Source organism: Furipterus horrens, unplaced genomic scaffold (assembly GCF_987537825.1).
Source record: "Furipterus horrens unplaced genomic scaffold, mFurHor1.1.pri manual_scaffold_3, whole genome shotgun sequence".
NCBI lineage: Eukaryota > Metazoa > Chordata > Mammalia > Chiroptera > Furipteridae > Furipterus > Furipterus horrens.
Genome location: NW_028327173.1, coordinates 121,489,954 through 121,555,222, shown reverse-complemented (window position 1 = coordinate 121,555,222; position 65,269 = coordinate 121,489,954). Strand labels below are relative to the sequence as shown.

The 65,269-nt window shown below is 37.8% G+C and overlaps 1 protein-coding gene and 1 non-coding gene across 2 annotated transcripts; both read right to left on the bottom strand.

Moving 5' to 3' along the window:
* Window positions 1–4,924: 4,924 nt before the first annotated feature.
* LOC150015840 (U6 spliceosomal RNA) lies at window positions 4,925–5,028 on the bottom strand. The gene has a single exon (XR_016510177.1). It is a non-coding gene; the product is annotated as a U6 spliceosomal RNA (small nuclear RNA).
* A 5,306-nt stretch (window positions 5,029–10,334) lies between these two features.
* Window positions 10,335–36,925, bottom strand: FBXO33 (F-box protein 33). The gene is made up of 4 exons (XM_090271837.1): window positions 36,315–36,925; window positions 15,471–15,581; window positions 14,255–14,940; window positions 10,335–12,381 (listed from the first exon to the last, which is right to left on the bottom strand). Exons 1-4 carry the CDS (start codon window positions 36,923–36,925, stop codon window positions 12,110–12,112), a joined length of 1,680 nt encoding a protein of 559 aa, XP_090127963.1. The 3' UTR covers window positions 10,335–12,109.
* Window positions 36,926–65,269: the final 28,344 nt, after the last annotated feature.

Genomic DNA, 65,269 nt, shown 5'->3' with positions numbered 1-65,269 from the left:
AGAAACTGTACTTTGAATGTTGAATTTTTTATCTTTTCCTGGGCAAGCGATATGTGGTACCATACTCTCCTGTGGCAGTGACCACAGTTCCCAGTCAGGCACATGATCATGAGAGTGAACAACCAATATGCACAGTGTACTGTGTTGCCAGCATTTTTTGTATATTGTGTTTTGTGTTTTTTGCACCCCATCACATCTACAAAATGCCCAACTGTGTGTCCTGTTTCTGGTTAGAAGAAAAGGTGGGCAATTACTCTTGAGAAGAAACTCAAGGTAATAGTCCACCTGTACGCTAAATAATGTTAGTGTTCTGAGCACATTTAAGGTCCAGTAGGCTGAGCTATGATACTTGATAGGATAGGTGTATTAAGTGCATTTTTGACTTCGAATATTTTCAACTTAGGATAGTGTTTATCAGGATATAACCCCATTGTAAGTTGAGAAGCATCTGTATAATATGTCACATGCAAACACAGTGGTCTTCCTTTCTGTGACTTGTATACCTTTTCTTCTTCCCTCCCCTCTCCTCCCCTCCTCTCCCCTCCATTTCCTCCTTTTCTCTCATTCTTTTTCCTATCTTTTCCCTTCCCTTTTTTGTTCCTTTCTCCTGTCCTTCCTCCCCTCCACCCCCTTCTCTCCCCTCCACCCCCCTTCTTTCCCCTCCTCTCCTCTCCCCTCCCCTCCTCTCCACTCCCCTTCCCTCCTCTTCCTTTCTTATTGCTTTGGCTAGGAATTCCACTATAATTTGAATAGAAATGGTGAGTGGGCACCATTTTCATGTTTCACATCCTAAAGGAAAATCTTTCAGCTTTTCACCATTGACTATGGTGTTAACTGTGGGCTTGTTATATACGGCCTTTATTATATTGAGGTACATTTCCTCTATTTCAACTTCTTTTCAATTTTGAGGCTATTTTATTAAACCATAATTACACTGACTCTCCTTCGTTTGCAAATGATATTAATAGTGCTTTAAAATTTGGATTACCATTTCTTGGTTGGAATTTGCCATTTTGAATTATGCTTATTTCAACCAAAGATAATTCATTTTCTGTGAACATGTGTTCAAGTCTTTTTTGATTTTTTTGAAATTAGTGAATAATATATGTTAACTTTCTATTTTTGAAATAGTTTGCCTTCAGTGTATGTGTTTTATTTTAGTCTTTATATAAAGAAGTCTTAGTTTCACTTAACTATTTGATATTTTCATAAAATTATTAGTGTTATATGAAGTATAATCAAAGAATCCACTACGATCAAAAGATAATTTAATTTCCTCCTATTGCTGAAAGGAGCTAGGTAACTACCTACCTAGGTCTGAACTATTTGGATCTGCTAATTTGATGGCTCTTTGAATAATAAGATGCCAAACTAGTCCATTGATTTTATTAATTTAGGGGAAAACATGATCAAGTCAGTCAACTAATAATGTGTTAATAAAACTGCATCTTTATCAACAAGCCTTTTAAAAATTTCATGTTTGTTGGGTTCATAAACATAGGTAAGAAGTATGAAGGACCAACATTAATGTATTTCAATCACTCGAAAATCTCTTAACAACATATCATCCCAGGTAAGTAGAGTTCTTAGCTTCCAGAGATAATTACAACAACCAAGTAGTGACTGTTCTGATTTTAGAGTTAACTTGTCGGTCTCTTGCCTGTAGGTAGGTTAACCATATTAAAAATTAGAATGAAATTATATGCATACATTATATAGTGCATTTATATTTTCAGTGTTTCCACATACACACTTTTGTCTTATATAAATTCATAAATCTACATAATCATTCTGTTGCTTTGTGAATCAATAAAATTGGTCACACATGCATGCACACACAGAGAGGAATATACCAAGGGCACTTAATGCAATTCAAGAAATACAGCAAGGATACTGGTGCATGGACATTATGTAACTAAAAAAATTAAAATCAAGAAAAGTAAAGAATTATTTGCCTAATAATAGTGCACTTGTATTTAAGAGTAGGATAGAGGTCATATAATATAGGGGTCCTATTTTATCTTCATTCAAATTTTGCTTGAACACTTACTAATTTTAGGACATTGGACAAGATTCTTTTTAAGTTCTCACCTAAGGATAATTTTCATTGATTTTAGGGAGAAAGGAAGGGAAAGGGAGGCAGAGAGAGAGAAAGAGAGAGAGAAACCAATGTGAGAGAGAAAAATAGCACTTGGTTGCTTTGCCTCTCTTAGGCGCCAACCAGTTGGTTTGTGCCCTGACCAGGAATTGAGCCTGCAACCTTCCGGTGCACAGGACAATGCTCCAACCAACTGAGCCACCAGTCCAGGGAAACCTTGGACAAGATTCTTAACCTTTTTGTGTCTCAGTTTCCTCATATAGGAAATGAGGATAATAAGTCCTGCAGGTTTACTGTGAGAATTAAATAATTATACTTGAAGTGATTACAATAGTGTTCGGCACATAGTAAGTATTCATTGCATGTCATATTTCTTGGCCTATTTGCACGGTGTTTTCTCAGAAAATTTCATTTAAGTGAATATTTCTTGATCACCTCGTCATTATTATTTTGTATATATTTTATTGATTATGCTGTTACAGTTGTCCCAATTACTTTTCCCTCTGCTTCCCTCCACCCTGTGACCCTCCCCAGTTGTCCCCCCTCCCTTAGTCCATGCCCATTGGTTGTGCATGTAGTTCTTCTCAACATCTTCCTGTCTACTCCACTCCCTCCCACTATGCTTCTTAATTCCTGCATCATCTCCCTCCCATTTGCCCCTTCCCCCTCCCCGCTGACCTCCCCCCAATGTGTTCCCCATACCTGTGATTCTTTTTCCCCTCTCGTTGCCTACTTAGTTTGCCTTTGTTTCAATTCCCTAGCTTCTGTTGTCGGTTGTTGTGATACAGTTTTCATTTTAATGTTCATAGTTTTGATCCTCCTTCTTCTAAACCAGTCCCTTTAACATCTCATATAACAGTGATTTGGATCTAATGAACTCTTTCAGTTTTACTTTGTCCTGGAAGCACTTTTTCTGCCCTTCTATTCTGAATGACAGCTTCACTGGATAGAGTAATCGTGGTTGTAGGTTTTTGCTTTTCATTCCTTTGAATATTTCTTGCCAGTCCCTTCTTGTCTGCAGAGTCTCCTTTGAGAAATCAGCTGATATCTAATTGGGACCCCTTTGTACATGATTCTTTTCTTCTCTCTTGCTGCTTTTAAGATTCTCTATCTTTATTTTTTGACATTTTGATTATAATGTGTCTTGGTGTGGTTCTCCTTGTGTCCAGTTTATCTGGAACTCTCTGTGCTTCCTGGACCTGTAAGTCTGTTTCTTTCCCCAAGTTAGGGAAGTTCTGCTTCATTGTTTTTTCACATAATTTTTCAATTTCTAGTTCTTCTTCTTCACCTTCTGGCAACCCTATAATTCGAATGTTCGTTCACTTATAGCTGTCCCAGAGGTTTCTGAGCCTCTCCTCATATTCCTCACTTTTTGTTTCCTCTTTCTGCAGTGGTTGCCTGTTTGTTCCTTCCCTATGTTCCGATTTGTTGATTTGTTCATTTCAGCAGGACTAGCCTTCATTCCTTCCCTGTCTTGTTTAAGATTTTTTGTTAGTTCTGTAAGCTGCCGTATGACTATAGCTCTGAACTGAGCCTCGGAATGATTTTCTATTTGTTCATCGATTAATTCACGTACTTACTTTTTGGTCAGCTGCGTGATTGGTATTTCAATCATGATTCCTGCCATCCTGACCGTTTTCATTTATCTTTCCTTCTTGGGCGGGGCTGTCACCCCTCCTATGCTATCGGGGGCAGAGCCCCATGTACTTGTCACTACCGGGCGACCCTTCTCACCACACTGTGGCACTTTCTGTGGAGGCGGGGGTCCGAGATGGATTCCTGCTGTTCACTCTCTGCTGAGAGACCAGGAGCCTCCGTCCCTATGCCCTCTGGGCCTCACAGTCCGAGGCAATGGGGGTCTGCCTTCCCCGGCATTGGAATCACGAGCTGACGGGTTTAGTCTGCAGCCAGGGTTGGTTCCCGGGCGCTTCTCTTATCCCCTTAAATATGGGTGTCTGTGCTTACCGGGTCCCACTGCTCGTCACTGCAGCTGCCGCCTCCAGCACAGCTTGATCTCTCTGCCGCAGCTTCGCCCCTCTTACCCATTCGGTCGAGCACTTCTTGTTTATAACTTCATACGTTGGACTTCCATGTAGCTTTATTTTCTGGAACTTTTGGTTATTTCTGGTTTTGCGGTAGTTGCAGTCCTTAGTTGTAGAGGGAGATGGAGCGTGGCAGTCTAGGCCTCCATCTTGGCTGGAAGTACCTCGTCACTATTTTTATCACGCAACCCTTTTAACTATCTTGTATGAAAATGTTTTTTCCTTTTTTTAAATTATATTTTATTGATTATGCCATTACAAATGTCCTGATTTGTTCCCTCTTTTCCCCCCTCCACCCACCATCCCCTGTTCCCTCAAGCAATCCCCGCACCATTGTTCATGTCCATGGGTCATGCCTATAAGTTCTTTGGCTACTCCATTTCCTATACTGTACTTTACATCCCCATGGCTATTCTGTGACTGCCTGTCTGTACTTCTTAAGCTCCTCACTTCTTCACCCATTCCCCCACCCCCAATCTGGCAACCATCAGAATGTTCTCTTTATCCATGATTCTGTCTTTGTTCTTGTTTGCTTGTTGATTTTTAGATTCATTTGTTGATATATATTTTTGCCATTTTATTCACAGTTTTGATCTTTTTCTTAAAAAAGTCTCTAACATCTCATATAATAATGGCTTAGTGATGATGAACTCCTGTAGCTTTACCTTGTCTGGGCAGCTCTTTGCCCTTCCATTCTCAATGATAGCTTTGCGGGGTAGACCAATCTTAGCTGTGTGTCCCTGCTTTTCATGACTGAATATTTCTTGCTAATCCCATCTAGCCTAAAAATGTGGAACACTTCATGAATTAGCGTGTCATCCTTGCACAGGGCCCGTGCTAATCTCTGTATCATTCTAGTTTTCGTATATGTGCTGCTGAAGCAAGCACAAAAATATTTCTAAAATGTATTAAATGTTTTACAACACCGGTATTTTGAAGATAATGTATTTTCCTACTGATATAGGGCCATTAAAATATTTATCATTTCTATATATTTCAGTTTTATTATAAGGGTGTTTAAGTCTGTTCCAAGTTCCAAAACAAATGGCTTAAGATTAGTTATGTTTTTTTCAAGTTTGTACATTTCTGTGCCTTTCAAGGCACTCCTTCCCTTTACACCCAATCTACTGTGGATTAAGAAATCAGCAAACAGGCTTATTAGAATTATGCTGAAATGAAGAAGAGTAAGTGAGCGAAAAGGAAGTGGAAGTGGCTCTTCTGAATGTGATACTTGTACATATTAGTGCAGACAATAATTCTGGCCCCACAAGTCTATTTGAAATTTTATTTTTCAATCACAGTTAACATTCAATATTATTTTGTAGTGGTTTCAGGTGTACAGCATAGTGGTTAGGCAATCATACACTTTACAAATTGTTCCCCCCAATATTTCCAGTATTCACCTGACCCCATACACAGGTACTACAATGTTATTGACTACATTCCCTCTGTTGTACTTTACATCCCCATGACTATTCTGTAACTAACAGTTTGTACTTCTTAATCCTTTTACCTTTTCACCCAGTCCCTCAACCCCCTCTTCCCTCTGGAAATCATCAGTCAGTCTGTTCTGTGTGTCTGTAGTTTGTTTCTATTTTATTTTGTTCTTTAGATTTCACATAATGTGAAATCATATGGTATTTGTCTCTGACTTATTTCACTTAGCATAATACCTACTTCCCTCTTTATTGTATATTAATTGAGCAGATAGGTGTGGGTTTATTTCTGGGTTCTATTCTGTTCAGTTGCTCTATGTGTTTATTTTTATGCCAGTACCATGCTGTTTTGATTGTTATAGCCTTGTAGTAACAAGCATGATACCTCCAACTTTGTTCTTTTTCTCAAAACTTCTGTGGCTGTTTGGGGTCAGTACTTGCTTCTGGATCCTTGGCTACACTCAAAATAGTTGAGGTGGTTTTATATGATGTTCATATTGAATTATTACTCTAATGACAGTAGTGCTTTAAATTGAAATATAGAGTTAACTGCAATGATGTATTAAAACATTTAGAACTTCCCTACAAATTAGTTTTTAACTCTCAGTAGACTTTCGAGCCTCTCTCAGTTTACTGTGATATATTCCTCCATGAGTTAGCAGAGGCAATATTCTATCCTGCTTTGGTCACATTTTAGACTCAGCCATAATCATTAACCAAGTCACTCCATAAACATTTATTTATTGGTAACTTGTATCATACATTTTAAATTACAAATATTTTTAAAATATAGGAAAGAACCAAATAAAAGGAAATAAATTTCCTTTTACTTACTATCCAGATAAAGAAAACTTAATATATGCCTTTTCTTTTTCTCAAGAAAAAAATGTAAGATACAGTTGTCCTCATGCAGTAGAGGTGAACACTTATGTAGAGGATGGAAATTTTTTTTGTTTTTCAGTTAAATGTTTATGTACAATGGTAGGTTTATTTTATCTGCCTTTTAAAAATGTGCAATAGTATCATATCCTTTAGAAGTTGGCTTTCTTCTATCAACTTTGAGATCCACCCATTTTAATAAGTGTAGGTTGTTAATTTTGACTGCTGTATAGTATTCCACTGTATGGCTATGACTGTGCAACAATAAATTCATTGTTATTGATGGTCATTAAGTTGCTGCTGATTTTCCTTACAATGTGGAAATAAGCATCTTAGTATTTGTCAAATAAGCAATAGTTCTCTAGAGCTATAGTTTTAAAACTTGGGTTACATGCCCTGCAAGTATGCAGAGAATTTATAAGCAGTTACAGATATGCTTTTAGGGAAATTCACAGAATTTCACCTTCTACTGTATTTTCCATAACTGTTCTGCCAAAGGATGAACTTAAGAAGGTGGTGCAGGTTCTCCTTTCCTATACCCTCCTTTTGCAGTACCCTACTCCCATGTTACAGAAGGAACACACACCTTTCACTCACTCCTAATTTTACTATAATGCATCATATTAAGGTGTATTAACCTCTGGAGCCCCAAGGAGACAATTTGAAATATTGGTGTCAGTACTGAGAAAGTAACGCCATTCGCATCAACCAAATTACCAAAAATAATTTTTGATAAACCAGTGTGTGTGTGGTTTCTTTTTTTTCCTTATAAATAGCTCAGGAATTCGAAGAATGAGTAACATTATAACAAACTCTTCTTATCTACTCATTTATGTGAAGATTTTTTTAGCACTTGTGTTTATAAAAATAAAAAATAGGAATAGGATTTAGACTGGACCTGCCTCATTTTAGGTGAGGGGCTGGCAAAAAGCAGCCAGTGGCATGGGTGTGCAGTGGGTCTGTGTACTGGAGGTGCAGAGGCCTTCAGAGCATAGTGTGGGCCAGGCGGTAGCAAGCACCACTGGGACTCTCAGGACCACTTGGGCAGTATGCAGCTACTCGGAACAGTGGCAGTCTTATGTGCCAGCGCAGGGAGGAGGCTTTCAAAGCAGGTGGTCTGTGCAGCAGCTTGTTTCTGTGTCAAGAGGGCTGAAGGTCACGGGTCAGTGTCAGGGCCCACAGCTGGGGCAGGCTGCCTACCCTGCTCTGACCTCGGGAACTGTAGGAGAGCATCTTCCTTATACCATGTCCTGTTGTGCCTCTTACTGAGAAAACTTGACATCGTGCTGACTTTAAAGGTGAACCACCTAAAGGACTTTCATTACTGGAGAGCAAATATTAAAAGGTGCATTCAGAAGTGAGGCAAGAAATTGATAGCTGACACAATATATAAGTTGAAGGGGGAAACAAATTATGTAAAATTTCCAAGTGATCAAGAGAGTGTACAAAATTTTTTAAATGGATGGTAGGTACCAAATTACTATGGCATTTAGATCTCGTTATATACATTCTTAAAAGTGATGTTTATACAGTTCATTTAAACTATTATTGTGTCTGTGAAGATTATGGCCAATGTTATATGCATAACAAACTGCAAGGGAGTACAGGTTTTTCAAAATTCCTTTAGGGACTAGAACAAAAAAAGATCAAAGACTTGGTGTTAAGAGAAAACATCTAGAAATGAAATTGCTGGGTCATAGGATACAGACAACTTCAGCTTTACAGGATAATGCAATTTTGCTCTCTAAAGTGGATATTCCAATTCAAGTTTGAACTGTGTTTCCCTCTTCCTTGGCAACATTTCATATTATCTTGCCCTTATTGTTTAATTAAAAAAAAATCTTTTACAAATGATGATTCAAGTGTCCTGAAAATTTATTCACAGCATACCCTCCATTTTCTTTCCACAACCAGCAAGCCAAGTTAGTTTGGAGATTATACCAGGCAATGCTCCTCCACACTACCTGAATTCTGGGGTGGCTACGAGCCCTGGCTGTTTGCTTTGTGATGCTTTCAGCCTCTTGCTGGAGAGCAGCTGGAATGGAGCTGTGTCTGACAGTGTGCCCTGAACTCAGTCACTTACCACTCTGCCAGATGCAGAGGGCTCCACTGTCTATCATAGACAAGGCGTGGTGGTGGTGGTGGTGGTGGTGTGTGTGTCTATGAAGCTGTGAGAGAAGTATGTTCCAGGTGTCCTAAGAGAAGATAGGAAAACTCAGGTGTGAAGTCCCAGATGAGTGAGGGGATTGGGAGCTGGAGGTGAAAGGGGGGTGCCACACAGGGCTCAAATTGCCTTCTTATAAATCAGATACTTGCCTGTTGGCGGTTGATGTGTGCTCTCTGTGGTAGCTAAACTAGTGATATGGTTAAGTATGGTGACTATAAATTAGAGTTTTGTCTTTATTTTGAAATACTTGTAATGAAAAAAAGATATGCACATTGCAAGAAACCCAACATTACATTTAGAACAGTTAATTTCTTAAGTATTAATTCAGCTGCATAAGTATTGAATAATTGTGTATAAAAAAGTTTAAACCACTTTTTGGGGGGTTTTCATTGGTAGCAATGTTAAAGTTTTTAAGAGGTTATCAGTTTAAACATTGGACAAGATTTTATTTGAAAGTTCTGTACAAATTTACTATTTCTAAAATTTCTGCATTTTATTTCTCTCATCAATTATATAATGAAGAAAATGATTATTTTTTGCTCCAATTTCTTCCAGTTTATGCCAGTCTGTACAATATTTTCTGTGTCAGGACATAAAAACGTTGATATAGACAATATAGTGTGGTCAATGGGTTTTCACACCTTCTGGCATGTTAACTCCATTTAGCACCATTTTATGTACTGGCTTCAGAAAGATCCAGTCTGATTTGTGCTATAAGCCCCAAGCAATTTAGTTTCAACCGTAAGCACACTTCCTTCCCAACCCCTGCTCCACCGAATCCGTAACTTAAAATTTCTACGGTGTTGGGGGAAATGTGAAAGTAATTTTAGATACGTAAACTTCATATAGTTTAGTAAGCTGTGTTTTGAGAATATTTTACTTAATACATTCAAAGATGACCTTGTACGTGTCTATAAGCTGTTGGCTAACAAGGGTTGAAACTTTAGATGAAGAAGCAGTTTTAGATACCAAGTCCAATCCCTCATTTCACAGATGAGGAAACTGAAGCTCAGCAAAGTCTGTGCTCACATAGCATTAGAGCCAGAGCTTGGAGTAGAAAACAGATGTCGAGCCTGCCAGTGTAGTGCCTGACTATATACCAACCTTCCCTTGTGTGATACTCATATATATAATAAGTAGGCTTCCTTTTTCCATACATTTTGAGTACTCTTTGGTATTTTAAATACATACACATGTTGATTTATTCATAGGCATTACATGTCTAACAAGGAAGCAGCAGATATGATGGCAGTTCTTTGTGAACACCAGATGATTCTAAGGTGAGGCAATGTCTAGAAGAGTCAGTAGCTAGGACGATTAAGAAATGAAAGATGTTAAAGAAGCCCTTTTCTTTCTCATAAATCACAGCCGTTTGCTTCAACAACCAAGAATGAAGATGGCAAAGCCAACCTAAAGTAATACATAGGGGTTTATGAACTATTTAATACTGGCATACTGAAGTGAGTAGCCACACTTGGGTTTTGTGCTCACCAGTCTATTGGTTGTTTGTAAGTTCGTATTTTGCCAAAGTGAGTTAAAAAAATTAAAATCCTCCAAACTATTCAGCCTAAGACTTTTTATAATCTCAAATTTGAGTTTCTCTACACAGGTTACAATAGTAGCTAACATATGATTATACACAATGTAAGGGTTACCGCAGTTTAACACTAAAAGTTTTCATGCCTCATATACAATAAAATATATTTCAATGATCACTTTTTAATGCTTTATTCATTGATTAAAAGAATATACATTTAACATAAACCATATAACATCAGTCATCAGGTCAAACATTCAGCTGGTTTCCTTACAGTTTCTGTCAGGAGTTATTTTATCTGATCACATTTATAAGATAAAATCTCACCACATCTGGCATTTACACACACTGTGCCAGTGGATTCATACTACTGATGTACATATAAAATCCGCATGGTATGTGCCCACTGGAGACAAAACAGTGCACACCTGTCAAAAGGTCATTTTAATATAAGATGGTAAAACCATTTGTAAAACACATATAAACTTTTTCCATAAATAGAATCATATCTGGACATCTGTTGCATAAATTGTGTTTCCAAAGCTTACAACAGAGCAGCCAGGTCTCAGCACTGCTGGGCACCCGTGTTGGCTACTTTATTATTGCAGACTGTCCTTTAACATTAAATGCACAACATTCGTACCACTTAAAACTGGGGTCAGGTGGAAGTCTCACAGAGACCACGTCTGTACCGCGGTTGCCCTGAAACAGTTAAATTGGCTTTTAAAGCCTCTCAGATATAACAAGGTTTTAAAACATACTTCATGGAATGTTCTTCATGTATCATAGCAGCTCATACCTGTGATAGAACAAGCTTTCAGTTTTTCCTTTCTTCCTTTACATTCACTATTCACAGTGAAACAGGTGCATTTTTTTTTTCTTTTTTCTTTTTTGTTTTGTTTTTCAGAGTTCTGAGGTTGCTGACTGAGCCACAGCACAGCTGTGTACCACAGGTCGAAATTCGACCTTAAATATTACAATCTAGCAGTATCTGGCTGGCTAGAGTGGGCCGGCCCCTGCCAGCATGTGGGCACTTCTTCAGTTAAGTCTATTCTTTGGCAGCTGACATGCGTGCTGACAGAGAAAAATCCAGTGACTTGTTGCTAGGGATTTCACGACTAATGTTTGTTTGCAAGCATACGTGTTTATAATTCTGTTTTTTGATTTTCTTTAGGAGGTTTTACCCTGGAATATAGTTTCTTTCCTCCTCCACTATTTGAAATTTGGGCTTAAAAGCTAACTTGAATGTGTAATATAATCGATAAATAAAATCATGTCATATATAGTTTTTAAAAAATCCAACAATTTGAGTATTTTTAAGTAAATGCATTTAAAAAAAGGGGTTAGCAATGTTCTAACCTAGTACTATACAAAATTCAGAATGGTAATTGGTGATATCAATTTTATATATGTAATGAAAGTTAAAGTCTTGGTTTTTCTGTTAAGGGTAACTCATTTGGGACAGTATCCTCTCTTCCATTTCAAATAAAAATTAATGAAATGCTATTAGAATACATGAATGCAGTGCCTTGCATACAAATCTACGAGGCTATGGATATATTTCTATATATATATAAAAATATTTTGGCTCCTGAGTTCTGAACTCTGACACACAAGGAATAAAAACATCAAAAAGGCAGAGTAACTCAGTGAAAAACAAAGTTAGCCAGCAACCTCAGACAACCTTTGGTTGTACATCCTTAAGGTTTGGTAACAAGTCCATTAACCGTGAAAACCCTATACATTGCCACTTTGAACTTCTAAACCAATACCCGAGTACGTTCTTTGATCAAGAAGTAGAATATACACATATAACTCTATGAAGCTAATACTGATTAAACACAGCACAAAGGGATTAATTCACACTACTGAAAAAAAAAAAAAAAAACATAATGGGACCCTACTTGCATATTTAACCACAGGAATTGTACATTAAAAAAAAAAAAAAAGCTAAATGTCTTCGCTGAAGCTTTGCATCTCTCTGTAAAAATGACGATTTGGTTCAGTGAAGACACTGAGTGATTCGATGTCCATGACTGCGTGCCAAGGTTGACCCAAGCCCAGGGATACCTGCTCAATAAGGTTATGCACTGGATCCACATCCTGGTCGGCAAGTTCACCTTGGTCAAAATCAATGCTTTCTTCAGTGACTTCAAGTACTTTTAGATCAGAGCCACGAAGACGAGCAATGGCAATGAGGTTGTGTGCCCACACTGTATAACCTTAAAAGTAAGCAAAACACAAGCACTATAATTTCCTTGCATTTTATTTTGTCTATATAAGTTAGTCTTTTCCACAAATTCGTATCTCAATTACCAGATTGGTCCTTTTAAAAATATACTGAGATCTGAGATGGAAGTATGATTAGCCAGAAAAAGAAAAAAAAGAGGTTTGATATTGTCTCCAAGAACATTACTGTGGGTGGTGAAATGGGAGGTGCTATAATCATATTCTGATATCACCACATTTAGTAAAATCAAATATGTTTAAATTATAATTTTATAGTTTTGGATAGTGATATATCATAAAGAACAAATTTTATATTTCAGAAGTATGTATCCATTAACAATACATAGTTAAACTGATATTTTTCATTAATGAAAAATCATTCATAGTCCAAAGTTATGAAGTGATAATTTAAACTATGAAGATAAATTTTTAATTGTCAGTAGCAGATATGTAAAGTATAAAAAACAGTCATGGGAATAATATATACTAACTTCAGAATAATTATTACCTCTGGGAAGGAATAAAAGGGGAATGAATGGGTGGGGCTTTAGCTGTATCTAACATCTTTTTTTTTTTTTTTTAATTATTTGTTTGTTTACTTAATTTTTTATTTTTTAGAGAGAGGGGAAAGGAGAAAGAGAGGGAGAGAAACACCACTGTGTGGCTGCCTCTCACTCGTGCCCCCAACTGGGGACCTGATGTGCAATTTAGTAATGTGCCCTGACTGGGAATCGAACCAGTGACACTGGGCTCGCAGGCCAACGCTCAATCCACTGAGCCACAGCAGCCAGGGGCTAACATCTTCTTAAAAGAAGAAAAAAAGCTTTTAAAAACTGGGTTAAATTAAATATTGAATAATCTGACATTCCTTTATCCTATACAAAATCCTCTATTTATTACCTTCAAAATTGGTCTAGTCTTTGCTATTACCTCTGCTGGCTGACTAAATTACAAAACAAAACTTAAAAAGCAAGAGGCAAATGCAGGCTAAAAAAATAATTTCAAAAATAATGAAACAGCTAATAAAAACTTTAAGATGTTCATAGAGACTTCCTAATTTATATTCTGTAAATGCTTATGAGTATCAAAAAAGGAAGTAGAATATTCTTCTAATTTGTCAGAAACTCTGTCCCAAATAGTTCACATTAAGATGAAAGGCACTAGTATAAAATGAAAATATGCCCAATCAATGGAACCACCATTTTAAAAAAATGTCATATAAATTAATGTTAATACCTAGAATCTAGAAGATGAGGCAATTTGGCATGAAAGAAATCACACTTTCTCCTTCTTCCATGTTATCTTTTTAAGAGACCTGGATTAGAGGAAATATTTCTGCTGCAGGTAAATGTTTTCTTAGAAAAATTAATTTCAAATGACATTTTTGTTAAATGCCATCAATCACATGGTGGAAGAAAAGAGTAACAGGGAACTTAGAGCACAACACTTAGGGTAGAGATGTGACTTTTACTTGTATATTTTTTAAGCTATAGAAAGTATAGACATCTGCATATTAATGTTATAATTCTCACCTGAAAACATACTTATTGATTTGAGAGAGAAGGGAAGGGAGGGGGAGAGAGATGGAGAGGAATGTCAATGTGAAAGAGAAACACTGATCGGTTGCCTCCTATACGTGCTAGACTGGGGACTGGACTGAACCTGCAACCTAGGCATGTGCCCTGACCTGTAATTGAACCTGCAACCTTTGGGTTTATGGGAACAATGCTTCAAGCAACTGAGCCACACCAGCCAAGGCTGATGTAAGACTTTTAGCACTATAAATGCCAGTGCTATGTTTTTATTAGCATAAAACATTTTATATGTAATATTACTATCAAACTATAGTGAACAAATATCACCTACCATGAATTGCCAAAAGAGAGAGCTTTGTGCACCTCCATGCTAGTAAAACCAATGGATCTTCGTTTCGGTTGTCACTAAGATCTGGAAATCCAGATGTGTCAATCACATCATTCATTAATATAAAATGAGTGAGGAACTTGTCATATTGCCTAGATATAAGATCAACAATAGCTCCTGAAACACAAGTGATGTAGCTGTCAAAATGAATCCTCTCTAGTGGTATACTGGGCTTCAGAATCTTTAACATATCTTCACTCTTGATATCAAAAGCCATTATATAGACCCGAAGGTTGGTGCTCTTTCGTGACAAGGCTTTCCAATGCTCATCATTTGGCATGCTGTCCAGAGACTTGTGCATCACGGAAACATTGTGGACCAGGAGAGACAGTCGCTGCAAAGGCACATGATTGCTGTCAGTTAAGACTCTTGCCATCTCAGCTGTAAAGTCGCAGAAATCCAGGGCAAGTGAGTGCAGATTCACAAATCGCTCTAGTTCTACTGCGGTGATAAGGGTGCTGTTACCAGGGATATTGTTGTCCAGTAAACTCAGGTGTTCCATAGTGTTGGCAATAGAGTTTGAGAGAAATGACAGTGATGTTGGGGTTACTATTTCCAGCATAAACCCACAGGAGAGCCATTTCAATTGCCTACTATTACTCAGTATTTCTTCAAACAGCTGCTGAATTCTGTAAGGAAAACACATGTCACAATGATCCTGTTAATATTTAGCTCTAATCTTTTAACTGTCTTTTGAAAAAAGGCAGTAAAATGGCATGCAATGTTGAGATCCATTTTCTCTCAATTAATTTTGATCCAACCCCACAAGTATTGTTATCATAAATACCATTAAAATTCATACTAAAATATAATAAGATGTATTAAACTTATAGACATGTTAAACATTAGATATGTTCAAGGAAAGCAGCATTTTATACCAGTATGGCAGAAAAGACTGGTTACATACAATATACTTTATAGTAAAAGCAAGTAGAGAAATATGTTTTACAAAGCAAGAATTACCCAGGAAATTCTTCGATTTGTCTTAAAACTTACAACACAAAATGGCATATAATGATCACTGTATTTTCATATTTAAGACATTTCTGGGACATATGTCCTTTTAGAAAAATAATCGTTACTCTTCTGATAGTATCTTAAAATTTTTCAAAAAAATAAATTATTATATAAGCCCCTTTCCTCTTACTGTATAACTTACTGCTTAATTTTTTTGCCATCAGGGTCCACCTTGCTGAGGTATGTATTTGACAAATTTCCTTGATGCTGTAGAACGCTTATGTCTCCAAAAAGGCTAAACTTCTGGAGGTTCCTGTAAAAAAAATTTAAATGATTGTCTAAATAATATATAAAGATATAAATTTAAATACTTAGAATGGATGTCCTAGGAAAGTTTATACCTCATAACTCACTTAGAATCCAATTAAGTACTTTCAGATTGCTTTTTACACACAATGAAAAGCAATGTGATACAGTAGAAACAGCATGAGCTCTAAAGAATGAGGACTGGGGTATAACATTAGTTCAGAAACTCAGTAATTTAATGACCATGGAAAAGTCTCTTAATGTCCCTGCGACTCAATTGTTTTTCAGTAATAATATCTACCTGAAAAGGTTTAGGAATGAATAACAAAATGACATATGAAAGAACTGTATAATCTCAAGTTTTATATAGATCTTAATGATGATATAAAATTTTCCCAAACCATTTAACTTTAATGTTCAAGGGGTGGGACACTGCCCTGAAGAGAACTTCTCAGTAAGAAATATTTTTTGACTAAAATCTAGAGAACCTTCCCAGTTTTTTGATCAAAAGTATAGCTTATGATTGAGAGATAAAAAGCTATGTAAAAATCTTTCAGTTTTAGATCATTTTAGCTACAAAACATATACTTCTCTTAATAGTAAAATTCTAAATAAAGTAGGAGAAAACTATTAACTCAGTACAAATTATAGGTGTAAATGACAATAATAACCAACCAGAGATTCCACTTATAAAACAAAACTTAGAAGTTTAATAAAAAATACGTATAATCCACTAGTGATAAAAGATTTAAGTAAATGAAAAATAACATTTGAAAGGATGTCCCATTTTTCTAAATTAATAACCTTAGTTTCACTAAAAAAAGCCTGATGATTCTAAAATTTAGCTTGAAGAATAATCATGAATTATTCATTCAACCAAACATTCTCTGAGGGCCTACTAAGTGCCAGGCACTGAGTGTTCTATTGGAGATAAGACAGAGATCAAGTGCTGTGAAGCACAAGTATATGGTGTTACATATCATGGGGGTATCTGACACTGCGTTGTCAGAGAAGACTTCTCCAAATAAACTGATTAAAAGGGAATCTTAGGGATACTTGGGAGTTAGCCAGGAGGAGGGTGAAGAAAGGTGTTACAGGAAAAAGGAAAAGCATGTGCAGAGTCCCAGAAGTTGAGGGCAGAGGAGCGAGCATGAGACACTGAAAGATATCCAGAGTATAGAGAGTGAACATAAAATGTAAAGTTCTATGTCAAATAAAAATTCTGATTTTTGTCTTCAAAACAATGAGATGCTCAAAAATGGTTTTAAGCAGGGAATAACATGATTAGATTTATGTCTGGAAAATACTGCTGCAGCATTAGAACAATCTGGAAAGAGGTAGAGTTAAAGTGGGGAGACTAGTTGAGAGAGTATTTTAGTAATAGAGATGAGAAATAATGGTAGCTTGGACTGCGTTTTTGGTGGTACAGGTGAAGAAAATGGACAGTTTCAAAGATAGATGTAGGAGATAATGGGGGTGCTGGATTAGTTATAGGGGACAAGGGAGACAGTAGTCAAGAATAATTCCTAAATAATCTGGGTTGTGGAACTGCATAGATGGAAGAGCTTTTTATTGAGGCAGGGATTCTTAGAAGTGAATCAGAAATTAATTAGGTTTTTTTGGGAGAGATGGTGGGTGGAGGTGAGGTGGTAGAATATTTAGATTATGAACTCTATTTTGCATATGTTAAGCTTGAGCTTCTTTAAGACAGTCAAGTTAAGATGTCAAGTAGGCAACTCCATATCTGGAGCAAGCAGTTATCTGGATGATAATTGAAGCCATGGATGGGAGCAATGGGGCTTCGAGTAAGAGTATAAACTAGAAGAAAAGCAGGCAAAAAGTTAAGCTGTGAAGAACTTCAATAATTAAATTAGAGAAGGATGATGCTGCAAAGGAAAGGTCAGAAGTTGGAGAAAAATTAGGAGTGTGGCAATCAGAGCCCGAAGGGAAAACTTTTTACGAAGAATAAAGTGATCAACAGCAGTGTCAAATACTGCCTTGAGGTCTTATAAGGACTAACATGTCCTTTACGCTTAGCAACATGGTGATCAGAATGTTAGTCATTTTATGTGGTGTGACCATAAAATAATATAGACCAATCTTTACAAAAATTGCTGTGAAAAGAAGAGATGGGAGGGACTTCTCAATAGACTGAAATAATCTGCAGAGATATCATTACATCTAAAACATCACATCAAGGTACAACTGGTATGAAAGTACAATAAATTTTTATCTAATTTCTGAGGGATAGGACTTTCTAACCTTAGAAATAATAGAATAAATTAGAAAGAGAAAAATTTTACTATATAAAAATGAAGAACTTTATATTTCATAGCATACCTCACAAAAAAGGGAAAACCAACACAGTGAAAAAAACATTTGTAAAAAATATGACTTATTTTTTTAATGTATAAAGAATCCCATATAAATAAAAAAATAAAACCATTAAGAATCCAACTGGTAAATGGGGAAAGGTTATAAAACAGCCAATGTAAAACATGCCAAGGAAAATACTGTAAAGATTACTAATAGTATAATTCTAATATATTTTCTCATAAAAAATTTTAGTCACTCCAGTAGATCTAATCAACTTTTTATGTGACTACCACAAAAACTGTATTCTTAAAAATATTTCAAAGGAAGACAACAACTTCAAATATCTTTTTCTCCATTAAAAAAAGGATATATAACCATTCTTGACAGGATACCTACCATATCAGACTCTAAGGGACACATGACTATAATATATGTGTTAACTATGGTTGCCTTTAAAGTATTTTCTCTTTTACCCTTACTTTATTCTAAAGTTGTCACTACAACTATGAATTATAAAGAGGTTATTTAATCTGCTTCTCATAACCTCTGCTAGAAAGAAAAACAAATTTAGACTTCTAAAAAATGAAAAATATTTTTTGAGAACGAGTTTCATATAATGTATAAAAAAGATATCACATTCAATTTCTAATAATATTCAGATAGGAGAGTCCTATACAAGTTCATACAATCTCAGTATTTTTCTCCTTTCAACCCAGCATCCATTGATTACTACCGTATATCCATAACACTGTCCAGTGGTATGAAAACACATATGGGATTTCTGGTCAATATGGAGGCATAGGTAGACACGCTTTGCCTCCTTGCACAACCATAGAAAGAATCACAACCAGATCTCGAAAACAAGTAACAGCCAGAACCATCAGAAAACTGAGCTGTATGAAGTCTGACAACCAAGGATATGCAGAAGCCACATTTACCCAGACAGGTAGGAGGGGAGTAGTGGCGGAGCCGGGGAGAGGCGGCATGGTGTGGAGATGAGGCTGCAGCGGTGGAAGCAGTGGAACAGATGGTCCCACATTTACGTGTAGTGGATAAAAATCGCGAGGGCTACCCTGGGAGAGAGTGACACCAGCCTAAGGCCAGACCACACAGCACCTGGAAGATAAACCTGCTTTACCTCTGGCTGTAAAACCAGTGAGGGTTGGGGCAGCGGAAGAAACTTCCAGATTTTTGCCGCTTAAAGGGCCCACGTGGGGAGGTGGAAGAAATGGCTGGATTTTTGCTGCTTAAAGGGCCTGCATGGTCTTAGAATGTACGCAACCCTGGGGGCAGGAGCTTGAAGGGCACTAATCGCATATGGGAAGTGGATGAAGTGACTGGAAACGGGGCGAGTGCCGGGCAAATCACCAGAGCCAGGCAGCAGCACTGTCCCCTCTCCAAGTCCATACCACACACGCAGCCACAAAGCAGTCAAGCGGCTTCCCCAGCCCTGGCAACTACCTAAGGCTCTGTCCCACACAATTTACAGGAGCCTTTTCTACATAGGCCACTCTACTAAGACAGGGAGTAAAAACATCTCTACCTAATACACAGAAACAAACACAGGGAGGCTGCCAAAATAAGGAGATAAAGAAATATGGCCCAAATGAAAGAACAGAACAAAGCACCAGAAAAAGAACTAAATAAAATGGAGATAAGCAACCTATCAGATGCACAGTTCAAAACACTGGTTATCAGGATGCTCCAGGAATTCATGGGGTACTTCAACACCATAAAAAAGACCCAGGCAGAGAGGGAGATTGCTTTAAATGAAATAAAGAAAAATCAATAGGGAGCCAACAGTGGAGAGGATAAATCAAATCAATAAAGTGGAACACAAGGAAGGAAAAAGCATTCAATCAGGAGAGCAGGAAGAAAAAAACTTTTTTTAAAAATGAGGCTAAGCATAGGACTCTCTGGGACATCTTTAATGTGCCAACATCCAAATTATAGGGGTGCCAGAAAAAGAGGAAGGGCAAGAAATTAAAAACTTATCTGAAAAAATAATGAAAGAAAACTTCCCTAATTTGGCAAAGGAAATAGACATACAAGTCTAGGAAGCAGAGAGTCCCAAACAAGCTAGACCCCAAGAGGACCACACCAAGACACATCATAATTAAAACGCCAAAGGTTAAAGATAAAGAGAGAATCTTAAAAGCATCAAGAGAAAAGCAGAGAGTCACCTACAAAGGAGTTCCCATAAGACTATCAGCTGATTTCTCAAAACAAACTTTGCAGTCTAGAAGGGACTAGCAAGAAGTATTCAAACTGATGAAATTAAGGACCTACAACCTAGATTACTCTATCCAGCAAAGCTATTGTTTAGAATGGAAGGGCAGATAAAGTGTTTCCTAGGCAAGATAAAGCTAAAGGACTTCATCATCACCAAGCCATTATTACACGAAATGTTAAAGGGACTTAAGAACAAGAATATCAAAACTATGAACATTAAAATGACAATACACTCACAACTATCAACTGAATCTAAAAAAAATAAAAACAGAAACAAACTAAGCAAACAACCAGAAAAGGAACAGAATCATAGATATGGAGATCATTTGGAGGTCAGCAGCGGGAAGGGGGAAGGGGGAGAATGGGGGAAATGGTGCAGGGATTAAAAAGCATAATAGGTAGGTACAAAAGAGTCAGGGGGATGTTAACAGTATAGAAAAGGAAGAAGCCAAAAAATTTACACGCACAACTCATGGACATGAACTAAGGTGGGGGGTGGGGGGAATTGCTGGAGGGAAGAGGGGTACCAGGTGAAAGGAAGCAAAGGGAGAAAAATCAGGACTGTAACAGCATAATCAATAAAATACACTTAAAAATAACACATGGGAGAAACTTTTACTTTTTCCATAAAGGATTAAACAGCCATGAGAACTACTTTCCCACTGTAAACAACTAGAAAACTGAACAAAACCTATGAAACAATTGTTTCAAACATGGGACAATAAACAATACAGGACTGATCCTGGAAGGGGGTAAAATTAGAGAAGATCTATTATTGCCCCTGATAATGGCCTGAAGAGTTTCCAGGCTGTATCACAGCGTGGAAAAACCCAAAGAGAATCCAGCAGTCTCCCTGTGTTGAGGAGACAGATTTTCAAAAGCCCGAAGTGGCTAGAATTTGCAGGGCAGAGTACCATAGATAAGGGAGTTGCACAGAGGGAGCGTCACTGATTTATAGAGAGGACTGCCAAGACATTACCCAAGTTTTTGGTTGAGTAATGATCTGCACATATGTGGGGTGAAACTGCACAAGGCTGGAGAAAGTACCACTGGAAAAAAGTAGAATGCACACAGTGGTGGAAAGAGTTTATGTTCCCACCAGCAAAAGTTAAGAGATACTGCAATACAGGGCACTGGGCAGAGTTCTCAGAAAAGTCATGCCTTAGTAGCGATTAGTTAGCCCTAAATAAAGGGTATTTTGGATCTTCCCTGACAAAGCTCAAAAACAAAGTTCAAAAGGATCAAACTGATTTCACATAAATTAACTATGTGCTAGATCAAAACCCAACATTCTTTAAAGGAATAAATATAATTAAAGAATACAGGAATTAACAATGTAAAGAATAACAATTTCTGGCATTCAATCAAAATTACCAGACATAAAGGAAAAGGAAAAATTACAACTAGGAAAAAATCAACAGAAGTACCCAGAAATGACAGATGAAGAAATCAGCAGAAAAGAAACTTAAACCAACCATTAATAATATACTCCATAATATTACCCATCAATAAAAAGTTACATGGATTGGGAAAAGTAAAATGATCTTTATTTGCCAATTATTTGATCATTTACACACAAAAAAAATCCTAAGAAATCTAAAAAGAGCTACTAGAACTAGTAAGTTAGTTTATTAGTAAGGTCAAAACATAAAAATTATTGTCTTCTATAAATCAGCAAAAAACATCTGGACATTGAAATAAAAAAAACAGTACTAGTTATAATTGCATCAAAAACATGAAATATTTAGGAATAAGTGTAACAAAAGTACACTGAAAACTACAGAACATTGTCGAGAGAAATCAAATACCTAAATAAATGGAGAAATATACTATATTTGTTTATTGGAAGATTAATAACACGTTGGAATACTGTTAATATGTTGGTTCTCCCCAAATTACCAACAGATTCAACATAATCATGATCAAAATCCAACAGGCTGTTTCAAAAAGCAAATAAACTTGAATAGCCAAAACAATTTTTAAAAGAACAAAGTTAGATTACATACACTATCCGAATTCAAGACTCTAAGCAATAGATTGCAGACAGGATGGTACCAGCTTAAGCATAGATGCAGTGATCAATGGAACTGAACAGAGAGACCAGACTAGATTCATTCATACATGGTCATTGTATCCACATAATGTTTAATTTTTATAAGATAATGATAAATAAAATAAAAATCAGCAATGCTGACAAATTTGCAAAGTCAATTCAGTGTCAGAAAGGATAGTCTTTAAAAAATGGTGCTAGGACAACTGGATCCTTAATTCACACAATCTAGAAAAATTAACTTGAAATGGATCATACGCCTAAACAGCTAAAACTATAACACTGCTTAAGAAAATATAGGAGAAAAATTTTGTGACTTTGGATTAGGCAAATATTTTTAGATGGGACACAAAAAGCATAAATCATTAAAGAAACAATTGATTAATGAAAAGATGTTCATCCTGATTATTAGGGAAATGAAAATTAAAACCTCACTCCCAGTTATGAGAATGTCTAAAATTTAAAAGTCTGATAATACTAAGTGTTATAAAGTATAAAGAGCAATTAGAACTCTTACACATGTTGCTGGGAATGCAATACAGCACAGGCTTTGGAACCATTAGCCTTTTCCGACTGGCTTCTTTTACTTAGTAATATGCGCTTAAGTTCCCTCCATGTCGTTTTATCTTTTTTTTTTTTTCCGCTAGTGCTGACTCTTGGCAACCACTGAACTTTTTACTTTTCCCATAATTTTGCCTTTTTCAGAATGTCATATAGTTGGAATCATACAGTATTTAGCCTTTTTTCATATTGGCTTCTTTCACTTAATAATATACTTTCGAGGTTCTTCCATGTCTTTACCTGGCTTGATAGCTCATTAAAAACAAAACATGAATAATATTCCACTGGCTGTTTCTCCATTCACCTACTGACATCTTGGTTGTTTCCAATCAGTTAAGAATAAAGCTGCTATAAACATGTATGCAGGGTTTTGTGTGAACAAAATTTTCAACTCTTGGGTAAATACAAAGCATGATTTTGGGATCATGTAGAATAGGTTTAGTTTTGTAAGACTGTCAAACTGTCTTACAAAAATGAGTATCATTTTGCAGTCACACCAGCAATGAATGAGTTCCCGTTGTTCCACATCTTTGTCAGCCTTTGGTGGTGTTTTAGATTTTGGCCAGAGAAGCATAGTGGTGTCTAAGTGTTGTTTTTATCTGCATCTCCCTGATGACATACCATGTGGAGCATCTTTTCAAATGTGTATTTGCCACCTATATATCTTCTTTGATTAAGATATATAGATATCTGTTAAGGTCTTTTGCCCACTTTTTAGTAGGGCTGTTTGCTTAACTATTGTTGAATTTTAGACTTTTGTATATTTTGGTTATGAGATATGTCCTTTGCAAACACGTTCTCCCAGTGTGTGGCTTCTCTTTTTATTTCTTGACAGTGTAGTGCCTTTCACAATGCTGAAAATTTTAATTTTAATGAAGTTCAGCTTATTAATTCTTATTTTCATCGATTGTGCCTTTGGTTGTTGTATCTCAAAAGTCATCACCAAACCCCAAGTCATCTCAATTTTCTCCTATGTTATCTTCTAGGAGTTTTATAGTTTTATATTTTACATTTAGGTTTGTGACCCAATTTGTGAAGGGTATAAGGTCTGTGTCTACTGGATGTCCTATTGTCCCAACACTGCTTGTTGCAAAGACTATCCTTTCTCCATTGTATTGTCTTTCCTCCTTTATCAAAGATCAGTTGATTATATTTAGGTGGGTCTATTTCCGGGCTCTCTATTCTGTTCTACCTGTTTGTCTATTCTTTCACCAAAACCATACTGTCTTGATTACTGCAGCTTTATAGTAAGTCTTGAAGTCACGTAGTGTCAGTCCTAAGTCTTTGTTGTTCTCCTTCAATACTGTCGGCTGTTCTGGGTCTTTTGCTTCTCCTTATAAACTTTAGAATCAGTTGTCATATATACACATATGTGTAGGTATACAACATATCCTTTAAATTTTTTTCTTTACTGTGCTTACATGTACAACAGATTTCTATCAGTAACATTTTTCTTTACAAATGATTTTCAGCATAAGTTGGGCCAAGAGGGGGAGTTGTGCTTTCCAATAGAGATTTACTGTATTATAGGAACCATAGAAATGAAACACTAAATGCACTAGGTTTGAGATGGGGATAGGGGATTAACTAGACTTACTGTGGCCATTTTGCAACATATATGAATATCAAATCATTATGTTGTACACAAGAAACTAATATAATGTTATATGTCAACTATAACTCAATTAAAAAACTCCATAAAAACACAACATCAAAAACAAAAACAAAGAATTGATGGGGGGAATTGATAGATTTTTTAAAAAGACTGTATTTATTTTGAGAGAGAGAAAGGAGAGAAAGAGGGAGAGAAACAGTGATGTGTGAGAGAAACACACAGATCAGTTGCCTCTTGCACATGCCCTAACAGGGGACCTGGGCCTCAACCCATGCATGTGCCCTAACCAGAGGCCCATGACCCCTCCTTTGTGGGATGCCACTCAACCAACTGAGCCAGGCCAGTCAGGGCTGAGATATTTTTTATAATGCAAATTCTATGTTTAGTTATCCTGAGAGCCAGGATATTTTTTAAAAAATGAGTACATTATATATTCTCTGGGTTTATAGGAGGCTAAAAATGTTCAACGTAACAAAGTCTAAATAAGAGTGTAAAAAATCATTTTCTTTAGAGTCTATAAACCAGTATATGAGGTCTGTCAAAAAAGTATCCAGCAATGTAATATGAAAAATTTGTACACAGGACAATGGCGCTCAGTCCCCTTCAAAGCAGGCTACCTTAGGACCTCACACAGTGCTCCCAACTGCCATTAGCTGCCCCATCATCTTTTCCTGAACCTCATCGACAGTCTGAAATCTCTTCAACAGTGGATTGTCACTGTTCATGCACGTGCATTCCAGTCCACTCTCCTTGGCTGCTGGGTTACACTGATGTTGCAGAAACCATTCTTGCTATATTAAAAATGGTTGGACTTGTTCTGGACAGACCTCATATGTTATCATGATACAATTTTAAAAAGACTTCATTTTTTTTTTTTAGAGTAGTTTTAGGTTTACAGCAAAACTGAGAGGAACTATTTACCCCTAACTCCACATGCCTAACCTCCTCCCCTGTCATCAACATCACTCACCAGAATGACATATTTTTTTACCAAGGATGAACCTACATTGACAGGCAGATCATAACCAGCCAAAGTCCAAAATTTACCTTTGAGTTCACTCCTGGTGTTACATAGTCTCTGGGTTTGGACCGATGTATAATGACATATGTCCATTATTATAATATCATGCAGTTTCTCACTGCCCTAAAATTCCTCTGTGCCCTGTCTACTCAGATTTCTCCCCACCCCAGGGAACAATTTATTTTATTGTCTCCATAGTTTTGCTTTCTAAAATTTCATATACTTATTCAGTATATAGCCTTTTCATATTGTCTTTCAGCTAGAAATATGCATTTAAAGTTCCTCCATATCTTTTTATGGCTTGATAGCTCTTCTTTTTGGCACTGAATAGTAATTCCACTGTCTGAATGTACCAAGGTTAATATATCCATTCACCTACTGAAGGACATCTTGGTTATTTCCAATTCTGGCAATTATGGTAAAGCTGCTATAAATGTCTACATGCAGGTTTTTGTTAGGACATATATTTCCAACTCCTTTCAAATATCAAGGAGCATGATATCTGGATTGTATCATTAAAAGTATGTTTAGTTTTATAAGAAAGTGCTAAATCATTTTTCATAGTGACTGCACCATTTTGCATTCTTTCCATATTTTGGTAGCATTTGATATTGTTAGTGTTCTGGATTTTGACCTAATAGGTGAAGAGTGCATGACAGGATTTTTGATGATGTGAAAAAATACACAAGACATATTAATGGAAAACCACACATAATTATTCCTATTTTGTAAAATGATGTATCACATTTTACCAGTGATTATTACTGGTGATTTTTTTTTACTCTTTCTGTATTTTTCAAATATTCTATTTTTACAAATGCACACTATTGAGGAATTCAGAAATTTAAATTACCTTTATATAGCTTTTCACCTTTATAAAAACTTAATTTACAAGAAAATCATTTAAAAATTAACTACCTGCATAATTAGAATTTAACAAGTTAGCCCTGGCTGGCGTGGTTCAGTGGACTGAGCACCAGCCTGTGAAACCAATGGTCCCTTGTTCGATTCCCAGTCAGGGCACATGCCTAGGTTGCAGGTCAGGTTCCCAGTCGGGGGTGGGCGAGAGGCAACCATACATTGATGCTTCTCTCCCTCTCTTTCTCCCTACTTTCCCCTCCCTCTAAAAATAAATAAATAAAATCTTTAAAAATAAAATAAAATAAAACTTAACAACTTAATATAAGGAGACTCCCTGGGAGATTTCTGTTTTAGTTCCAGCCATACAATATTTTTAAATGTTCCAGCAATATTAGAAATGCCACTCAAGGGTAATTTAACAAAAATTCTTGTTCTTTGCAGCGGTAAAATGGCAATAATCTTGTTACAATATAACCAATAATGCACGCACAAACTTTCTTTACAGATAAATCACTGATTAACTTTTGAAGCTGAAATGATTTGTGGAATCATTTAATTCATTTATCTTTATAGATAAGGAAATTGAAGTGCCTTGTCTAAGACTGCAATACTAGTTAGGGCAGAGATAGGTAGAGAACCTGGTTTCTGACTCCTACTTATTGTTCATATTGTTTCTTCTAATTAAACCGTGTCCTTTAATACAATGGTCTTATTAAAAGTTATTAGAAAAATTATAAGTAGCATATTTTAGAGTAGTATATGAGACATTTGTGAAAAAATTTTTAAGTACTTACTTTTCCACTCAAAATGAAATTTTACTTATTGAGTCATGTAGAAAACAGTAACTCAACTTTTAAAACACACACACACACACACACACACACACACACACACACCCTGGCAACTCAAGGGCAACTTTCAAATATATCACATTGAAATTAAATTTTAGATCATATGGTGAAGCCAAGGAGACTGCATATATTCCCCAGGTGGCTCGTTATTGTTTCAGATGATAAAAAAGGACTGAAAAGAACATTGAGGCAACAACACCAGCGTAGAACCTACTGAACCATGGCAATAAACAGATGCCTCACTTTGAAGCCAGGAGACTATACCAGTAACATGGGAAATGTGCCACATAATCCTTTTATTTAAAGATGAAATCTGTGACCTGAGTTTTATTTACTTAGTTTACACATTCATTTATTTATTGTTGAACCAACAAGTGAACTAAAGAAGCAAACAGGGTTCTTTCCTGCACATGCAACTGTTCAAGAAGCATGTAACTAAAACATACTGGGAAAACATTACAGTAGGTTAGACAGTATTTTTTCATTTTAATTCTTCAAATTAATTTAGCTCCATTCTTATGGTAATATTAATATGACACAACTGTAAGATTGCCAGAAAAGAATTAATTCTTCAACTTAATTGCATTCTTCTTAAATTCTATTTTAAAAAGTCATTAATTCCACATATAGAACTAAACCAGATCATTAAGTACTTATAACTTAGAAACTTAGCCTACAGACTGCTCTCCTACTCTTTGCTTATTCAATTATTAAAATATGCACCGTGTGCCAATGATGTGAGAAGTTATACTGGTTACATTTAAAATGCACATGAGTTCAGAATCTTGGGAGTAGAAATAAAGATTTTTTAAAAAGACTAAATTATTAAAAAATAGGTAATATGGCATTTGTCTCTCACTTATAAGAGGGATCTAATGAACAAAATAAACTAATGAGCAAAACAGAACCAGAGACATAGAAACATGGAACAGACTAACAGCTGCCAGAGGAAAGGCAGGAGGGGAGGAATGGTGAAAAGAAGGGGATGGGATTAGTTAATGAACACGTATGAGTGATCCATGGATATAGACAACGGTGTGGGGATTGACTGTGGGAGTGGGGGAGGGCTGGGCAGAGGACGGCAAAGGGGAAAGAATTGGGACAACTATAACAGAATTGACAAGAATTAAAAAAATAATAATGCAAAAATAAACTGTGTTTCACATAAAAAAAATCCATCAGATGAGACTAAGGAATTATTGATAACTTTGTTAAGTGTATTAATGGCATTGTGGTGATATATAAAAATGCCCATAATTTTCAGAGGTTTACACTGATGTATGTAGTGTAAAATGATACCCATATCTTGGATTTGCTTTAAAATATTTTAGTAAAGATAACAGAAAGCAAATATGGAAAAATCCTTAAATTCTTGAAACTGGGCAACAGGTTCATAGTGTCTAGTTTTTGTGTATTTGAAAATTTTATTTAAAAATTAGAAAACAAGGCAGGCAGTTCTCCAATTGTGTAACTGGCAAATTCATTTAACTACTCTATGCCTCAGTTTAACCATCTGTAAAATAATAGTGCCTACATTATATGGTTCTTGAATACTGCTCTTTCTCCACAAAAACTAGTTTAGGAATTTAAAAGGCTGTGGAGAACATGCCTCCTCAGCTCTCTTCAGTACTGCCACTAGGAATAGGCCTTACCCAGTCTCACGACCCTGGCGGAGACTCTAATACCACTTTTGTGTGGAGAGGGAGTTTGGCTTGAGAAAGTGGGTCTAAGCTAGAGAAAATCTAAGTCTTTTTACCTTTCTTCTTTGCCTTGATTCTAAATTTTCCTCCTGAGATTCCTAAGAGTGAGAGTATTTTTGAAGTTACTAGGAACATCTGAATAACAAACCAGGTTAAAGGTAGCTTCTTCCCTTTTCTTGTCCACTTTAGAGGTAATAGAAAAATACACATTTTGAGTGTGTAGAAAAACAGATGTACCTGGGCCTAGTGGTATAGCTGATGAGACCAGTGATATGGGGGTAAAGGGAAGGAAAATCTTTGTGCAGAGTACCATCTGTTCTTCCTTTCCAATTAAGTCCCACTATCTTGAACCCACAGCTCATATTAAGTCCAGACTTAGGCAAATTTCAAGTAGTAATGGGCTTACATGAAGGAAGAAAAAGAAAGATGAGAAAACAAAGAAAAGAAAATTCCAAGTGACTGCAGTAAGGAAGACCAGAAGTTTCTGGGGGTGAGTCAAAAGACTAATTTAAAGTTATGTAAGGCCTTTATGAAAGTACTTGGTGGTAAGAGGAGCTAATACCAAAGACAAGCCATGTTTTCAGAAAATAAACTATGTCCAAATCATAGGTATTTATTTTTTTAAAGAGAGGACAAATCACTAACACATTCATTTACTCAACTACCATCTGAGAATTGCCATCATCCTCAAATTCCAGAGGTTACACAAAACATATTTTTAAAAATAAGATAGACACATAAAATTATTTCAAATGCTATTAAAAGATAATTTTAACAATGCTAAGAACAAGAAAACTGAGTGAGTCTTACAGAGAAATAATAAAAAAATGTTTGATTTTTCTTTTAAAAATCTACATCCAAGTAGCAAGTTCTCTTGACTCTACTTCCAAAATATATTCCAAATGCATCCACTTTTCTTCATCTCAACTGTCTCCATCATCTCTTGCCTAGATCATTGCAACAGCTTTCCATCTATTCTCCCTGCTTCCTTCCTTTTTTGCTCCCTCTTATAATAAATTCATTCATTCCACAGCAACCAGAGTGATCGTCTTAAAATGCAAACTGGATCACATTAGTCCTGTCCTTAACAATTTTTCAATCAATTTTTCTACTCTAGAATATAGTTGAAATACTATTCCAAAGCCCACATAACCTAACCCCTTCCTCTCTCTACATCTCAGAGTTCATCGTGACACCACTCCTACCCTCATTCACATGGTACTTACCTATTGCTTCAACAGGCCAAAACTTTTGACTGGCCTAAGGCCTTGGGTCTTACCAGTTTTTTCTGCTTGGAATGCTATTTGCTCAGATCTGCAGATGGGTGACTCTTGTCATTCACGCTGCATTGCAAAGAGGTCTTCTCTTACCACTCTATCTAATGTTGCTACCCAGTCACTATTACATAGTTCTTTTTTATTTTCAGATTTTCTTTTATTTTCACAATTGAAATAAATTTTCTTTCATTTATTTACTTGTTTCTGTCTGCCTGTCCCCTCTAGAATATTGATCCCATGGAAATGAGGATCTTAACTGCTTGGCATATAGTCAAGTTCTCAAAATTTGGAGGGAAAAAAAAGATTTTTTTGAACTGCTATCTTAGGTCCTATATAAACTGATCAAGTCTGGTGAACTCTTCCAAGGCTGCTTCAGAATTAACATATTAAAATGGAAACAATTTAATCACTCCACTCAAAATCTGCTAGACACACAAAAAAAAAATCTGCTAGACAGCTTAATACAAAAAAATTTTTACTTTGACAACCTTTTACTTCCTATCCTCCGTCTATCAGTTTTGTTTTTTTTTAATTAAATATATTGGGGTGACATTGGTTAATAAAATTATACAAGCTTCAGTTGTATGATTCTATAAAACATCATCTGTACACTGTATTGTGTTCACCATCCATATCACTTATTAATCTTTGTAAGAATGTACCCATGGACTACAGAGAGCATAAGCCCTCTCAAGAGTCATCCCAGGCAGTTAGTTTCTCTAGCATGTTAAAAGTCTCATCCCTTCTCAATGACCTTGAGGCTATCCCTCTGGAACTACTTTAATTTGTCAGTTTTAAGGTAGGTGTCTGCTGGGTATGCATCATCTCATCTCTTTTCTCCATAGGCAACCACTTCTTGGTACTGTAGCCTCAGAGTACCAATATATTTCAATATATCTATTCCGTAAATGTGTTTCTTTAAATAAATAATAAGAGTAAGCCTAAAAAGTAAACAGTTATCATCACATGCATTTATTACACTATGCTGGGGAAAAATATTTCAAGAAAAATAAGGCAATAACACCTTCAAGCCATTTCCTACCATCTTAGATAGTAATATGAAATGTCCAAAGAATTTTTAACCTATTTTAACCTTTTGAGTGCCATGTGTAATTGCTAAAATTCATGTGAGAAATGCCAGGCTATTTTGCTGAGAAATGCAGAGTTTATGAAAAATGTCTATAAAAACATTATTATTCATAATAATTTGCTGAAAATTTAATGACATATAGTAAATACACCCTCCTTTTGTAAGCAGTGTTCTTTGATGCAATTTAGCAAAAACTTATTGCATTAAAATTATTTTATTATAACAATTATTTTAGAAAAAATAAATTCTTTCCTTCAATATGGCTTTTGAAGTATAATATATGGCATAATATAAAACCTATGATTATAATTTGAAAACACACATAGCAACATGGATACCAAGCAAGAAGTATGCCAAATACTGCATAAATTTTTGGAAAAAAAACCTTCATAACGTACAAAACAAATGAACACAAATGGCATTCACACTAGAGACACATATCAATAGATGTCAACAGTGAAAAAGTTTATAAACAAAATGCTAACGCTATACCATGAAGCAATGAAAATGTTCATTAGCAAAAGCTTCCTTATCATGCACACTGCATAGTTTCGACGACTACTGCAAAGACAAATGAAATTAAAAGGACCATTTAAAATGAAAGTAAAAATTATAACAGAATTAATATGTCAGTATTTGATAAAGCATAAAAATTCAAAATTTGGATCAACATGAGAAAAAGTTATATCAATATATAACCCGAGGTACCAAAAAAAGAGAACAAACATAAAATACGAATTAATCCATTGTTATTTACACTTATAGCTATCGAAAAAAGTCTTTGGGAGCGACACTGGCACTCAAAGGGTTAAAATGTATGTTTAAATGGGCTTATCAGTTATTGGGTCTTGGTAGACTAATGTTGAGAAAACCATATAAAGGTAAGACTCTCCTTCAGTGCATGTGCCATATCACCAAGACCAAATCTAAGAATGATTAATAGACCTTCTACTAGTAAGAGGGTATATAAGACGGCATAGTCATGAAATGGTCAATCTACATACATCTAGAGTTGTAACCCAAAATTTTAAAAAGGAACGTCAGCCTCATAAAAAATCTTTCTCGCCTGTTGCAATATTCATCTTTAAGAAACTGTACTACCCCCAATATAGCACTTCATACCCAAAAAGCTTATGTAAAAATATTTATATAGTCCAGAAAATAAACCAGATGATAACAATGTACCTATGCCTACTGTTTAAGTATTTTTAAAAGATTTTATTTTTTTTAGAGGGAAGGGAAGGGAAGGAGAAAAGGGAGAAGAGAAACATCAATGTGAGAGAGAAACATTGATCAGTTGCCCCTTCCACGCCCTAAACTGGGGACCTGGCCCACAACCCAGGCATGTGTCCCGACTGGTAATCAAACTGGCAGCCTTTCAAGGTTCGCAGAGGGCACTCAACCCACTGACCCACACCTGCTGTTTTAAGTATTTTTAATGACTGAGCTGTTACCTGTCAAAAATCTTGTCCATGAGCTCTCATTTTTCCTAGTAAATACGAAATACAGTATTTTAATAGGCAGTACTAGACAACCAGATTAAATCCTAAAAATACATACCTAAATTTGTTGTTTTGAACTTGTAAGTATAATTTCTTGTAGGACAATTGCAGAAGAAATTTAGCCTACTTAACTTATAATATAGCTTAATGAGTACACACTGTATTTCTCTTATTCTTCATCAAGTAGGCTGGTATTCTAGTGGTAAAGGAGGAGAGCTCTGAAACCTGGAGGACTGAATTTTATCCTCTGAGAGGCATTTCTGCACCTCATTGATCCTCATCAGTTGTTCCTAATATCTAAAGTATCAGTAAGCTGGCCATAGTCACTCCGAAATTAAATGTGCATATGAAATCCAGAAATCAAGGAATTCAGCACAGCCTAGAAGCATAAAGCTTGTAACCTGGTAGGTTCCATACCCTCTTTTTCTACTTATAAAATGGAAGAAATAATAACACAAAACCACTGTAAATTTAACTTGGAAATATAAAGAACAATGTCAAGTGTTCATTCTTCTCATTAGTCATTAAGTTTTATATTTTTAGAAAACCAAAAAATAGTAAATGAAGTTAGTGTGGATCTTTATTGAACCTCAGTCTGTAGTTTAAGTGATTACGGAAGGAAATATGAACAGTCTTTACCAAACTAACCAAATAAACTTGGTTTAAAACATTTTCAAATTTGTTAGAATTTAAAGAAAACTAGTCTCATTTATGTTTTTAACATTTATATTAACACGTCCAATATTACAGTATCTCAAGAAGTTTTCAAAAATAAAGGTGAGATTAGCTTATTTCCAAACATGTAATTTATGTATTTTTTAAACCCTTTGAAATAGCATTAGAAGTAATGCCTGTAATGACACTATATTTTAATTCTAGAGCTATATCACACAGCACAACACAGCACCATCCCTATAGTAAATGACAAAACCTTAAAATCAGGAATGACAATGTGTTGTATTTGTGTAAAAGTGATAGCTAACCCAGAAGGACAAGCATAGGGTGGCCTCATAGACATGTAGACTGGGATGCTAATAAAATGGAAGGTATACTTTCATTTGTCAATTATAATGCAATAAACCTGAAAGAAAAAAGTGATGGGGGAATAAGGGAGGGAAGTAAGAATTAAACAAAAAAGGGAATATGTGATACACCACTATTTTGCCTATGTAATGTGATCTATCCATCCAACTAACCAACCAGTTATTAAAACACTGGAAGTAGGCACTGCACACGCCTTGCTCTTCTCCAAGCCCTACATCTGACAAGCACATTTTTTGCATGGCTGCTCAGAAGTGCTATTGGATCTCAGAACATAAAAATCTAATTGGTTCTCCCTGAATTCTCGCTCACTCTTGGGTCTCCTCAGTAGTTAAATGCTCACTGACTGAACCTTTTCAACTTCAGGACCACCTGGTCCTCTAGCCATACATGCAACTCTGACGAGTTTCAACCCGATGAAGGCCTTACAAGCCTTTCTTACCACATAAAATCAAAGTAAGGAAATGGAATGGCTTGGTGTGAAAAGCTATGGAAATACACAGGCCACTGGAATATTGGAGCCATGCTCCAGATACAACTTGGAGCTATATGCTTATCTTCCCCACTTTCAATTCAGACAGAGAATTTTAAATATATATATGTAGTATAGCGTGAAACCAGGACCTTCTCTCGCCTGTTCAACATGGTGCGTAATGGTCAATGTACTGTATTTATTTGCATGTGTATTCATCAGAGATACTGGCCTGTATTTTTCTTTTTTTGTTATCCTTGTCATGTTTTAATTTCTATTTTTTTAATTTTATTTTATCCTCAACCAAGAATATACCTATTGATTTTAGAGAGAGAAGGGAGGGAGAGAGCGAGGGAGAGAAATACCAGTATGAGAGAGAAACATCAATGGGTTGCCTCTGGGACCAAACCTGCAACCCAGACTTGTGCCCTGATCTGGAATCAAATCTGCAACCTTTTGGTATACAGGACAACACTCTAACTGATTCATTGCAAGGGCACAAGGACGGTTTAGCATAAGTAAATCCATCAATGTAATACTCCACACTAACACAACAAAGGATAAAAATCATATGATCTCATCAACAGAGGCAGAAAAAGCATTTTATAAGATACAACATAATTTGTGATTAAAACACTCAATAAAATAGGTATAGAAGGAAAGTACCTCATCCATTTATGATTAAAACATTCAATAAAACAAGTATACTGTAAAGGGACAGAGAAGGAAAACTCTGACTCCAAAAAACCTCCGCTGCCTTGCGGCATACCTCTTCAGGGGAAAGGCTAAGGGAGTAAACCCCGACAGAAAATCCGGAGCCGGAGTCCCTAAGGCGGTTTGACGTTGTAGTCAACACCGGCAACTCCTGCGGCGCACCTGAAGCCAAGCTGTATTGACTCCGTCTTTCCCTTGGACCCTTCAGCTGCGAAGAGAGGGGGGGTCTGCTGCATGGGCAACAGCAGACCCTCCATATCACCCTGCCCAGGCTCTGTAGCTTCAGCTCTTAAGAAGCTACACCATCGTCTCTCGAGACGGACGGCTGCCGCCGCCGCCGACGACGACTGTATTTATTGCTAGTGGAGAAAAACAATGCCGTATAACATGTGCCTATCACCTGACATTGTTAAATTTCAGTTTTCTTTCTATAAAATAGGGATAAAAGATGCCTTCCTGCCTAATTCAGAGTCATTGAAAGGATGAACTAAGATAGTGAATGTCAAAGTACTTGGGAACTGCTAAGCTATTATGTACTTTGCTCTTTTGAGCTTTTGACCTTTTTTTCCAGCTCATAGTTTAATTGTTAGACTATTCAAATACAGAAAATCAAAAGTAATGGGATTCTGGAGAGGGCAATAGAGAACGTAAATAAGGGTAATACTTATTAGGATAATCGGTTAGAACACAGACATAGGAACTTAGTCCCAGAATTACAGTCAAGTCCTGAGGTAAGATGGGGACAGTTAAGAGTACTGACCCTTTGCAGACACGGGCCAATTTACCCAACACACGCAACCACCAGGCTGTACTGTGATACTTTTAGGTGAATCACTGGGGACAAGTTGAATCTGGAGGTATAAGCACTACGTCTAACAAGCACTTCTCCTACTCTTTGTGCCTAGCCCAGTTAATCAAAACTATTCCCGGTAATAAAAGGGCTGTCAACATTTCTTTTAGTAAGAGTCTTGTAATTACGACACCAGTAGCATACTCCCCTCTCTCCCCCACCACGATCTATTTATTTTTAATGGATAGGTTCAGAATCAGAAAAACGGAGTTGTTTTTATTTCTCCCGAGACTGGCAGGCCTCACTCATCCTCCAAGCTTCAGCTCTCCTATCTTGTAAAATGAATATCGACAGCGCCTGTCAGCTCCATGGCACCGCCACCGAGAGAATGAATGAGACAGTGTCTGGAAGGCGCCAGGAGTGATGTCTGATAAACACCAAGTGCATCACTGTTTATAAATCAGTACCATGAGTCCCGTTATGCCCTCGCGCCTCAATGAAATCGCTGGGTTCCAATGATAACCACCAACCACCATAGAAAGCTTCAAAGTGGCCGGGCATAACCTCACTGAACCTATTTCTGGGTGAGAGAAAGGAGCGATTCTGAGCCCCGCGGGGAGTGGATGGAGGGGTAACGACGAGCCTACCTGTTGTTCCGGATGCTGACCAGCACGCACAACACCAGCTCCAAGTAGGTGCGCAGCACTTCCAGCCACCGGGTTGAGAGCTGCAGGGCCTCGACTTCCTCCCCACCGGTCCCGGTGTCCGCGCCTCCTCCGTCGGCCGGGCCGCCGCCTCCGCTCAGGTAATTCTCGGCAGCGAACTCAACGCGCAGCTCTCGCACGAACCAGCCGCACTTGCGCATGAGGAATTCGAGCCGAGGCTGCTCCGCGGGTGAGACCCGGAGGCAGATGCGGAGCTGGGGCCAGAGAGCCGGGTAGAAGAGACACTCCCGCCAGTGCGAGCAGGAGGCCGAGGCCCGCAGCCGGTCGGGCGCGGGAAGGAAGGAGAAGATGTGCACTATCAGCTCGCTAGGCAGCGACGCGGCCCCCGCCGCCTGGCCGCACAGAGCCATCCGGCCCCGCCGATGGCTGCCGATCCCCGGCCGCCTCCGCAGACCCCGGAGCAGCCCCCGCAGCCGTTGCAGCTGCTGCAGACGCAGCCACTGCCGCCGCCGCCACCGCGCCGCCCGGGCGGCCCCGGCTCGGGTTCGAGCTCCCGGCGGTCGGGGCTGCTGCACTGACAAGAACAACAACATCAATGACAAGGAAGAAGGGGGCGGAACCGTCGTGAGTCTCGGCAGAACCAAGTGCAGCGCAAGTCGCGGAGAGGGGGAGAATTCTCTGTGGGGGTGGCCCCCAGATAACCAGCCTCTGCCTCTCAAACCCTACTCACACGCCTCAGAGGCCTGCGCACTGTGTATCTTCAAAACCCTCGTCTGCACTGTTTAAGGGCCCGGAAGCAGCAGGATTTACTGTAAGGAAAGAGTGACCCTCCCCACACCTTGAGGCGGAGGCAGAGCAGTGGTAGAACCTCAGTTTGACGTCACCGCTGGTGGGAGGGTCTCGGCGCTGATGGGAGCGACTTCCGGAAGAGGGAAGCGCCGGGTTGCCGGTAGGGAGGGGAGACGCGGCACGTGACCCTTGACGCACGCCGGGCGGGCGGGGCGGGAGTGTGGGTGGTGCTCGTTCTGAGCTGCTCTTCCCGCCTTGGTGCGGCTGGCGAGTTCCGTCGGCTTCTGGCGGTCGGTTAACTTGGGCGTTCAGGCGGTGGAAGTAGCAGAACTCGGGTTAGTGCGAGGGGGTCGTGACGCTTCCCTCATTGTTCGTTTCTCAGTTGCAGGGCCGAAGGTTCAGAGCTGAAGTATTAGCGTGCAGGGTCTTTCTCAGCCGCCCCACCTGCCCAGAGCATTTTTAGGAGTTTCTGAGAGCCCCCCGAAGAAGAGGGATGGGGCGCACTCGTGTGCGAACCCGGACAGGCTGTGTCGGGAGAGGAGAAGCGCGTCCGAAGGCGCACGTGGACCTTCCCCCTGGGTCGGACCGGCTGAATAGACCTTCGCGCACCCCTGGTTGTGTAGGGTAGAAGTGAGGACAGCGCCACCCTTTGGGTTTAGAGGGAGAGGGGAATAAGGCTAATGAGATAGGCTGGTTGAATATTAGCCTGTTTTCTAGGATTCGACGGAGACTCTCTTCCCAGTTCTGAGATTTATAGGGCCCTAGTTGAAATGAAGCTGGTGGTTATAGTAAAAGTTTTCTTTGAGAGAAGGGTGTTCTAGAGAGTGTCCCTTAACTTCATCACAATCTGAGTATTAACTGGTTATAATGGGCGGTGAAGTCAGAAAGGAATAGGACTTTATGTAATAATTGAGGATTGCTTTAGTGAGGCTGCCGCTTCAAAAAGCCCTATGATCTTGAAACAGGCTTCTTCTCTTGTGATAAACCCCAAGAAGCTGTTCTATTAGATAATCTTTGTTCTTTGTGGGCTAAGCTCTCTGTTCATGCTACTTTGATGCTTTTTGGTACCTTGTCCGTACCACGTTGCCAATAATACTGATTTATTACCTCTGAATTCTCTTCAGCTCAGTATCTGTTTCTAAAAAAAAGCTAAATTCATGGTAGGTCACTTCTCTGAACCTGTCTGCCAGCGTTCTTTTTATGTAATTATATCTTATGCATAAATTAATGAGCGTTTATGGGAACAACTGCATTAGTAAGTTAAGATTCGCATTTTAATTTTTTTATATCTTAAACTCATTGGTGTATTTTGCAGTGAGCCATGGACATCTAAATCTGCCACTTCTATCTACTTTAGTATGCCTATCTATAAAAGCAGATTATAACAAAAATATCACATTTAAAATAACTTCTTAATGCTATCGAATATTCCCATCTTTAAATTTATCCAGTTATTTCCCAGATGTCCTTTGTCCAGTTGTTTTTTCCAATCTAGGATCCAGTTAAGGACCATACTTGTTTTGGTTATGTATTTCAAGACTTTTAAAATCTAAAATAGTACCCACCTCCCACCAGTCTTTTCTTTCTCTGATTAGCTAAAGAGGCCGCGCTTATTTTTCTGTAGAATGTATCTCACCTTCTGTAAATGACTACTTTCTCTTGGTGTTTAGCTTACTCCTCTAGACCTTGCATTTCTAATAAACCTGGATGTAATGCTAAACGCTTGGCTAGATTTGTGACATCTTGATCTCCCTCATGTAACGTTCTGTGTTTTTGGTTTTTTTTTCCTCCTTAAGGCAAAGTAGTCTGAGGTGCTATTTTGGTTTCCTACAACTGTCCAGCCTCTATTATTCATTCACTTAATGGACTTAACAATAATTGATAATTCTTGTCTGAATCATAATTTATTAGAAGTTTCAAAATGATAATTTCTAATTTTTTCATTCCATCTATATTTAACAGTTTGTATTCTGTAGAGTAGAAGCTTTATTTCATAAACTGGCAACATTTAGTTACCCTCAAATACAGTTACTGTTGGAAAGACAGAAAAAAGTGTTTAATCCTGTTTTTCTTACTAATTTTGAAAGTAACATTGCTTCAAAGAGTGACAGGTTTTCTAGCTTTTATTTTTATTTTTGACTATCATATGTACTCAGGGATTTTGGGTATGTTTCAGTCATTCTTTTTTTCAAATGTTGATGCTCCTGCAAAACCTCTCAAAGAATTCTGTATCATAATTATAATTTTAAAAATTCTTTGAGCATTTTTTAGTAGGTGTAATATTGGACTGATGGGAGGAAGAGGCTGGATTTTGATCTTTTTTCTTTTTTGCTTTTGCAATGATTTAGCTGGTGTCCTTTAACCAAGTTGCTTAATCTTTTGGGGCCTCACTTATTTCATCTATACAAATAGAGAGTTTTGGCAGCTCTGATGTTCTCTGACTTTAAAGAAAAAAACCCAAACGATTTTATGATACATATTGCATATCATAAAATTCACCCATTTCAAGTATTCAACTTGAATTACTTTTTAGTAATTTTACAAAATGGTGCGACCATCACTCTCAGTCAATTTTAGAACATTTTCATTCCTTTAATAACATTCTACATGTCCATTTACAGCTAATTCCTACTTTTACTCCCATGCAACTACTAATACACTTTCTATCTATAAATTTGCCTTTTATGATCATCTTATATAAATAGAATTATACATCATATTATCTCTTGTTTCGACTTAATGTTCTTGAGGTTCATCCATGATGTAGCATGTGCCAGTAATCCATTCCTTTTTTCTTGCTGAATAGTATTCCATTATATGGATTTTTCTTTTTCTTTTTTTTTTTTTTTTTTGGTCTATCCATTCACCAGTTGATGGACATATAGTTTACCAGTTACAGCTATTATGAATAACATGCTGATGAACTTTAATGTACAAGTCTTTTTGTAGACATATGTTTTCATTTCTCTTGGGGACATACCTAGGAGTGAAAGAGACAGGTCGTATGGTGGTTCTATGCTTAACTTTTTGATTAACTGCCACACTATTTTCCATTCCCATAAGCAATATGCACGGTGTGGCAAAAGTAGGTTTACAGTTGCAAGTACACAGTTTATTCTTAGATTATTATTTATTATTTATTATATTATTTTTCATATGAACAACTATAAGCCTACTTTTACCACACCCTGTATAAGGGTTTCTAGTCTCTGACTTCTTGATGGTCTGGAAATAGTTGATTGATTTGAGACTGATATCTTTTTCATAATGTTTGCCTTTTACTAGCAACAAATCACCTTCTCTTTGGATATCATTAATAATTAGTTTTTAATTATTAGGAATAGTTCTTAAGGGAAATAATATGTCTGCTATAAGATAAAATTCAGCTTCTTAATGTTTTTTAATTTTAACTTTCACTTTTAATTGAGGGATGGTAGAGATACTATTAATGACAATGAGCTAGGACATGAATTAATGAGATAGGGTCTTGTCCAATTACAATAATAAAACAGTAAATCCCAATGATGTCATACAACTTATTTTTTTAAGCCAACACCTTTAATATTAATTAAATATTTATTGAGTTTGTATATTAGCATGGTAGGTGAGTTAGACATTTATACTATTTTTGATACTTGATGCAGTATAAACTATTTTTGATAAAGTAACAAAATTGACCTCTAAAGGATAGAATCAAATCACATTTTGTGAAGTTACGATGTCTGAGCTATGACTCAAAGTGTGGGAGGAAGTACTGACATTACGAAGCACATAAGCACTCAGTATTACTAAGCTCCTTGTTCCAAAGTGGCATATTGTCACTATAGCAACTACCCATGCTTATTTGGATTTGAAACCTAGGCAACAAATGGTGGACAAGACTATAACATCAAGATGGATTTGTGCTCTGGTGGTTTGATAAATGTACCTACTGATAGTAAAAAGTTTGTTCTTTTTTCTTATGTTTATTATGATTGATTCTTTTATAGAGATGTCTTAATTCTTGTTAGTGTATTTTTCTGGAGAGAAATTAAACATTCAGTATTCTTATAAACTTCCTTTCTAACATGCTAAACTTAGTGCCTTTTCCAGTTTGGTTGTTAAATATATTTTTACTGTAGCTTTCTCTTCATTATTTGGCAGCTTGACAAACAACAGTTGTAAAAATATAACTTTTATTATTAGGTACATTATGAAAAAGATATTCAGTGTTACCGATAAATGTGCAAATTGCCTAAATTCAAACATTCCTCAAAAAAATTCTTTTTCTGAGTAAGATCTGGGTTTCAGACACTATTGGCAAGTAGAAGTGGCGGAACTTTCTTCTAATTATCTGTTATCAGGCGTCCAGAAATTTATTTAGAGGCATAGGAGCATCCTGATAGAATAGAACTGGGAATCTGATCCCCTTCTCTTATCTGATAGATTGGATTGGTTCCTAGAGAGGTCATATTACAGGGAAAAGCTTGTCTTCCCAGTAGAGTTAAGTCTGCACTGGTGAACTTGGGTGCAGGACAAAGGACCAAATCATTGGTCTTTTCCCTAGGTGTACCATGTTGCTGATATCAGAATTTTTCTTAACCATGCCACTTATAAGTTGACTGTGCAAGTTTATGAATTGGAAGGTCTATATCAATAAAGCAGGGATTGATATTTATATCTTATTGAAGATAGGAGCAGTGAGAGAAGAAGAGCAAAGTAATGATGAGTGAGAGGAGGATTTTGGCTTAAGTAGACTGTTTCCAGATTTTCTAGATTTTCAAGAGAAGCTAAAATACTAATTTTTTAAAATATTAAATGTCTTGATTGCCAACTCATTCACATTAAAAATATTCTATGAGCAAAACAAAATAAGATTTTGTTTGCAGGACATGAGGTTACCAAAGACCTCTCATACATGTGGGCTGGGTCCACTTTGTGTATCAATAGCTAACCATTTTAGCTAATTCCTGTGTTTTAAGTCCAGTCCAGAGATTTTTTTTTCATTTATTCCTTTCAGAGCTTAAAGATTAAAAAAGTTTAACTTGAATATCTATCTATTTTATAGAATTACTGATACCTTGCCTTTTATTCAAAAAGATGGTTGTTAGAGGTACCTTTGTTGCTAAAATTATATTACAGACTGAGTGTTGCTATCTTTGATGCAGTCGATTCAATCAGTAAGGTTCCTTGACTTCTAGTTAAAATCAGGAATTGGCTGATTTTAACGATTGTGATTCAAGTTGTACAGCTTACATGATAAGTACTATCTCACAATGGGCTCACAAGGACTATTATTCAAAGGGCACAGTCTCTTAAGTAATAATTTTAATTGGGTTCCTTAAATAACTTAAGTAAATGAGGGGACTTTTTCTTTTTTTCTTTTTTTTCACAGATAACTACAGGGAGTTTTGAGGACATCCATACTCATGGATCAGAGCATACCTGAGCCTCACAGAACAAGAATGGGGAACTAAAAACAGGGACTCAGGTCCCCTCATCTTTCTTTCCTCCTTTCAGCAGGCTTTGCTTGTTTGTTTTTGTTGTTGTTGTTTTCATTTTATATAGGGTCCCAAATTGCTGGCCCTAACTAGTTTACAGTCTTTTCTAGCTTCAGTATTCAGTTCATTTGCAAATTTGTTTTTTGTCTCTGGTTGAAATTTTTGAGGGAATTTGATTGGCTTAGTTTTGAAAGGCCACAAAAGTTGATGTCATTCCTATTGGTTGACTGCTTTAAAGCCAAGTGTTCCTGTCCTAGTACAATTAGCTGAATTTAGAAGGATGGACTAATGTGCTAAATGCTTTGGGTTGATGGTTGTGGAGATTAGGGTGAAGAAAGCAAGGTGCTTTCTTCAGTGTGGGCCAGCAACCACTCTAAAATTTATCTAGTACAGTAGATACCATGGCTCAATGACTTTTTATTTGGAGATGCCTAGAACTCTGTATTGCACTAAAATGGCCTAAGCTGATAACTGATCTTTTAGATAGTTTGAATAGTCTTCAGATAGCCTCTGGCTTCCTTTCCTACTGGACTATGCATCAGACTGTTCCCGGTCATACTAGTTGAATAGCCATAATACTTTGTCATGAAGAAATATATATTTCATAGAAATTACTACAGTATTTTCATTGCCGTATGTAATAGTTAATTTTACTTAATCCTGTTACTTAGCCCATTAGGTGCTGAACTAGAGAAATCAAGTATGTTTTCATATAATAAACATTAACTGGAGTGTTGCTTTGCTCTAATGCCGGCTCTAGTTGGTTGGAGGCTGAATGGTACTGTTTTAAAAGGATTTTGAGATTGCTCCCTTGTTCTACTGGGAAGAATGCCATGTGTGATGTCTGCTGTGGCCTGAAGGAATTGTTGACCTGAATGACCTGTATTTTCTATCCTTAGTCTAAATGATGTAATTTATGAATGTGTTTTCTACTTTCCTTTTATTGTACTTACACACTCTTCAGTGGATTGTATTCATGACAGTCCTTCATTTGTAAGCAGCAGGAGATCACTTAAGTATTAAATTTTATAAGTAAGTTTTTTCAGAAAAATTTTAATAGCTATAATGATATTAAGTAAATTTCTAAATTTAAGAATTTATCACCTCTCTGGTAAGATGATGTGTAGGTAAACATTACTCGCCTCTGTGCACAACTGGCAAAAAACACAGCCACACTACAGAACAAATATCACCCAGAATAGTCAGAAAATTTGCACTGTGTGCAAGTCCAACGATCAAGCATTTAAAGAAGTCACATTCATCCAGATGGATAGGAGGGGTGGATATGGGAATGGGCGATCGATCCCACATCGCCATGTGGTGGATGAAAAATGGGAGGGATACCTTGGGAGTGAGGGATTCCAACCCCAGTCCAGACCACCCAGCCCAGGGTCCTATGGCCAGGAAGGAAGATTAAGTCCCCATAACTTATGGCTATAAAAACCAGTGAGGCTTGGGGTGGCAGAAGAAATTGCATCCTCTTAAAGGGCCTGCAAAGGACTCTTAGGACTCATGCAGACTCACCTCCTCTGGGATTCAGCACCAGGAAAACAGTTGGAAGGGCACCCGTGGCATATGGGGAGAAAGTGAAGTGTGAATGGGGAGACAGCTTCCTCCTGGGCAAAACTCCAGAGGCCAGGCCGTGGAATTGTCCCCTCTGCAAGCTCTCTCCCACACTGAGCAACAGAGCAGTGACATGGGCTGTGCTGCACTGGTGATTACCTAAGGCTGTGCCCCATACTTAGTGCAACTTAACAGGTGCACTAAGACTGGGAGTCAAAGCAGCTCTACCTAATACACAGAATCAAACACAGGGAGTCTACCAAAATAAGGAGACAAAGAATTAAGGCCCAAATGAAAGAACAGAAGGAAAGTTCAGAAAAAGAAATAAAATGGAGATAAGCAACCTATCAGATGCACAGTTCAAAACACTGGTTATCAGGATGCTCCAGGATCTCATGGGGTACTTCAACACCATAAAAAAGACCCAGGAAGAAAGGAAGGTTGCATTAAGTAAAAAAATCTACAGGGAACCAACAGTGATTTGGAACATGAAAAAAAAATGAGAATAGGCTTAGGAACATCTGGGACATCTTTAATGTACCAACGTCCAAGTCGTAGGCATGTCAAAAGGAGAGAAGAGCAAGAAATTGAAAACTTATTTGAAGAAATAATGGAAGAAAACTTCCCTAATTTGGTGAAGAAAATACATACAAGTCCAGGAAGCACAGAGTCCCAAACAAGTTGGACCCAAAGAGGACCACACCAAGACACATCATAATTAAAATGCTAAACATTAAAGATAAAGAGAGAATCTTAAAAACATCAAGAGAAAAGCAGAGTCACCTACAAAGGAGTTCTCGTAAGACTGTCAGATGATTTCTCAAAAGAGACTTTGCAGGCAAGAAGGGGCTGGCAAGAAGTATTTAAAGTGATGAAAAGCAAGGACCTACAACCAAGATAACTGTATCCAGCAAAGCTGTCATTTAGAATGGGAGGGTAGATGAAGTGCTTCCCTGACAAGATAAAACTAAAGGAGATCATCATCAGCAAGCCCTTATTATATGAAATATTAAAGGGACATATTTAAGAAAAAGATCAAAATGATGAATATAAAATGGCAATAAATTTACAATTATCAATAATTGAATCCAAATAAAAAACTAAGCAAACAACCAGAATAGGAACAAAATCATAGTTATGCAGATCATTTGGAGGGTTATCAGTTGGAAGGAGGAAGCGGGAAAATAGGGGGAAGGATGCAGGGATTAAGGAGCACAAGTTGGTAGGTACAAAATAGACAAGGGGATATTAAGAACAGTATAGGTAATGGAGTAGCCAAAAAACTTATATTCATGACCCATGGATATGAACTTAGGGGTGGGGGGTTGCTGGGGGGAATGGGGTACTGGTGGAAAGTGACAAGGGAAAAATTATGGACAACTGTAATAGCATAATCAATAAAGTATATTTTTAAAAATTCATTTTCTCTTAACTGGATTGTCTAGAAATGTGAACAATTTCATTTATATTGAATATTAAGGGGGACTTATGCTTTTACACAATAATAAAAATGTAACATTTTCTATTCACCTGAAGGACACAGTTTCTCCAATTTATATACATGAAGTATTCAATTTATATACATGAAGATTTTCACATCTCTAAAATCTAGCCTTTAAGCAAGAAGTTTCTAGTAGGAATTTATTTTTTCTTAATTAGAAAAGTACATGAATAAGAAAAAATGTAGTACAAAAGTACTTTGATGAACAGCAACAATTTGTCATTCCTTGCCTCCTAGGAACAAACATTTTGAAATATTTTGGTATTTTGTTTTTAGGTAATTTAAAATTATATACTTTTACCTACACTTTTTGACAGATTACCTTTACTATCTGTTTACTCCCTTTTATGAAAGATGAAGATTTAGCTTAATTACATTACTTCCCTCTCCCTTCTCCCATCTTTCTACACATCTTTGATAAAATAGTTTTTCTTTTGATTCTTAGATTAATCAACTTTTGCTTCATAGAAGCAGTCTTTCGTGTACAAGAGAGTGGATTATGACAGATTATATAACTGTTCAGCAACTATTCATTTCTCCCTTCACTCACCTCTATGAGAGGAGTATACTTCCCATCCTTGCCTTGATAATTAATGTTGGGCTTGGCTTTGGGACATACTATGGCCAAAAGAACATGGGCAGAAGTGGCAGTGCACCAGTTTTGAGCCCAGGCCTTAAGAGGCATTGAATTTTTCCACTTGCCCTCTGTGAGTTTCTAACCTTTTCATAATAAAACATGTTTCAGCCGTCTGCTGCTCACCATCAAGCCCCAGATATGAGAAACGTGGAGATATCAGATCTACAGCTTGACACAGGGCTGCCCTACTTGACCTAAGTAATTTATTTCTAAGTGAGAAATATGTGCTTATTTTTTGTATGCCACTGAAATATGGTTGCATGTTTCAAAAAAAAAAAAAGATTAATATAAAAAAGGGTACCTAGAAGTGGGGTGCTGCTGTAACAAAAAATTAAAAGTACATGTCATTGGGTTTGGGACTGGGTGGTGGTCAGCAAGAAAAATGACAGGAGGCTAAAAAAAAAAAAAAGGTAAACTTACGTAGCAGCAAAACATCTGATAAAACACTTTTCTGAGGCAACCTGGAAGACAAAAGTATAATGAAACTAGTATTGGGCAAGGAAATTTCAAGGTAGAATGTTGAAAGCATGAGCTGGTTGCTACCAGCTGCACAAGATAAGGTACTACAAGAATAATTTGTCTACCATATCCGACCTTCTGGGTGTAATTATTCATGTTTCTCCCATTCCAACTACCTAGTTCTTCATCTTAATATGCTTGTGTGATGGGCATGCCTGCTGGCAGGCTGTCCTTCAGTATGTGTGGACAGAAAGCTGACTGTCAGGGTGCTGGTCTTCCAAATGCCACAAAGAAGGCCTGTCTCTAGATCACTAAAACTATAGTATAAAATTAATTTTTCTGATAATATTTCCCCCTTCTTTCCTTTTAATAAAAGGGCTCTAATTAATAAGTAAATCTGAAAATTTCAATGGCTTAACAAAATAATTTTTTTTTCATTTGTTTAATAGTCCAATGAAGGTTTTCCCTCTTAGTATGCAGCTTTCCTTCCTGTGATGATTTAGTGCCTGAATATCTTCTGCCTTGTGGTCTGCGTTCCTCAAAATGCCTTGTAATTCTCTGTCTCCTGCTAGTGGAAGGGAAAGAGAGAATGGAGAAGGGACTTCTTAATTTTGGCAAGGACATGACATATCACTTCTGCTTACCTTCCATTGGCTAAAACTAGTCACATGGTCCCACCTGGATACAAGAGGGTCTGAGAAGGCACGTTTTTGGCTAAGCAATTACTTCTTGGGGACAATTCTATACTGTGGAAGGAGTTGTATAAATATAGGTTAGTTGGCCATCTTTGCCACAAAGGAGAGTTATCTTACTACTTTTGGCTGAAGGTGAATATTAGGCTCCATGTATGCTTGTGGGTGGAGGAAAGTGGAGGTAGAATATTTGGCACAGGTTTTTGTATTCAATTAATCTCTATTATCCATTCTTCACATCTCTGTACCAATGTTTAAAGACAGTTCCACAGGTATCTCTGAGTTTATTTCCTATTGCTTTTGCCTTTAGTCTTTTGCTTAGAAATCTCACCTTCTTCAAGTCAGTTATCTCTATGGGAAAATAACTCCTAAGTCTATATTTCTTACCCTCAAGTCACAATTTGAATCTAGAACTGTGTCCTGAAATTTTCTTTTACATGGTCTGCTATTACCCCAGACATAATATATCTAAGGTTGGACTGTTTTTACATCCACTTCAGTCTTTCTCTTTCTGGCACTACCATTCTTGTCATTCCCTAGGCTTGATACTTAGTGGTCTTCCTCTTCCTATTTAACTTGTCACAAAATCCTACCAACTATTTCTGTCCTTTATTATGATCATCATCACATCTGACCCTTTCCATTTTTATTATATTTTATCCAATATAGGGCCTGATGCCTAGATTACTGCAGTAGTCCCCTACCAATTGAATTTTCTCTTGAGTTCTTATACAACTTTCTTTGTAACTCTCACATGAAAATTGTGAATATCTATTTTGGATTATATTTCTCTCTCTCTCACCATTGTCTTTTCCATCTTTGTATACCCCAGAGGTCTTGAAACATAGATTGTACACAACAAATGTTTTTGAGAATATGGTACTCCAATTATAATTTCTCCTTTTTCAATGTATTTTGTTCAGCATTGCCATATTCTTTCATTTATTTAACACATTTATTGGGTGTTTATTATGTGCCAAGGACTCCTTAGGTGATAAAGATATAGTAATCAAACAGACAAAAACATATAAATTCTGGTGGTTTGTAATCTGAGATAGAGGAATAACAAATTAGCAAAATACATACTGTGTGAGAAGGTGATAACTGCCAAGGAGAAAAGTAAATGAAGGAGGGAGATAGTATCAAGGGTGAAAGGCTGACATTTTGGGTTAGGTGGTCAGGAAAGCCCTCTGTAAAGGTGTCATTTGAGTAAAGACTTGAAGGAAGTAAGGTGGGGAAGGCAGTGAATATCTAGGGTCAGAGGGTTCCAGGCCAAGGGAACAGCAGGTGCACAGGACCTTGGGTGCAAGCATACCTTGCATGTTTGAATATTGAGAAAAGCAGAGTGAGTTGGAAGATGAATAGCAGGAGGCAAGGTATGTGTTACGGGGAGAGATATTGCATGTGAAAACAGATTGAGTAGGGCCTTGTAGGTCAAAATTAGGAGTGTGGTTTTTACTCTGAATAAGATAGCTAGACTTTGGAGCGTTTTTCATATAAAAATGACAAGATCTAACTTACAGGTTAACAGAGTTATTCTGACAACTATATTGAGATGCGAGAGGAAATAGGGAGATCAGTTAAGAGCTTTGACAAAAGTCTTGCTCAGAGATCGTGGTGGCTCAGACCTCAGTGATAGCAGTGAGAAGTATTCTGGTTTGGGATATATTTGAGAGCCAACAGAACTTTCTGCTGGATTGGATGTGAGGGGAGAGAAAGACTCAAAAATTACTTGAGGGTCTTGGCCTGAGCAGATGAAGGATGAAGTTGCTATTAACTGAGATGAAGGTGGCTCTGAGAGAACGGGTTTGGCAGCAGATTTGGCAGGGGTTTTCAGTAATTAAACTTCGGATATGCTAAGTTTGTGATTCCTGCTTGACATCCAAGCAGAGCGAGCCTGTCTTAAGTTCACATGGGTGTACTAGACTGAAGTTCAGGAGTCACCAACATAGTGATAACACTGGAAACCATAAGACTGATTAAGTCATCTAGAGAGTAAGTAGAAAGAAAAGGGATTAAGCTTTTTGAAATACCTTAGTTCTTCATATTTCTGCTTTGTACATACACCCAAAGGCTCCAGGTTCTCTGTGGCCTTTCACAGTGTAGTTTCATGTAAATCTCTTAACTTCAGTCAAGCTGGAGTACTTAATGTTGCCTAAGCTTTCCTTTTGCATTGCTGCTTTCCTATATTTGCTCTTTCTATTTCTGTTTTTAAAATGCTTTTTAAATTTTTTCAACCCAACTTAAATCCAGTTTTCTCCAAGTAGCTTGACCTTATCACAGAATGATCTAATTCTTTTTCAAACACTAATTCTTTTGTTTCATTTGCAAAATTCTGCATCTTTATTTTACCATCCCCTTTATCTTGTCTATTGTAAAGTTCATCATATTTTTATATATGTCCTTTTTTCCTAATGAGCCAATAAGATCTGTGGTAGGGACCATGATTTTTAATGTCTTCCACAGTGATCAGAATCCCAGTTCTCCACAGAGACAATATGGAGAAACAGTCTTTCCAAATGTTAGAAAGCTGGGGGAAGAGACACGGCTGTTCAGGAACCCCTGGACATTGATTCCGCTTTCTTCCCTTATATAGTTATGACCTTTCTGGCACTGGGTTTGGCTCAAGAATCAGCAGGAACCTAAATATTTGTAATTTCTTCCCATTAGAGGGGCATAGCTTGTTAGGGCTTGTTCTTCCCAAACTGGTGATGTAAGTCCTGAGTATAAAAGAGAAATGGAACCATAACAATTGATCTTGTCACATATTGCAGGACCCTATGTTGCCTACTTACTAGTAGTGCATGTCTCTAGAGGTCAGTGGTGGCTGTGCTGAAATATGCCACATCTGTTCTGCTCTGAGTGCAGCCTCACTATTGAAAATACTGTATATCCTTGGCTAAGTAAGTCAAGAGCTAAATGTAAACTTACTATGTGTGTGTGATTTTTTCTTTCCTCTAATCCATAGCTAATAGTTAATGTTTATTCAGGGCTTAATGTAGGTCAGTCACAGATCTAATGTGTACTAACTCCTTTAATTGTTATAACATCCCTTTGAAGTAACTGTTTTCAGCATATAACCATTTTCAGATAAGAAACTGAAGAAAAGATTCAGTAACTTCCCTTAATAGTGCTCTTAATACTCAGAGGAGAAATGGGGTTTGAGCCATGAAGTTCTGATTCAAAGCTTATATTTTTATTTTATTTATTTATTTTAAATCCTCACCTGAGGATATGTTTTATTGATTTTGGGAAGAGAGGAAGGGGGAGAGCAAGAGAGAAACACTAATGTGAGAAAGAAACATTGATCGGTTGCCTCCTGTATGTGTACACCCCAACTGGGGATCGAACCCACAACTTAGATATGTGTCCTGACCAGGGACTGAACCCACAACCTTTTTGGTGTATGGGAAGATGCTCCAACCAACTGGCTTATTGCACTAAGTATAATACTCTCTATGTCCATCCATGCTGTCCCAAAAGGTAAGATTTTCTTCTTTTTATGACCAACCAGTATTCCATTGTCTAAATGTACGACAGCTTTTTTATCCACTCAATCTTGGGTTGATTCCGTATCTAGGCTATTGTAAATAATGCTGCAATGAACATATGGGTGAGTATATTCTTCCTTCTTCCTTCCTTCCTTGCTTCTTTCCCCATTCTCTCTTTCATTTTCTAACTTAAAAGCAGTCACATTTTTAATGATTTATTTTTTAATATTCTTATTTATTATGCTATTATAGTTGTCCCAGTTTGTTCCCCTTTGCCCCTTTCTGCCTGGTACCTCCCCTTCCCTCTAGCAATCACCTCCCCCTTCCCTCACTTAGTTCATGTCCATGTGTCATGCATATAAGTTCTTTGGCTTCTCCATTTCCTTTACTGTTCTTAACATCCCCCTGTCTATTTTGTTCCTACCAATTATGCTTCAGTTGTTGATAGTTGTATTTTGTCATTTTACTGTTCATAGTTTTGATCTTCTTTTTCTTAAGTAAGTCCCTTTAACATTTCATATAATAAGGGCTTGGTGATAATGAACTCCTTTAGCTTTACCTTGTCTGGGTAGCTTTACCTTGTCTGGGAAGCACTTTATTTGCCCTTCCATTCTAAATAATGGCTTTGCTGGATAAAGTAATCTAGGTTGTAGGTCCTTGCTTTTCATCACTTTGTATACTTCTTGCTAGTCCCTTCTTGCCTTCAAAATACCTTTTGATAAATCAGCTGATAGTCTTATAGTCACCCCTTGGTAGATAACTCTGCTTTTCTGTTGCTGCTTTTAAGATTCTCTCTTTATCCATAACCTTTGGCATTTTAATCATGATATGTCTTGGCATAGTCCTCTTTGGGTCCAACTTGTTTGGGATTCTCTGTGCTTCCTTTGCCAAGTTAGGGAAGTTTTCTCATTATTATCTCTAATAGATTTTCAATTTCTTGCTCTTCTTTTCCTTCTGGCATCCCTGTGACTTGGATGTTGGCACCCTTGGAGATGTCCCAGTGTCTTCTAATTCTCTCCTCATTTTTTTGAATTCTCGTTTCTTCATTCTGTACTAGTTGACTGTTTTTTTCTTTCTTATGTTCCAAATCATTGATTTGAACCCTGGTTTTCTTCTCTTCACCATTGGGTTTGTGTGGATTTTCCTTTGTTTCATTTAGCATAGCCCTCACTTCTTCCCATGTGCATTTTCGCTACTTAAGCACACCTGTCAAGCCTGTGAGAATCTTTAACACCAGTGTTTTGAACTCTATGTCTGTTAGGTTGGCTATTTTCTTGTCACTTCTCCTACTGGAACCTTGATCCATTCCCTTTTTTGGGCCATACTTCTCTGTCTCCTCATCTTGACAGGCTCCTGTGTTTGTCTGCCTCTGTGTGTTAGGTAGAGCTGTCATACCTGTTATGTTGTAAGGGGCAGAGCCTTAAGTATTCATTAGTACAGGGCGACCTATTTCACCACATTATGGCACTGTGTGTAGGGGAAGGATCTGAAGGGGAACAATGCTGCTTGCTCAGCACTCGCCTCTTTTCCAGGCACTTCTCCCACTTCTGTATGGGACTGGTGCCTCTAGCTGTTGCCCTGGCCGTTGTTCCCAGCGTGGGTGGGTCTGCAGACAGTCTAGGACCCTGAACTCTACTGAGAGACCGGCAGTTTCTTCCTCTGCCCCAACCACCACTGGTTTGCACATTCAGAAGCAATGAGGCTTTATTTTCCCTGGTGCTGGAACCATGAGCTTCACAGTCTGGCCTGGTGCTGGGAGTGCTCCCCAGGTGTCCCTCCCTAGTTTTTAAAACGTGTGACTGCACTTTCCACTGGCCTGCCACTGCTGTCACCACCGCCAACACACCGCGTCCTCTCTGCCCCGGCTCCGCCCCTCCTACTTATCTGGATGAGTATTTCTTTATATATTTATTGGCCTTCCATGCAGCTCGAGTTTTTGGAACTCCTGGTTGTCTAGTTTTGAGGTAGTTGTATTCTTTCTTAGTTGTGGAGGGAGATGCAGCATGTCTGTCTAGGCCTCCATCTTGGCTGGAAGTGTCCTGTCAAGTCTTAATTGACCATAAAGGCGTGGGTTCCTTCTGGCCTCTATTCTGTTCCGTTGATCTATATATCTGTTTTTATGCCAATATCATTCTGTTTTGATTACTATGGCCTTGTAGTATAGTTTGATATTGAGTAGTGTGATATCTTCAACTTTGTTCTTCTTTCTTAATATTATTGAGGCTTTTTTGTTTGTCTGTTTTGATTCCATATAAATTTTTGGATTATTTGTTTTAGTTCTGCCAAACACACCATTACTATTTTGACAGGGATTGTGTTGAATCTATAGATTTCTTTGGGTAGTATGGACATTTTAATGACGTTAATTCTTCCTATCTGTGAACATGGTATATGCTTTCACTTATTTGTATCTTCTTCAATGTCTGTCTCCAGTGTCTCATAATTTTTTGAGGATAGGTCTTTTATATCCTTGGTTAAATTTATTTCAAGATATTTTATTTATTTATTTTTGATGAATTAGTAAATGGGGTTGCAAAAAAGCCACTTACTTCTGCATATTTATTTTCTGTCCTGCTACTTTACTGAATTCATTTATCTCTTCTAGTATGTTTTTGGTGGAATCTTCAGGATTCTCTATACAGTACCATGCCATCTGCAGGAAATGACAGTTTTACTTATTCCTTTCCAATTTGAATGCCTTTTAATTTTTTCTTCTTGTCTAATTGCTGTGGCTAGGATCTCTAGTACTAAATGGAATGAGAGTGGTAAAAACTGACATCCTTGTCTTATTTTTGATCTTTTAGTTTTTGCACATTGAGTATGATGTTGGCTGTGAGTTTGTCATACCTGACCTTTTTTTGTTGTTGTTAGTTTTGAAAAAAAAAAAATTTATTTATTTTTAGAGAGAGGTGACTAAAGGGAGAAAGAGAAGGAGAGAATCATCAAAGTAAGGGAGAAACATCAATTGATTGCCTCTTGCACATACCCCAGCTGTGGACTGAACCTGCAACCTAGGCATGTGCCCTGATCAGGAATCGAACAGGTGACCTTTCCCTACTGAGCGACACTGATGAAGGCTGGCTTTTATTACACTGAGGGATGTTCCTTTTATTCTCACTTTTCAGAGTTTTTGTCCTAAATGGGTGCTGGATTTTATCAAATGTTCTTTCTGCATCAATTGATATGATCATGCGATTTTTTACTTTCATTTTGTTTATGTGGTGTATCACATTTATTGATTTGCAGCTATTGTACCAGTCTTGTGTCCCTGGAATAAATCCCATTCGGTCGTGGTGTGTGATCTTTTTAAGGTATTGCTGGATCTAGTTTGCTAATATTTTGTTGAGGATTTTAGCATCTATGTTCATCAGGGAAATTGGCTATAATTTTCTTTCTTTGTAGAGTCTATATCTGGTTTTGGAATTAGGATAATGCTGGCTTTATAAAAAGAGCTTTGAAATCTTCCCTTCTCTTGAATTTTTTGGAATAGTTTGAGAAGGATAGGTGTTAGTTCTTCTTTGAATGTTTAGTAAAATTCACCTGTGAGGCTATTTGGTCCAGGACTTTGTTTGTTGGGAGTTTTTTGATTACTACTTCAACTTCATTAGTTGTAATTGGTGTATTCAGATTATATAATTTTTTTTCTGATTCTCTTTTGGAAGATTGTATGTTTCTAGGAATTTATCCATTTCGTCCAGATTGTCCAATTTGTTGGCATATTGTTGTTCGTAATATTCTCTTGCAGTCCTTCTTTTTGTTACTTCTATTTCACTTCTGATTATATTTATTTGGGCTCTCTCTCTTTCCTTATAGGTTTGGTTAAAGATTTGTCAATCTTGTTTATCTTTTCAAAGAACAAGCTCCTGGTTGCATTTGATTTTTTAATTTTTTTTGGACTCTTATTTCATTCTGCTCCGATTTTCATTATTTTCTTTCTCCTCATTTTGGGCTTTCTTTGTCGTTTTTTAGAAGTTCCTTTAAGTGTAAAGTTAGATTGTTAATTTGAGCTTTCTCTTGTTTTATGAGATAGGCCTGCTTTCGCTGTTTCCCATACTTTTTAGGTTGTTGTGCTCTCATTTTTATTTGTCTCAAGGTATCTTTGGATTTCTTTCTTTCTTTCTTTTTTTTTTTTTTTGAAGTATATTTTGTTGACTATGTTGTTACAGTAGTCTCATTTTTTTTCCCCTTTGCTCCCCTCTTCCCAGTACCCTCCTTCCCTTCAGCAGTGCTACCCCCCTTAGTTCATGTCCATGGTTTGTGCATATAAGTTCTTTGGCTTCACCCTTTCCTATATTCTTCTTTTTTTTTTTTTGAGTTTATTTTTATTTTATTTTTATTTTTTTAAATGTGTTTTATTGATTATAATATTACATTTGTGCCAATTTCCCTTCCCTCTGCTCCCCTCCACCCGGTGGCCCCCCTCCCTCCAGTTGTCCCCCCCTTTTAGATCATGTCCATTAGTTGTGCATACAGTTCTTTTCAACCTCTCTCTGTCTATTCCATTCCCTCCTACCATAATCCTTAATGCCTATATCATCTCCCTCCCTCTCCCCATTCCCCCTCCCTGTTGACCTCCCCCCAATATGTTCCCCGTATCTATAGTTCTTTTTCCAGTCTCGTTGCCTGTTTAGTTTGCCTTTGTTTCAATTCCCTAGCTTCTGTTGTTTCTTGTGATGCAGTTTTCATTTTAGATTTCATTGTCTTGATCCTCCTTTTCCTAAACCAGTCCCTTTAACATCTCATATAACAGTGGTTTGGATCTAATGAACTCTTTCAGTTTTATTTTGTCCTGGAAACACTTTCTCTGTCCTTCTATTCTGAATGACAATTTCGCTGGATAGAGTATTCGTGGTTGTAGGTTTTGGATTTTCATTACTTTGAATATTTCTTGCCAGTCCCTTCTTGCCTGCAGGGTCTCCCTTGAGAAGTCAGCTGATAGTCTAATTGGGACCCCTTTGTACATAATTCTTTTCTTCTCTCTTGCTGCTTTTAAGATTCTCTCTTTATCTTTAATTTTTGACATTTTGATTATAATGTGTCTTGGAGTGGTTCTCCCTGGGTCCAGTTTTTTTGGAACTCTCTGTGCTTCCTGGACCTGTAAGTCCACTTCCTTCCCCAAGTCTGGGAAGTTCTCCTTTATTATATTTTCACTCAATTTTTCAAGTTCTAGTTCATCTTCCTCGCTCTCTGGTAAACCAATGATTCGTATGTTGGGCCTTTTATAGCTGTCCCAGAGGTTTCTGATCCTCTCATCATTGCTTCCCATTTCCTCTCGCTGCATTGTTTGACTGCTTGTTCCTTCTCCATATTCCGGTTTGTTGAAATGAACTCTGGATTTTATTTCCTCACCATCTGTCTCGTATGTGGTTTTGTTCCTTTCATTATGAGTGTTTTTCGCTTCTTTCTCATCTTTTTCCAAATCTTTTGTGAATTCTGTAAGCCACCTGATAACAATGGCCCAGAACTGATCATCTGACAGGTTTCTTATCTGTTCATCTGTCAGGTTCTCCATCTGTTGCCTGGTGAGCTGTGCCACCGGGATTTCTATAGTTGTCTGCCTCATTTTGACAGATGCGTTTTGTTTTCTTGGGCTTGCTGTAGGGGGCAGTGCCTGTGTACGCGTCACAATCCAGCGACCGGTGCCTGTCCGCGACCTATTTCGCAGCCCTGTGGCGCTTTCTTTGGGGGCGGGGGTCCAAGATGGAGTCACACAGTTATTCCGCTAGGAGACTGGGATCCGTCCTCCCGCCCCCCTGGGCCTCACTGTTCAAGGCGATGTGGTGGCTGCTTTCCCCAGCGTTGGGGTCGCGAGCTGCTGGGGGTTCGACTGCAGCCGGGGTTGTTCTCCCCGCCGCTGTCCCAGGTGCGACCGCAAACAGCTCCGCCCCCTTTCTCTCGTCCTACCTGCCCAAAGAGCGCCGCTGGTTTATAACTTCATATGTTGGGCTTCCGTGTAGCTTTATTTTCTGGAATTTCTAGTTATCCTTTGTTTTGAAGTAGTTGTATTCCTCTCTAGTTGTAGAGGGAGACCTAGCGTGTCCGTCTAAGCCTCCATCTTGGCCGGAAGTCCTCCTATATTATTCTTAACTCCCCCTGTCTGTTTTGTACCAACTAATTATGCTTCCTAATCCCAGCATCATTTCCCCATTTTTCCCCTTCCCCCCTCCCAACTGATAACCCTCCCAATGATCCCCATACCTATGATTTTGTTCCTATTCTAGTCTGCTTAGTTAGATTTTGTTTTTATTTTTTAGATTCACTCGTTGATAGTTGTGTTTGCTGTCATTTTAATGTTCATAATTTTGATCTTTTTCTTAGATAAGTCCCTTTGACATTTCATAAAATAATAGCTTGGTGATGATGAACTCCTTTAGCTTTACCTTGTCTGGGAAGCACTTTATCTGTCCTTCCATTCTAAATGATAGCTTTGCTGGATAGAGTAATCTTGGTTTTAAGTTCTTGCTTTTGATCCCTTGAATACTTCTTGCCAGTACCTTCTGGTCTGCAAAGTGTCTTTGGAGAAATCAGCTGATATTCTTATAGGCACCCCTATGTAGGTAACTCTGATTTTCTCTTGATGATCTTAAGATTCTCTCTTTATCTTTCACATTTGGCATTTTAATTATGATGTATCTTGGTGTGATCCTCCTTGGGTCTAGCTTGTTTGGGACTCTCTGTGCCTCCTGGATTGTATGTCTATTTCCTTCACCAAATTTGGGAAGTTTTTCTTCATTATTTTTTCACAGAAGCTTTCCATTTCTTGCTCTTCCTCTTCTCCTTCTGGCACCCCTATGATTCGGATGTTGACATGTTTAAAGTTGCCCCAGAGGTTCCTATGCCTTTACTTATTTTTTTCAATTCTTGTTTCCTCATTCTGTACTGGTTGACTGTTTATTTCTTCCTTATGTTCCAAATCATTGATTTGAACCCAGTTTTTTTCCCTTCACCATCGGTTGTGTGGATTTTCCTTCATTTCATTTAGCATAACCTATACCTCTTCCTTTATGCGTTTGCCATACTTAAGCATATCTGTCAAGCCTGTGAGCATCTTTATCACCAGTGTTTTGAACTCAATGTTTGTTAGGTTGGCTATCTCATCGCTTAGTTCTCGCACTGGAACCTTGATCCATTCCCTCTTTTGGGCCATACTTCTCTGTCTCCTCATCTTGTCAGGCTCCTGTGTTTGTTTGCTTCTCTGTGTTAGGTAGAGCTGTCCCCTCTGTTACATTGTAAGGGCAAGGCCTAGGAGTTCGGCAGTACAGGGTGACCCGTTTCACCATGTTGTGGTGCTCGCTGTGTGTGGGGGAGGTGTCTGAAAGGGAATAATGCTGCCTGCTCAACTCTCGCCCTTTTTTCAGGCACTTCTCCCACTTCTGTATGGGACTGGCACCTTTCTAGCTATTGCCCTGGCTGTTGTTTTCAGGGTAGGTGAGTCTGCAGACAGTCTAGGACTGTGGGGGGGCCTTTAAATAATAAGACTCTACTGAGAGACTGGCAGTTCTTCCTCCACCCAAACCCCCACTGATTTTTTCAGTCAGAAGCGATGAGGCTTTATTTTCCCAGGCGCTGGAACCATGAGTTGTGCAGTCTGGTTTGGTGCTGGGAGTGCTCCCCAAGTGTCCATCCCTAGTTTTTAAAACATGAGACCGCACTTTCCGCCAGTCTGCTGCCGCCGCCAGCACACTGCGTCTTCTTCGTCCTGGCTCCACCTCTCCTACCTGTCTGGATGAGTATTTCTTCTTTATTCCTTTGTTTGTTGGACTTCCATGCAGTTTGATTTTCTGGAACTTCTGGTTGTCTCTAGTTCTGAGGTAGTTGTATTCCTTCTTAGTTATGGAGGGAGATGCAGCGTGTCTTTCTAGGTCTTCATCTTGGCCTGAAGTCTGGATTTCTTTCTTGATCTTACTGTTCATCTACTCATTGTTTAGTAACATGTTATTTAGCCTATATCTTGGTTTTTTTTTCTTTCAGGTTTTTTTTTTTTCCCCCTGTGATTGATTTCTGGTTTCATACCATTCTGATCAGAGAAGGTGGTTGATATTATTTCAGTCGTATTAAATTTTGAGACATGATTTGTGTCCTAACATGTGGTCTGTCTTAGAAAATATTCCATGTGCACTTGAAAAAGAATGTATATTCTGCTGCTTTGTGGTGAAATTCTCTGAAGATATCAATTAAATGCATCTGATCTAGTGTGTCATTTAAGGCCACTGTTTACTTGTTGATTTTCTGTTTGGAAGATCTATTCTTTGATGTCAATGGGGTGTTAAAATCCCCTTATGACTATTACTGTCGATCTCCCCATTTATGTTTATCAAAATTTGCTTTACATATTTAGGTGCTTCTATGTTGGGTGCATAAGGATTTACAAGGGTTACATCCACTTGTTTGATTGCTCCCTTTATCATTATTGAGTGTCCTTCGTTGTCTTACTATAGCCTTTATTTTAAAGTCTATTTTGTCAGATATAAATATTGCTACCCCAGCTATTTTTTCTTTCCATATGCATGAAATATCTTTTTCTAACCCTTTACTTTTACTTTTTATGTACCTTTTGTTCTGTACTGGGTCTCTTGTAGACAACAAATATATGAGTCTTGTTTTCTTACATTCAGCTACCCTATGCCTTTTGATTGGGCCATTTTAGCCGTTTACATTTAAAGTGATTATTGATAGATACATATTCATTGCCATTTTATTCTTTCAACTGTATTCCTAGTGTTTTTTATTCTTCCTATTCTTAAAGAAGACCATTTAACATTTCTTGTAATAATGGTTTGGTGGTAACAAACTCCTTTAGTTTTTTCTTATGTGGGAAGCTCTTTATTTCTTCAGTTTTAAATGATAACCTTGTTAAATAAAATAGTCTTGGTTGTAGATTTTTATTTTTAATCACTTTGAATATATTATGCCAATCCCTATGATCTGAAATGTTTCTGTTGAGAAATTAGCTGATAGTCTATGGGAGCTCCCTTGTAGGTAAGTAACTGTTTTTCTCTTGCTGCTTTTAAAATTCTCTGTTTTTAACTACTGCCATTTTAATTATGATGTGGGGGTCTGTTTGATTTTATATTGTTTGGGACTTTGTGCTTCTAGATTTGTATGTCTTTCCTTCACAATGGTCGGGAAATTTTCAGTCATTATTTCTTCAAATAGGTTCTTGATCCCTTGCTTTCTGTCTTCTGGTCCCCCTATGATGCAGGTATTGTTATGCTTATGTTGTGTCAAAGGTCCCTTAAACTTGCCTCATTAAAATTTTTTCCCCCTTAATTTACTGTTCTGGTTGGATGTTGAGTGCTACGTTGTTTTCCACTACCTTGTTTCCCAAATTACTGATTTGATTATCTACTTCATCCAAGTTTCTGTGTATTCATTTCTGGTATTAAATTTTTCATTTATGACTTTTTAAAATGGTTTCTGTGTCCCTTTTTTATGCTTCCTATCTCTTTGTTGAAGTCCTCACTAGGTTCCTTGAGCATCCTTTTAACTCTTCTTGACTCGGCATCTGGTAAATTGCTTACTTACATTTCATTTACCTCTTTTTCTGGAGATTTATCCTGTTCTTTCATTTTGGGCATGTTTCTTTGTCTCCCCGTTTTGGATGCCTCTTGTGTTTATTTCTGTGTATTAGTTAGATCTGTTATGACCCCCAGTCTTGACAGGGCAGCCTTATGCAGTTAGTGTCCTGTGGGACCCAGTGATTGCTACCTCCTTGATCATCTGAGTTGGGTGCCCCATGCATGTCCTTTGTGTGGGTTATGTGAGCCCTCTTGTTATAATGGAGTTTGATTGCTATTGGCTCATTTGTACGTGATGTAGACAGTCAGGCTGTCTGACTGTGAGGGTCAATCCCAACCACTGTGTACAAGCTGTTATGCAGGTGTTGATACCTAGAATCAGAATTTTCCTCAGCAGGGTCTGGTGCCTGCCTAGATCTCCCTTTGTATACGCTGCTTTTTAAGCTAATTGGATCTTACTCTGATGTTGTCAGAAGCTGGGCACTGGATGTGTTTGTTCTGGGGCCTCTTGGGAGGGATTCTACTGTAGACCAATGTCAGACACTGCCTGTGACTGGTTCTGGGCAACCTGTCTGGAGCTACAAAATGATCTCTGCTGGGCCTGGGTGTGTGGGGGATGGATCAAGCGCTACACCAACACTGTCTTCACAAACACCAGCCCCGGAGGCAGGTCAGTAAAAGTCCCAAGGCACCTTGAGATTTGCCTCTGACTGTCTCTGCCTGTTGACTGCCTTCTAGGCTCAGTCACTGAATGAGCCTTTGGTGGTACTCGAGTTGCATGTGGTAGGTTCTCAGTGAGTCACCAGATATGGGTGAATGGTGTTCACCAGATTGATGGATGTTCAAATTCAGTGCCAGTGTTGGGATTGAGGCCACTCAGCAAAATACCAGGGTATAGCAAGTCTAGCTGCCCTCCACTGGGTGCCCGATGACCATTTTGATTGGGTGGGGTCTCAGGGAGTCATTAGAATGAGGCCAGCGGAGTTATCAGGCCCAAAGAGACCAAGATTTGGCCGTGTGAAGGAAGTGCTCTGCACTGCGGGGGCATGTTAGGGAAAAATGACCACTGTCGTAGAGCCACACAACTTAGTCTGTTGAAGAGTCTCATGAGTTTGAGCTCAACAGGGCAGGGTTGCCAGGAGTCAGGAGGGTGAGGCTAGTATATCTCCTGTGTGGGGCTAGAGGATCTATAAAGGGGAGGTGCTTGTCATGTTCATGGGAAAGGGAGGGCAATAGCCCCTACCCCTAAGTCATACCACTCAGTCAGTGACAACGTTGAGACGGCCCAGATCTCTACACCCTGGCCCAGGCAGCTGACTCCTCAGCAAGGCATGAGCTCCACAGCATGGGTTGACAGGTAGCCCGGGTGGATATGGTTAAGAAAGGGAGTGCTCCCCCCAAGAAATATGGCATCTCTGGTGCAGAAGAGTGATTCACCATAGGTGTCCTAATGGCTATCTTCTCAGCTCTTTGCCCAGAGCCACAAACCCCTGTCTCTCCTCACATGATTCCAGTCTGCTTTGCCGTCTCTTTCCCAGAACCCAGGGTGAGTGGCTGCAAATGAGATTTTGTGCATTGGCCCTTTGGGAGGGTGCCAGTGTCTCTTGCGAACTCCTGTTTCTCCCTGGCAGACAGAATCCCCATTGATTTTCACAGCCAAATGTTATATGGGCAGTTCTTCCTGGCTCTGGTGCTCTGGGCTGGGGAGCCCAGCATGGGGTTGAGACCCCATCCTCCTCAGTGGGAACCTTTTCAGCTGAGATAACCTCCCGGAATTTCAGCCATTGCCTGTGGACATGGGGCCAACACTTTCCACATCACCCTTTCTACTGGTCTAGCTATGGCTTCTTCTGAAATTCCTAGGTTATAAGACTTCTATTCAGCATATCCTCGTTTGGTTATTTAAATTGATAGTTCTGTAATTTAATTGTAATTCCAGTTTGGTTTTTGGAAGAGGTGAGTGTAATATCCACTTAGTTTGTTGCCATCTTGGATCTGGGGAGATCTCTTTATTTGACTCAGATGGACACTTGGTTGAGGAACCAAATATCTTTTCTTAATAGGGAATTTGACTGAAAAGAGAGGTCTGGGTGCCCAGGAGTTTCCTAGAATTGATATGAGGATCTTAGTAGATGTCAGTTTTAACTTTGTGATTCTGGGTTATGTAACTAATATGGAAAAATTAAATAATACAAGTTTCATATTCCTGTGTACTTCATTGCTGACATCAAATAAATAAAATGAACTCATGCTAAATGTTTGCTTTTCATTGCCTGTTAAGAGCTGATGAGAATTCATTAATATCTTATATTACCTATAATAATATTTATGAATTTGATGCTGTGGAAAAATTACCTGCTGAGGTATCTATGTATTTGTTTTTTATCCTACTGATTTCATGTATATGAATTTTGTAAAATGTTTTTTTGGATGAGGTAAAAGATACCATATACACAATGTGTGTATCTGGTGCTAAAAATGTTTAAAACTGTTTTGAATTAATAAAAGTCTGTATGGAGTGATGTTTGCCTTGCCTATTCTTTTTGTTAATTTTCATTCACTTATTTATTATATTCTAATAGGTTACAACATACAGGTTCTGTTCTAGCTACTCGGAATATAAATGTAGAGAAGATATAGTTTCTGAATTTTAAGGAGCTTATGGACTGGTTATGGGAGACAGACATTATAATAAAAGAGGTATGATGGTATATGTGCTAAGAATGAAATATGTACAGGATAGAGTAGAGCCCAAGGTAGGAAGTGGTCAGTTTTGCCTCAGAAGGATGGGGAACTGCTGTCAAGAAAGGTTCCACTGATGAAATGGTGCCTGAATCCTGAAAGGTGAGAAGGTGTTTTTGTTAAGTTACTGTTAGATAATATAAAATCTTTGAGGACAAAGAACCTCATCTTCTACTTCTTTGTTCCAGCACAAAGGAAGAATTTGCCAGTAAGTGAACAGACTCTAAGGTTGCCAAATTGCAGGTTTATAACTATTGTAACAGGTATTTTTTTCACAAGTACCAGTAGGTGGCAATGTTACCCCATGAAAAAAAGACAATAACAAAAGCTAAAAATGACTTTTCTGAGTTTCCAAACTTGGTAATGAGGGTGTTCTGGGTTAAAAATGGATAAGAAAAAGTGAGTTTGAAATTGTTTTCTGTGCAAGCCAGCTTTTCCTTGAATAAACCAATGTCTGAGAAACATCTTCCCTCCCCCAATCTTCCTGAGCCCGAGATCGCCAGTAAAAAATTGACTTGAACACCTCTCATTCTAAAGGCCTGTGAGAGTCTGAAGTCCTCGAGATTTCTGCACTACGTTGATCCAGAAAAGAAAACAGCTCCCTGCTTGATGTCCACTAAAAGCCCATTCCTATAAAACATTCACGAGTTTAAGAGCCTTTAGTAAAGATTTGAGGAAAGGATAGCAACAAAGTTTTCACAGTAGTTATGCAAACGACCTGGAATGAATCTGACAGTCTCCCAGATTGCAAGATGTCCTTTAACCACCCACTACCTTAGAGTTTTGCTGAATTATTTTGTTTCCATTCTTTATCTGGTTGGCTCCTCTTTCCCCTTCTTAGCCCTGAACTTTAGATTCTCCACTCCCTTCCAGTTTCCCTTGCTCCCTCCCATTCCCTGAGTCTTTTACTCTGTCTCTCCCCACTCCCCTAAACCCACCAAGCTGCTCTACAGTTGGGGGCCCTTCATTCAAAGTGATTCCTCCTCCCTAGAAGCCAGCGATGGCACTTTATTACCCTGAAACAGAAAGCAAAATATCATTCTTTTTTCAGTGTAATAAAAATATTTTTGAAACATGCCCTGCAGATACTCAAAACAAGACAATATGTGATCACCATCTTTAGTTGCTGATTACAGGGGTTTTTCTTACCAGAGTGTTTTTAATATAGTTCTTAATGTTCCTTATTCCTTTTTTGCTCCCATGTGTCTAGAAGATAAACCCGCTTCCTTCCATAATCTATTACATTTGCATTATTTGCTACTGAGCTTCCCCCCCCCCCCCTTAGGATTCTTTATCTGTGTGTCTCAATGTGGTCCCAGGATGAGTGCCAATTTATAGGGGACTGTTTCCCCCTTAGCTTTGAAAAATTTCAATATGAAGAAAATGTTGAAGATTGTTGGAAGAATCTGTTATCTAGACTCTGTAGTTATTAACATTGTGTTTGCTTCCCATCCATCCATCTTATTTTTTGATGCATTTCAAAGTAAGTTGCAGGCATAAATGTACTTCACTCCTAGATTTTTATCATGCATGTAATTGAGTTTGCTATTTCTCAGTTCTTTTTTCTTAAAGGTAAAATTTACATGATAGTGACATCTAAATCCTAAGTGTAACATTAAATAAGTTTTGGCAAATGCAAAAGTCTGTTTTTTTTTTTTCCCCAAAGTAAATTGCAGATGTAAATATACTTCTCTCCTAAGCATTTTAGCATGGATGTAACAAACCTTTATCAAGATTAGAGCATTTATTTGGTGGTTATTTTTCTATACACAAGGAGTATAAAATAGTTAAATTCTGGACTTTACCAGGTCTGAGTAAAATATTGGGATGAAATTATAGGAATTATAGGTGAATTTTATTTTATAGGTGTGCAAAAACATCTCAGATTAAGGTCTGCATCTGCGCTTTTTGTTTCAATTTAATCTCTGACGTTACAAGCAGAAACCCTTGGAAGTGAAATGACCAGTGCCTGTTGAAAACAGGAACTAGCTCTATTTTTTGATACGTATCTCAGCCACCTGAAATGTTTATACCTTTGGCACTCAGTAAATATTTGTTGTCACCA

What these genes read in the sequence shown, in the direction of transcription:
- FBXO33 (XM_090271837.1), bottom strand. Translation starts at nt 36,925, where the DNA reads ATGTTGTTGTTCTTGTCAGTGCAGCAGCCCCGACCGCCGGGAGCTCGA. An exon ending in GATGGCAAAAAAATTAAGCA is followed by an intron (nt 14,941 to 15,470) that starts GTAAGTTATACA and finishes TTTTCCTTACAG; the next exon opens with AATTCAGCAGCTGTTTGAAG. An exon ending in CTCTCTTTTGGCAATTCATG is followed by an intron (nt 12,382 to 14,254) that starts GTAGGTGATATT and finishes CTTACTTTTAAG; the next exon opens with GTTATACAGTGTGGGCACAC.